This window comes from Sciurus carolinensis, chromosome 1, assembly GCF_902686445.1.
Source record: "Sciurus carolinensis chromosome 1, mSciCar1.2, whole genome shotgun sequence".
Classification (NCBI taxonomy): Eukaryota; Metazoa; Chordata; class Mammalia; order Rodentia; family Sciuridae; genus Sciurus; species Sciurus carolinensis.
This window is the reverse complement of record NC_062213.1, coordinates 154,356,601-154,428,689: the sequence shown is the minus strand read 5'-3', so window position 1 is coordinate 154,428,689 and position 72,089 is coordinate 154,356,601. Positions and strand designations below refer to the sequence as shown.

Here is a 72,089-nt window from a genome sequence, read left to right as displayed (position 1 = left end):
TTCTAGAGGCTTCCTCTTTCTACAATCATGGCCCTTATTTCATGAGTCAAAGTGTCAATGTCAGGATTTTGTCACTTGCCAGTGTATCTATTATGTCAAATATATTGATATATCTCTCTTTTAATTATACATTTTAAATGTGAGTTGGGTGTGGTGGCGATACACACTTGTAATCCCAGCTACTTGGGAGGCTGAGGCAGGAGGATCACAAACTCAAGGCCAGCCCTGGCAATTCAGTCAGATCCTGTCCAAAAAAAAAAAAAAAAAAGGCTGGGGTTGGAGCTCAGTGGTAAAGTGCCCCTGGGTTTAATCCCTAGTACCACCAAAAAAAAAAAAAAAAAAAAAAAAATAGTACAGGAAGGGGTCATGGTAAGTCTACAGAGGTGCTGGACACCTCATTGCAAAGTTAGTCTAAGACTGTAATCACCCAACCCATTCCTGTAGTCTGAATGTTTATGTCTCCCACCCTAAAATTCCTATGGTGAAATCTAATCCCCACAGAGATAATATTAGGAGGTAGTTCTAAAGGCACCCTTTGCAAGTGAGAAGGTCATGGAACAAGACCCTCATGAATGAGATTAGTGCCATTATATAAGAGGCCTGAATGAGACCCCTCACCTCTTCCACCATCTGAGGATAAGCCAGAAGGCACCAGCTATTAACCAGATAGTGGGCCCTCACCTGACACCAAATCTGCCTGTGCCTTGATTTTGGACTTTCTACTCCAGAACTGTGAGAAATAAGTTTTTGATGTTTATAAACTACCCAGTTAATAGTATTTTGTTATAATGGCCAGAACAGATTAAAACATGTAAGTAGACCCCCAATTTCACTGTTAGACCCTAGGCCCATAAGTGCCCAGTAACTAGGATCAATTAGCCAGTGTTTGATAATCCCCCAAAGGCCATTTTCTTTTCCTCAGTACTGTACACACCCTGTTAAATGACTGCAAATTCCTTTGGGGACGGCTTGTAGGAAGATAAACAGCATACACTTGTGGCTATGATCCTCAAAGAGAGTCGAACTCCCCTTCAGTCCATGGAATTCTGATTCTATAAGGCTGAGTTCTGAAAATTGAGGAAAAGAGATCATGACACTCCATTTCAGAGACTCAGGTCAGGTATTTTTGCTATCAGGCCTGGTTTTTCCTATTGTATAGATTAAGCATCATTTTAGTAGGCTGTCTATCTTTTCCACTCTAAGAAAAATTATAATTGATTAGCCACTGCCAAGAGTTCTATGGGCCAAAACATTTTGATTATCACTGTTACTCTTTCCTTTTATGGTAAATATGCCCTACGGCATCTTTGATGGTTAAAATATTGCTACTTGCTTCTACTACTTGCACCAGGACTTCTATCATCTTTATTAAATTTGAGAGCCCATCTCAATAGTGAAATTTCCCATCATAGTTTACAGCTGCAACAGAACTTCTCAAAGATGTATGTGTTCCATACACAAATGTGCTTCTTGACATGGTAGAGATGGGAGGGTCCTCTGGATACTTCTAAGGATGTGGTTGAGGAATGGGTATATAGATTACTCATGACAAATATACTCCAACATTCCTGTCTCTCTAAATCTTGAGGTTTTCTCCTCTACTTTAAAATGGGGAAATTTTGGTATACTAGCCTCATTAAACAATAGGCAACTGTTGCCCCAAATCTCGGTCAACCCAAAATTAAATTATTAGAATATTTCCACCTGGATGAGCTAACACATTAAATTCAGAACCTCTGAAAATACACTCATGTCGATATGTTCGACCGAGTTCAATGTTATATTTCATTTTCCTTAAATTCCTATCCATATTCCCCAAGTTTACACTGATATAAATTAGGAAAATCACCATTTTTGGGCTCATAAGCTACTTTCCCTTGGATTAGACTTTGTTCTTGTTCCCTGGCATATGCTGCTATCTGACTTTAGTTATGGGTACAGTGGATATGGTTTTCAAGTAAAAGAAAGTTAACCTCCTCAGACACAGGAAGGTAAGTTGCTGCACTGTCAGAAACTCAAAGTGATTTGAGAATTCAAAATTTTCTACTCCTTCTAATGTGATCCTCCAAGTTTTAGGATCCTTTTTCTTCCCATTTTCCTAACTTCTACACGAGAGACCTGGCAAAGTGGTCAATTCAACTAATGTTGTGAATTCAGTAAACTAGACAATTAAATTGTTGTTCATCTTTAACAATACTAACCCTGTGGCTATAAGAAGAGGGAGATTCTTTTGGGGCTGCCATAAAATCTCTCTGGTTCTCAGATGAGATTTTGCAGAGTGTAAGGGCCTGAACTTGTTACCTTCTTTCTGTAAGTATTTTATTACACTCAAAAATCTATGCCACTTCACAGTCCCCATAGTAATTATTATTACTAATGGCCAGATGCTGTAGGCACATGTTCCCAAGGCATTTAGTTCAGTGGGCACTTCATCACAGTCAATTATAGGTGATAATTTAATTCATCATGATACTTCTACATAACATGGATTACAGCATTCATTTCCCATTAGCAAGGAACTCAGCATTACACTCAAGCTCTAGGGCAAAACCAAACTAATTCCAAATCCTATTTTCTAAGGTCTGTTTCCTTGGACAAATATGTATATGAATCAGGCCCCAGTTGAGAGACAAAACCCAGACAGGTTATTGTATTACAGAGAATTAACAGAGAAGTTAAAAATTGCTAACTAGGTAAATGAAAGGTTGGAAACTCTCCAAAATAGAAAACTCTAACACACCAAGGGAACAACTGCCAGAAGAGAAGAGAGAACAAAGAGAAGAGATTGGAATTTCTAAGCCTTAGAAACTTCGAAGAGGAAGCCCAATAGCTAAAACTCAGACCTTAGAGGAAGGCATGCAACTCACTGATACTGGAATCTTTGAGTTCAGGTCTCAGGGAGAGACCTTTGAAGAGAGCATCAAACTGCATTCTGCTACAGCTATTGGAAGACTTTCCAGGGTTTAAGTGAAGAATCTTGGCTGTCAGGAAGCAGACAAGAGCCTTTCCTTCTTTCTCTTCCAGGTTTGCAGCCTCTTTCTGGTGTCACCTATGACAGAATGTAACAGAACCAGCCAGCCAAGCAGGTATTTGCAAAAATGCAAGAGCGGCTTCACAAAGCAGGATACATAAGGTTAGGGTTTGTAGCTGAGAGACATTAACTTGATACCTGTTTTAATAAAAGTTACCTCCATCTGCCAAGCTGCTCACCTTAGAAACCTAATAGTCATTTTCAGGGCCTCTCTCTTCTCAGCTCCCTAAATACCTCTCAAGTCTGAATGCACTGCTATCACCCTCACTGAGACTACCACGGCATCCCAACTAGTCTTCACTCTAGATAATGTTTCCTCTCCAAATTTTCCCTTTATACAGCAGCCACAGTGACAGTGATCCTGTAAAAATGCAGATCTGATTAGGATAAAATCTATCTCCTGCTTGTTTTCACAATACTCTCATTTTGGCTCTCCCTTTTCTGCTTATCCTTGACATTCTTTAGTTCCTCAGACACATCTTCTCGTTTCTGGAGGTTTGCCCCTCCTTAATACTTGACTTAATCTCCCATCCCTACAGATTCTACCTCCCACCTCTGGCTAACTGCTTCTGGTCTCAAATAAGATAAATAATATTCAGTGAGTATCGCCACTAATTCCAAACACCATTTCTACATGCCCTTAAGAGGCATAACATCCTGAGTTAGTAACTAACATGTTCTTTTCCTTGCTTCTGCCCCACCCCCCATTCCCATTCAGGTCACAATGCACAGATAACTCTGTTTATTCCAGATGGTTTTTATTAAAATGTACTCAGAAATTATACTGTAAATTTTTAGATTCTGCACTTAAAGTCCAGTTGTGCCTTTCCCTCCTGTCAACCACCATTCTACTTTATGCTCTTCTGAGTTTGACTATTTTAGATACCTCGTGTAAGTGGAATCATACAATATTTGTCCTTCTGTGACTGACTGATTTCATTTACTATAATGTTCTCAGGGTTCATCTATGTTGTAACATAGGACAAATTTCTTTCTTTTTTAAGGCTGAATAATATTCCACTCAATAATATTCCATTCCATTGTGGTAAGCACATACCACATTTTTTTTCATCCATCAATCTATAGATAGACAGTGGCTGATTCTTCTCTTAACTGATGTAAATAACACTGCCCAGGAACATCAGAGTGCATATATCTCACCCAGTACCTATGTTCAATTCTTTTGGATATGTATGCCCCAAAGTGGAATTTCTGGATGGTATCATGATTCTAATTTTAATTCTTTGAGGAAAAGCTATACTTTTTTCCACAGTAGCTGCACCCTTTTAATCCCCACCAATGACAGGGCACAACAGTTCCAATTTTCCATATTCTTGTCAATTATTGCTATTTTCTGCTGCATTGATAGTAGTCATCCTAGCAAATGTAAAATGACATTTTTCACTGTGATTTCAGCTTGTGTTTCCTTGATGATTTGTGATGTTGAGTATGTTTTCATATACCTGTGGACCATTTGTATGTCTTCTTTGGAGAAATGTCTATTTAACCCCTTTGCCCATATTTTAAATCAGGTTGTTGTTGTTGTTGTTGTTCTTATTAGTTTGCTATTGAATTATAGGAGTTCTAAATACTTTTGGAATGTTAACCCCTTATCAAATTTATATGACTTGTAAATATTTTCTCCCTTTCCATAGTTTGCCTTTTCATTGAGCTAATTGTCTCCTTTGCTACATGAAAGCCTTTTTTGGTTTAAGCAGTTCCATTAGTTGATTTTTGCTTTTAAACCTGTGTTTTTTGGTGTTGGAACCAAGAAATTTTTTGTCAAGAGTAGTCATGGGGATTTTCCATATGTTTTCTTTCAGGAATTTTACGGTTTCAGGACTTAACTAATTCATTACGAATTAACTTTTGCGTAGGTATAGGATAAGGGTTTGATTTCATTTTTTTCCCATGAGGATATACAGTTTTCCTAGCATCATTTGTTGAAGAAACTATCCATTACACATTGTATAGTTTTGGACCCTTGTCAAAGACCATCTGATCATACATGAATGGATTTATTTCTGAGGTCACTGTTGTGTTCCCTTGGTCTCTGTCTGTCTTTATGCCAGTACCACACTGTTTTGATTATGATAGGTTTGTAAGATGCTTTGAAATCAGAAAGCATGAGACCTCCAGCTTTGCTCTTGTCTCATGATTCTTTTGGGTTTTTCAGGATCCTTCATAGGTCCATATGAATTTTATGATTATCCTTTCCATTTCTAAAAAAGAAAAAATGCCGATGAGATTTTCATAAGGACAGCACTGAATTTGTGGATTCTTTTGGTCGTATGGACATTTTAACAATATTAATCTTCCAATCCATGAATATTAGATGTCTCTTCTTTTATTTATATCTTCCTCCATTTTTCTCAGTGACATTTTGTAGTTTTCAGTGATAAATCTTTTGCCTCCTTGCCTAAGTTTATTCCTACATATTTCATTCTTTCTTGGTGGGGTGGGGCATGCTAGAAATTGAACCCAGAGCCTCATGCATCCTAAGGATGAACACTACCATGGAGCAAAGCACATTAGTCCATTAGTCCCTGTTTTAGTTCTAATATAAGTAAGATTATTTTTAAATTTCTTTTTTATGTAGCTTACTTCTGGACTATAGAAATGCAACTGATTTTTATATACTGATTTTTTTTTAATCCTGCAAACTTGTTGAATTTATTAATTAGTTCTCATACTTTTTAAAGGAATTTTAGTTTTTAATGAGCATTTCAGATTATGTCACCCGCAAACATAATTCTACTTTGTGGGAAGTTTAATTCATTTGGAAGTACTAGTATTGTTATTTTGTCTGGCCTATAGCATTTTTGTCCCTCTTTTCCTCTCTTTCTTTCTTTGTGGGTTTTTATTTTTATTTTTGTGTTTCGTAGTGCATACTGTGATTTCTTTCTTTTTCTTTTTGTGTATTTTCTATAGGTATTTTCTTTGTAGTTACTGTGGGGCTTCCATAAAACATACAACCATCAGTTTTAAGCTGATAACAACTTAACTACGGTTTTGCATATGAAAATTCCACTTTGATTTTTTCTTCTCCTTCCTACTTTATGTTATTGTTGTCATGAATGACATCTTTTTTTCCTCTTGTGTTACTAGAGATTGAACCCAGGGCCCTACACATCCTAGGCAAGTGCTCTACCACTGAGGTAATCCCCAGCTCCCACAAATTATATCTCTTTATTATATATCTATTGACATTTTAATAGTCATAATTTTTAACTCTATACCAAAGTCAAAAGTGTTTTGGGCACCACAATTTCAATACTATGGCATTCTATCTTCAAATACATGTTTACCTTTGCCAGCACACTGTCATGTTATTGTTTTGCAACTTTCATTTCAACTTAAAACATTCCCTCTAACATTTCTTGTAAAGCAGACTTAATGGTGATGAAGTCCTTCAGCTTTTGTTTATCTGGCAGTCTTAATTTCTCTTTGATTTTTGAAGGACAGTTTTGCCAGATATATTATTCTTGGTTGGCAGGTTTTTAAAAAAATTTTTTTCCAATGCTTTAAATATGTTATCCCACTCTCTTCTAGTCTGTAAGATTTTTTTTCCTGAGAAATCCACTAATAGTCTTCTGGCAACTCACTTGTATGTCATGAATAGCTTTTCTTTTGACATCTTTCTTCAACATTCCTTCTTTGCCTTTTATATTTTATTATAATGTGTGCACTTCTTTGGATTCATTCTAGTTGGAGTTCATTGTGCTTGTTGCATCTGGATGTTCATGTCCTTTCCCAGATTCAGGGAGTTTGGGGCCATTCTTTTTTCAAATAAATTTTCTGCGTCTTTCTCTTTCTTTCTGAAAGTTCCATGAGTCATATACTGGTTCACTTGATAGTTTCCCTTACCAGCCTTAAGCTTTCTTAACTCATTTTCACTTTATTCTTTTTTGTTGCTCTAATTGGATAATTTCAAATGAGCTGCCTTTGATTTTACTGATTATTTCTGCTACTTGATCAAGTTGGCTATCAAACTCTCCAGTGAATTTTTCAATTCAGTTATTATATTCTTCAACTCCAAAATTTGTTTGTTTTTAACATTTTTCATGTTTTTATTGATATTCTCATTTTGTTTATGAATTATTTTCCCGAGCTCATGAACATCTTTATAATAGTTTTTAAGATTTTTTTTTTTTTTTTTTGTCAAATAACATTTTTTATGGTTTAACTTCTGGAGATTTATTTGCACCTTTGATCAGGCCATTGGAAAAAAAGCAACCTCTTCCAGTCTTTATAAACTGGTTCTATATAGTGAAAGACCTTCCCCAATTAACCCAGCTAGGAATTCTGAGGACCTCTCAAACTGTTTTTTGCATATACCTCTTCTTAAACTTGTACATGTACATTGCCAAACAGATCTTCTGGTTTGTTTCTTTCTTTCCTTTCTTTCTTCCTTCTTTCCTTCAATCTCTTGATCTCTCTGATATCTGTCTGTAATACTACTAGTTCTCTAGATTTCCTGAAAGTCACTCACTTTTGTTCCTAGTGTGGTCCCCAAATTTCTAGAATATACTGGGTTCCATCAGACCCCCAAGTCAGATGAAACAGAAACCAGTTCTTTGGACAGACCCTGAGATGCAGACATTGGATATACCCTTCTCTCTTTTCCCTCTCTCCACAGGAAAGTTTGCTAAAGCATATGGCCTTTATCTGCTATTGTGTGGGTCCTGTAGAATAGCAGCAAAACACCCACCTCTTCTTTGTTCCAATGCTCCCAGGTATGTATAATATACTAGATTCTCTCTATGCTCTGAGACAGGAGAGGCAGAAACCAGTCCCACAAAAGATGAGAACATTGGATACATGCTTTAATTCTTTCTCTCTTCTGGGAGAAGCTGGGACTTCAGGATTTTCTCCTACTTGTTCCATACTTATCCAGGGGATGATGGTATTTATGTGAGTCAGTAAATACTGGTCCATGTATTATAAAATTGATATCTCCATGAGGGTGGAAGAAAGCTCTGGGACTTCCTATTGCACTATCTCATTGAAATCCTTGCTTTCTAGTGATTAAAAGCATGTCACTAAAAACACATTTCATAAAACAAAAAGTCAATAAATTGGATTCAAATTTAAAACTTTCATTTTGCAATTAGATAATGTTAAGAAAATTATAAGGCAAACCACACACAGGTGGAAATATTTATAAATCACATATGTCACAGATTTTTGCCCCAAATACATAAGGAGTTCTTACAACTCAATAATAAAAAAAATAAGTAATTAAAAATGAAGAAACTATCTCCTCACCAAAGAAGATATACAGGTGGCAAATACATAAATGAAAAGATGTTCAGCATGTGTCTTTAGGGAAATTATGTGAAAACCACAATGAGATACCACCACACACATTATAGTGTATGTCCATGACTGCTTGATATTCCTTTCTGAAGGGAGTAGAGCTTAATTTCTTACCCTTGAGTGCATGCTGGTCTTAGTTACTCTAAAAATATCCTGACAAAGTATGGAAAAGGAAAAGAATAACTTTACACTGAATATGTCAGACACCACCTTTACTGAGTGTCGACTTGAAGACATGCTGTTGACATATTCTTCGCCACTATTATGAGAATGTACACTTCTGTGGTTCCCTTATCCAAAGCTCACAACCACCATCTAATAGTAGAAAGAAAAATTAGAGACAAACTCAATTTGGGAACCAGTACTATGAAATACCCTCAGGCAATAAAAAACAAGGAATGACATAACAGCTATCATAGATCAGAGGATAAGTCTGAGACATGCTGATTGAATTCAATGTGCTATGCTGAATTCCAGATCAGAAAAAACACATTTTTGAAAAGCTAGTAAAATTCAAATAAAATTTTAGGGTTTTTGTTGTGTTTTGTTTTTTAAGGTGGTCTTCATTGATCAACCTATTTAAAATGTAGGTTCCTAGGCTGTCTGTCCTCTAATCCTGCCTTATAGTCTTATTGCCAGTTCTTGACTACGTTATATTTGTTTATGGCACCTGTCCTCCCAATAAAATATTAGCTCCATAAGCAGAAGTAGATGCAAGGTTTCTGAGACTTGAACATTTGGGGAACCCCTTTTAAGAAAAAATTAAGACTATAAATGAAGAACTGTGGAGAGCTGATGAGCCCCCGGTTATCAGTTGATCCTGAGGTGTTGACAAAAGCCAAGCCTGGGAAGTGCTCCTTGTCAAAAGATGAGGATGTTAACAGCCTTGCCATTTGGCTCTGATGCTAACAGTTATCAGACTTTCCAGGGCAATGGGCTTCCTGGGTGCAGTAGGATAGGTGCAGGATGTTTCTAGCACTGTAACAGTAGGATAGCTGCAAAACTGTTTCTAGCTCTATAACTTTTTAGTGCACAAAGAAACCTCTTGAACAATTTACAATGCCCTATAGTTAAACTTCCTGATTATGAGACCCTATATAATAAACTTGTAGAGTTAGTTCTGGGTCACTGTCCCTCCCTCCCTCAGAGTGCAGTGTCCCACCTGGCGCCAGCTTTGCTTAACACTGTCTCTGTGTTTTCTTTGTCTCTGTGTTTTTCTCCATCTCCCATTGCCCCTACTGGAGATCCTTTGTTGATGCTGCACAGATTGCCACAAAGTATAAAAGTTATTATCTACTTAAAAGGAATCAGAACTAAGACATTTTAAAAATATGACAAGTAGCAGAAAATTAATATAATAATTTTCTGTCCTTGGCTATATATTTATTTACCTGTGTATATGATAATAATTCTGTAATAGAGTTCTCATAGATAAACTGAAAAATAATTCAGATATAATAGAAAAATAATTCATTCTCTCTTCTAGTGCTTTGCCAATTTATTTTTATTATCAATACCTGGGATTTATAAAACATGCATCTTCACACTTAACAGACTTACTGAAGTATGGCTACAAACCTGTGCTCTACTAACACAGGAATTCTGCTGACTTCTTTTTTGCACAGTTCCATAAAAAAAGTTTAAGAATATAATATATCTTTAACTGTACACACATTTTTAGCATATTTTCAACAAGTAAGAACTTATTCTAAGTATTGATAAAACCTCATTTTTTTGCTAGTAGCTGTATTTGTTGATGAAAGTATGTTTTAGAGCTTCTGACTTTTTATGTTTTGAATCTTGTTTCTCCTTCTCTAGCCACAACTTTGACATTGGTCACTGAAGGACACATTTTGTTTCATGTTATGTCCTCTGAACTTGTACCATTGTGTCCCACTGTAAATAAGGCAGCAGAATAGGCAGCAGTAGTATTCTTGGAAGTCGTTCCTACATTAGAAAAACTAAATACCTCTATGTAGAAGTGATGGCATGCCACCTCTATAAGTCCAAGTAAACTCAGATTAGATTTATTTATTTATTTTTTTTTTGTGGTGTTGGGGATTGAACCCAGGGCCTTGTGCTTAAAAGGCAAGCACTCTACCAACTGAGCTATCTCCCCAGCCCTAGATTTATTCTCAATGCAGCTTCTCCTTAGAAGAATTCCTAAAATATCTTTTGCCAACCAAATATCATGATATAAAGTGAAGTGTAATGGTAGAAAAATTGGAGTGGAAAGGGGCAGCATCTTAACAAATTGCAAATAAAATATCTTCTGTATGTTTTATAAAATTTGTAAAATACATAATTCAGGTAAATATATTGCTAGTGCCCCTCATGGGGCCTAAGAAAAAGCTAATGCAAGTGAAAAAACATGAAATCAAGTTCCATTGTTTTCTTCATCCATGTCCCTAAGCGTGGGGAACTACGTTTTTGCTCACAGCTCTATTTTCAGTAATAGAACAGCAGGTATACTGTGTGTGTGTGTGTGTGTGTGTGTGTGTGTGTGTGTTTTAAATTAGTGAGTGAATAACAAAAGGAAGGAGGGAAGGAAGGAAGGAAGGAAGGAAGGAAGGAAGGAAGGAAGGGAAAAGGAGGAGGGAAAAGAAAGAGAATAGAAGGGAAGGAGGAAGGGAGGGAGAGAGGAGAAGTGGAATAGTTCTTCACACAATTTAGATTATAGAAGCATGAAATGGTTTCTCCACACTTAGCAAAAAAATAATTAGCGTTAGAGTTATTTTCAAGGAAGGACAGTGCACTGAGCCAAACAAGATGGTATCTGATCCTAAATCATTACAAGTATTAAGATCACATGCTATATAAGGAGGTGATATATAAGCCTAATTTTTTTTCCTCTTTTTTACAGGACAAAGGATTGAATCTAGGGCTTTGTACATGCTAGGCAAGTGTTCTACCACTGCACCACAGGCTTTGACCCTGGATAAGTCTACTTTGAACTCAGAGGAAAGAACTATGAAATGGCCCAGGAGAAGAAAGTCAAGGGTAGAAATTTGGGTAGAATCAAAAGAGGAAAATACAATTAAGATTGAAGGTTTATGTATATAAATCTAAGTAGGCATCTCTAAAAAATGTTAGAGGTACTGTAGACTTTGCCTGGTGACGCTGGAAAGGTCAGTACTATTGATAAATAATATAGCTGAGTGTTCACATTGACTCATCAATTCTACTTATGGTTTGTATTCAGAAGCAGCACACCAGTATGACCACACTATAACTAGAATATTGAAATATTTCTATAAAAATGGTTAAAAAAAAAAAAAAAGTAACTTCCCTAGGTCCTCTAAGACTTGACCTACTACCATGGTCACCCTTACCCCTTCTGTGGAATCTCCCAGACCTTACCATACACCAGAAACCAAAGAAATGTCTAGGGATGACAACATATTTCAGTCATAGTTTGCTCTGATTGACTGATGCCTGTTCTGGGCTCATTGTTGAACCATTTGCATATAATCTCCAGTGCTATTAAGCAGTCAATAAAAGTGCATGGAAGACATCATGAATTGAGGGGAAGCCTAGTCTCACCTTCTTAGTACCCTGTGGATTTACCCAGGAATAGAGCAATACAACCTTCTGCTTAGACTGGTGTTAGCGTTGAACATTCCCAGGGTTGAGCATTGGCTAGGTAGTCAGCTTTTCCACAGAGCTACCCACGGGCAGAGGCCAAATCTGTTTTATCACTGTTATATTCCCAGCAGGTAGCTCAGTGATGGCACATAGTAAGCCCTCAATAAACATTTTTTCAATTAAAAATTGAATAGCAAAGAAGAAAAGAATAGAAATCTTTAAAGTCTAGACCTGGAAAGATCATCTAAAACATGAGACAAAAAATCAGAAGTTTTTCCTGTTGTATGGGTGGGGAACCTAAGGTCTGGAGAGGTTGAGGGTCTTTTCTAAATGAACATGAGTTAAAAGAACTGGTTGTAGAACCTTGGCCTGTTGTATCTCCATTCAGTGTGTGTGTGTGTGTTTGCTATACTTTGCTTCCTCCCTAGATCCAGGTAGACAGGTAACCCCGGTTTGAATTTCTCACAGAATGAAGAAATTCAGAGGTAACTACTAATCTCTGTCGTCTCCTATGAGAATGGGAATTTTAAGTAAACTCCAGAGTTACATGAGGAAGTGATCTCATACAACAGCCGCAACTGGTGCTGTTTTGCTTTTCTTCTGGGAAACTGGTGGGCAGGATGAGGTCAAGAGGTTGAAGAGAGTAGGAGAGTTTGGAATGGTCACAGGGATTGAATATATGAGGGGGAGTCAACAGGAATTAAATAAGATTGCTGAGGACTGGGAGAACAGGGCTAAAGTTAAATGGGATGATGGTGCTGGGTCCTGCCCAGCAGGGACAGATGTATTTTCTCTGCAATGTCATCAACAACAAATAATTATCAAGCCCAAATATTAATAATGCTGAGTTTTAAAAGCCCTGCCCTGGAAACATTCTAAGAGTTTCAGAATCGCAAGTGGCTGGCAGCTATGCTACTAGGCAGCAGTAATACAGACGTTTCTACCATTGCTGATAGAAACTCTATTAGGCAACTCTAGTCAAGGAGAGTTTTAAGACCCTTTCTTTTATCTGTGAGGTCACAAGCAAAAAAAAAAAAAAAAAAAAAAAAAAGGAAAAGGAAAAGAATAAAATTATAAGGATGATAGGAGAAGAAAAAAGGCAAGAGAAAGAAATAAAACCGTCTTCTGAAGCACCAATTACCAATTAGAGCCACTAAACACATAGTTCTTACCTGAAATGGAGAGTCCATACTTTGGTTCTAGACATATTGTTCACACAAAAGTGTAGCATTGGGATCAAATGAACCATTGTCACTCTGTAGGCATGTTGACAAATTAAAGGCCACCTTGGAGTCTACCATTGCACACTAATTGTTTGACAAGTCCTTTTCTTCTTTCTTGTTGTCTCACTGCTAAAGCTATACATGCACAGCCCTGACTCTTTTCTGGGCAAACAATGTCCACAATAAAGGTATTCCTTAGAGTAAAATAAGAAGTAAACAGGATTTACAGTTAATATCTCCTTGGCTTTAATAATAACTGGTTTTAGTTTTCCCTTTGGGTACTGAAATAAAACACTCTTTTACTCACATCACACCTGCATCGGACTCTGGGCACCTGACTCCTGGAGAATATGAACTGTTTCTGGTGTCATTAAATATCAGAATGACTTCCAGGCAGAAGAGAAATGTTTAAAAACATTATCCAGTACTTAAAGATAGGAGAGGTGATTACTGAATGTGTTTTCAGTGGAATGCTGGGAATTATCTGATGAAGACCTGGTGGATTAATTAAGTCTAGGGCTATTTAGAAGAGGTTAACTCATAGAAAACCAATAATAATGCAAAGAGTTCTTGCCCATAGCAATGCAAATGAAATTATCTGTAGAGAGAGTATTGATTTCCCTCCAGCAGAAAAGATAACACCGAAGTTCCCAATTTATCACCTTTACAGTATTGACCAGCTTTGCATTTATTAATATATTCACTTTAGTATTTTTTTTTTTGCTGCCTTGACTACATAACTATGTTCTCATATTTTCTTTCAGACTAGTTTAGCATCTCTTTACTAGTTAATGGGTTGAATAAAACTTAGAAATGTTCAGGTTATATTTTTATGAAAGTCAAGCTCAACTTTTTAAAAAAATTATACTTAAAAGAAATCTAACTGGGTCAGCTATTGTTCCTGGATCAAGCACAGTGGATCAAGTAAGGCTAGAGGAAGCCACAGTTTTATAGCATGTGACAATGAGAACTTCCTGACAATCTATGCTGAATATCTTCCAATTCACCCTCAAGTCTATTTGGCACACTTGGGAGAACAAAACAGAATTGATTTATATGAATCACTTCATTGGATTCTCCTACCCAGGGTTGGGACTAAAATGAGGCAGGAGAGGCACCTAGAACATAAAATTTAAGGAGGCTTAAATTTTACTTACTTAAATTTTACTTACTCTCAGGCTTGACCCTGCTTTTGCACAGTCCTGGCAGTAAGTGCCTTCTTAAAATTTGTGCCCTTTCTTGCCTCACTGTAACTTGTCAGGGGCGGGCTCTGAGGGCCCCAGAGCCGCACCCTGGCCTGATCTCTAAGATGGCGCCTGGCAGCTTGCCAGACATAGTTGCACTCATATACAAGTTTTAGGAAGTAACTGGTTGGCTGTTGTACATGAGGCAATCCTGGTATCTGCCTGGAGACTGTTCCTTGATAGGCTGACTTTCCTGGTAGTCTACTCTCTGATAGGCTGATGTTCTCAATATAAGTCTGAGACGTGTGGAATAAAGCCCTTTTGGTTCCTGTGATCAAGAAGAGCGAATGCGTTGTGATTGTCCCCACGGGCGGTGGGCAATCATAGTAACTCCCGACTTTTGGTCGATTTTAGCCAATGAGATACACCACAGGTTTAAGAGAGCAAGAGGAAATTAGGGTTCAAGAATTATTAGCTAAGCTTTCTCCCCAAGGCATTGCCATGGGCTGACACCACATTCTGCTCTATTTGGATTCTGTGAATGCCCTTCCCTTCAGCTCTATAGGCCTGGAAGGGCTAGTGCTGGAGTATTACATGAACCCTCACACTAACCCCTTATTAAAATATTCTCAAATTATCCACTTTGATTGTATCACCCTGTTCCTGTCTGGCGTCTTTTTGCAAGGCTTGAAAGTAGCATGGGCTGCTTGGAGAACAGTGACTGCTCCATTGCAGAGGTATTCTAGCCAAGGCTGATGGGCAATGCTGGGAAGGAGCTCTCAGCTCCAGGAAAAGGAGCTGAGAAATATTGTTTCACTATGATTCCTAAATACAGGGGCTGTTTGGTTCCACAAAAAGTTATTGTGTGTGTGTGTGTGTGTGTGTGTGAGAGAGAGAGAGAGAGAGAGAGAGAGAGAGGTGTAGAGGGGGGGAATAAGGAGTCAGAAAGGAGCAATCCATTGCCTTATTATCATATTCATAGTCAAGAGAGGTATGTTAACTGTGACAATTACATTTGTAAAAGAGAGGGCTAGAATTGAGATATTATGCTGAATCGAACTTGTCAAAATTGGCCCCCCAATTTTTTTAATGTGACCATCTGGTTGTGGGCTCCAAGTAAAGTTAAATAAATCTTATTATGCTCAGGTATAAATCTGACTTACTTATGCCCAGGATCAATTACTCTATTTAACTGGAAGAAAAATTTCCAGATGTGCTGCATATAGTTTGACAAAGATGGTTAAATGTCCTGGCACATTTAACTATGTGATGTTCTCATAAAAAGCATTCTTTGTGGTTAAATTTCTATTATTCATGCAGAAACAAGTAGGGATTTAGACTGAGTCAGATTGGAGCAGACATGGAAATGGGTGAGGTTGGTCCAAGGTACTAGAATCTGAGTTCCATGAGAGTGTGGCTCAGAAAGCAAGGGAAGATTGATGACTTGCAAACAGTTTGAGTTGCCGTAGCAGTTTTCCCTGCCACCCCACCCACACTCACTCTGGGCCTGTACCTGTGTCAGATGCAGAGGATCCAAGGTTCTAAGACACAGATCTGTCCTATGAGTCTTTCCCAGTCCTGGCAGATTTGACTAGTGATCTTTTCAATCTTAAATGCTATGTGACAGAATCAAAATCTTTGACAAGAGGACTTTGAGAAAGTACATTGGAAGATATGTGTTGGGATTTGTGATGCCTGATTTTGGTTGTCAACTTGACTAAATTTGAGGAATACCTAGAAAAGTAATAAAGCATATTTCTGTGTGTGTCTTATGAGGGTGTTTCTAGAGAAGATTGGCATGTGGGTCAGCAAACTGATTGGGAAAGACTGGCCCTGCATATGGGTGACATTGTTCAATAGGTTGGAGACCCAGGTGGAATGAAAAAGGAGGAGGAAAAAACTCACTTGCACACACACACACTTGAACCCTCTTGAGTGGGTGTATATATATATATATATTTTTTTTTTTTTTTCCCTGTTGCTATCATTCATGAACATCAAACTTAGATTCTTCAACCTTTGAATACAGACTTGCTCAGTGACAGACTTGCTCCAATAGCTCTTCAAGTGGCTTTCCAGACATCAGTCTCAGACTGGGACTGCCTTATTGATCCATTTTGTGCTGGGTGTCCCAGTTTCTTGAACTCAGCTGCTACTGGTTTTCCTGGATCTCCAGTCTAAAGAGGCCTATTGTGGGACCACTTAGCCTCTGATCATGTAAGTGAATCTAATAAATCCACTCTTATAACTACACATATTCTATTGGTTCCGTTCCTCTGAAGAATCCTAACACAGAGTTTGAGCAGGATAGAAAATAATGCCTATCTTCCCCACTCAAATTCAAAAGCAACTGAGAAATAGTAGCATGTAGGTTGATGGCAATCATAACAGAATTTAAGCTGTTTGGACAGCATGGCTTAGGTTTGAAAGATAAACAGACTCAAGTAGGACTGTGTTATGCCTCTCAGTCACCAATTATGAGATTGCTCATTCAACGTAACATGTGAGTCTCCAGAATGCACATTTACCAAGGATTGCTGCACCTTTTGAATTAGGGCAAAAAGAGAAAAAAATCAATTTCCTACTGCCTATGATCTTTTAATAGATAAGTTTTATCCAGTCAAGAAACTTGGGTTGATTGCTACCACCTCTGAATGGGCTTCATATTCCTTAGTGAGGAGAAGTAATGGGTGAGTAGGAGACCGCTGGTGCTATTATAAGGAAGACTGTACACAGGAAAACTAGAAAGGTAGGGAAATAAGTGTTCTTTACTAATTTTTCCTTACCTATTGTGAATAATCATTAAGTTTATGGTCAATCAGATGAGTTCCTATCATCCCCTGGAAAGGAGATCAGGAGAGTTATGCTCCCAACTTTATAAGACTGTTTCAATACTGTGTATTTTTGGCTTCTCCAAGAAATGTTGGTCAGTAACGTAAATTTTGCATCCAGAAGACTCAAAAATATATTTTAATCACTATAGTAATTAAATTAACTCCAAGACCAGGGCGTGTCAAGATCACAAAAAGGGGCTAGGCCCCTTTTTGCTTGTTGGCTCAGGGGAATTTAGGTCATTTATTGCAGTACCTTAGTGACCATAGACCTGTAAGTAGTAGAAGGTAGATATCTTGCCTACTCTGGGCTGGTGCCATAGAAATTTAAAGGAAACATTAGATAATTTAGATTTAGCAAGATTTGAGAAATGATTGATGAATCAGACCACACTTCAGAACCAGACGTTCAGAGATCCCTGCCCAGCAGTATGAGCAGTGAGCTTGTATAGGCTGAATGTAGAAGCAAAATAGAGAAATCACATGAGTGGCTACAGCTAGCCATCAATTTGGGCTTGGTGTGATGAGGCATTCTCCTTATTTGGGTATAATGTGATGCGTTGACTATCTGTGTTGCTAAAACCCATTCCTTGTGATTGGCTGAAACTCAGCTATTTGTCCCATTCCTAAGTTGGGTTTCAGTTTATTTGTATACTGAGTTAGGTTGCCATTAGTTAGGAACTCAAAGTATGGAAACAGCCTCAAGGTAATGGCCTCCTACTTATTTAACAGAAATAAGCAGAAGACAGTCCCCTGGTGAGACATTTGAGAGAAAATTAATGGATCTCTGACAACTTTTTCATGGGCTTAGACAGTACAGTACCATCTGCATCACTACCTATGACTCAGACTGGCCTTTGAGACCATGTTCAGTTGTCATTATAGAACAGAATCCAAGTCTGAGCTCGACCCCATTGCTTGAAAATTCCAGCAGCTGTTGAAGAAAGGATAGATTCAAGCTGAAAGTAGAAGAGAAATGTGCCAAGGTTAGGTTACCAACTTCTCAGGAGCCACTGCTCCCAGTTAAGAGGAGGATCCTCAGTCAAATGTAATTTTAAATTGCTTCAATACTTTCTTAAAGGATAAAGCTCAGCAGCACCAGCAGAAACTTCCAAAAAAGTTTAATAGAAAAGCTCTCAGTTCTTTAGCCTACTGTGGGCTGAAGTCTGAATATCATAGTTAAGTATAGCATTTAACTTAGAAAAGACTGGAACGAGACACTTCTGAGAACATTTTTTAAAAAGTAATACATTAAAAATGCCTAATGGGGAAAGGTGGAATAGCAGGGGAATTTTTATTGAATGCTACAATGCTCAAAATACTATGTATTCTTTAATCCTGAAAATACTAATATTGTAATAAGGTACTGTTGTCCCCATCTTTAGATGGAGATAAAATAGAAACTTAAGAGACTTTACCTTATTTGTCCAAATTCACTCCTATTTGCCCTATCCCAAGGCTCACACTTCACTCTTTCGCTGTCTCAGGAAAAACTACCATCATCCCTGGTACCGTTATTAATATGTGTTCTCCTTCCTGTTATTCTAATTTTTGCTGCTTAAGAAGAGTTTGTGAGCCAGCAGGGGAGCTGGGACACTGTGCTGCTTTGTGGTGACTCTAAAGGAGGGAAGGCAGGGAAGAATGGATGACGACTAGGACAGAAAGGAGGGAAAAGGAAAAGTGACTCATGACTGAGCGCCTGCAGCTTTCCCACTCTGCAGCCAGTACCAGAAAGCAAGCAAGCCGCGGAGCTCCGCCCCACCTCCTCTCGCCTGGAAGTTCTTTGTCAAAGGCTCCCAAAGCCTTCCCTTAAATGCTTCTAACCCACCCAGCTTCTCCTTAAGTATTAAAGGTGAAGATTTAAAACACCCCTTTCTTACTCAGCTTTCTCTTTTAATTATTGGATTATATAATTATTGCTTTTTTACCTATTTTACTTAAACTCTGGGATAAAATTATAAGCTAAGGAATCTTTTGTGGGTTAACCTTGGAATTTATCACGTCCAGGATTTTTTTTTTCCACTTTGGGGAATTGAACCCACCGCCTTGCGCCTGATAGGCAACTAAGTGCTCTACCGCCCCGCCCCCCCAAGATTATTTTTTATGTAAAATACATTCTGAATTCCAAAGAAATGGATTACAAATGAACTTTTGAAAAGCGACTTGTTTGTAAGATGAAGTCTGCTTTATATTGTTTGAGTTAAAGAGAAGTTAATGAGAAGCAGATAAAATGGTAATGTAAAAATATATAGACTTTGCTATCAAAATCGTTTAACTTAATAAGTATAAATTGGTCTTTTAAATTACAATTCATAAAAAAGTCAAAGTTACACTTGGGAAAACCATTATAAAGTAACGAAGCTCTAATATCTCTAACAAAAAAATTACTCAAAATTTTACACAACCCATTTAGTTGTATACATTGTTAATGTGATACTATTTACCCATGGTTCTCTAAAATGCTGATATGATTAATTCCACAGTGACAAATTAATGGTATGTTTGTCTCATTTGATATTCAATTATAGAACAAGGTTCTTGGCTTCCAACAACAAATATCTCATCAGTCTATGCCATTCTTGGTCTTGGAATGCTGATGACTGATCAATTTAATTAAGTTAGTAAAAAAAAAAATCATGGACTAGTTCCTCTCACTGATAATTATTTCCTAATGTTGTCCCATTATTTACTAAAACATGATGTTTTTCTCCAACAGACCACTGTTGATTTGTAACTCCAGTTTCTATGCCTTACTAATATTCTAATGCCATCCATTAGAATATTATATGTGGATTTCTTTTATCATCTTGAAACTTAGATATTTGCTTCTTGTTATCCAACTATTACTGTACAAATGATAACTTTGGAGAGCTTTAATCATCTTTTGACAAGTTTAACAAATCATCCAACGGTGTTAAGTCACTTAATTTATGAACTTCCAGGATATTTTTCAAAGGCTTTGAGTAGCCTTTAACAGGTGAGACACTGAATTTGTGTGTAAGCATTGGCTTCACTGTAGAAAGCATTCTTTCAAATTTGCGAGCTTTATCACTCTTTTCTCCAATAACAGTTTTATCAAGATAACCTACACATTTTTTTCTGAAATGGGAAAAAGTTGGTGAGATAGTATAACTTGTACTCCAGGGTCTGTCTTTTGATGGCTGATCGCTACTGTCCTTTACTGTTCTGTGGTCCACTTTCAAAGGTTTATCTTTTTCCCATGCTGTAAACATAGTTCTTCGGGGTTCAGAAAAAGTAAGTAATTGATCACCAATTGAAGATTTGAGCATTGAACAGTTTCTTTCTAAAACAAAACTTGTTCTTTTTTGAGAGTAAATGTTTCCATTTTCCAAAAGATGGGGAGAAAACCCATTTTTTGTCAAAAGTAACATTTGAATATACTTTGTATCATGGAAAATTATGGGATTTGTGTCCTTTTGTGCCTGTGAATAAAAAAAAGACTACTTAGTCATAAGCCTAAGGAGGCAAGAAAGCTACAAATATTTTAAATATGAAAATAAAATTTTCACATAGGATGGAGCATTGGACTGGCATTATTTTAAGTTTCTATGTTCCATAAATTTAAAAAGTGTACCAAAAAAAGATTATGTAAAAAAATTACAAGAGACGTAACTGATTACAAACCAAAATTGCAACATCTGGATATTCTAGTACGTAATTCAAAAAGTTTAAAATTATCTGCTAATGGGTATATCTATTGATCTTAATTTTTTAAATTTTTTTCTGTTGATCCTAATATTTAGCATAATAGCACACAAAAAGTATTCAACATTTATTTGTGGAATAAAATAGCCAAAATAATAGGTTGACTTAAAAATAGACCATATTTTTACCACAATAATATCAAAATCTGTTTGTTTGAGTTACATTTTAAACTTTCCCCTCATTTCCACTTTTGGTTTTCATAATCTCTGTCTTGTTCTAAGTAAAAAGATTTAACTTCTAGGGCTGGGGTTGTAGCTCAGTGGCAGAACACTTGTCTAGCACACGTGAGGCCCTGGGTTCAATCTTTAGCACTACATAAAAATAAACAAATAAAGACATGCTGTCCATCTATAACTACAAAAAAATTTTTGAAAAGATTAATTCCATTGGTTAAATATGCATATTATCAGTATTTAGTTTGCAAATGTAAGTCAATGATTGTTACTTTTTCTTTTAGACTATACTTCGTGAAATAAGAAATGAAATTCATCTTATATGAGTGCTTTTAGTACTTTATAAGGTGCTCCACACTTTAGGGAATTTCCTACCTTACAAGTTGGTGTGCTCTTAGGAGAGACAGAAACTATCTTGAGCAGTTTCTCTGGGACTTGGGCACAAGCTTGTGATATGGACTCTGCCAATCAGATACGCCTAGGAGAGTCTTCTGATCAGAAGAAGTAGGCAGAGTAAAAATTTGCAGACTGTGGACTCCTCTAGTGAGGGTGGTAGAGGCCATATCTAGCTTTGAGAGGCAGCAAGGGCAAAGGCCTTAGAAAGTGTAATCCCCACCAGCATCAGAATTGCAAACTAATCTTCAATAATAGCAAGGGCCCTGCTGGAGCAGTCTGGAGCTATACTTGAGTGAATCGAAACTAAATAGCTTTTAAGCCAGGTTGACCTTTTAGCCTTCCTTAAGGTTCGTAGTATTGGTATTTGATTAAATAATAATAGATTTTACCATTTGAGAAGTTTCTGTCTTTGCTGGACTAATGTCGATTATTTTGGCATTTGGGTTTTTCAGTTCATCCTCAAAACACAAGGGGAGCAAGCTGTTCTTTCTTACTGAATCCTCATTTGTGATTGACTTCTTTTCTTTTGTACTGAAGTCATTCAGCAGTGGAGGAGACGTTTTTCTGAAAATGAACACAAGTTCAGGGAATTGTTTATTGGACTGACACCAGTTTTTCAATTCTTATCTGCCTCCCTTTATCCCTAGAAGTCACTGACAACATCTCCAATCCCTGTCCCATAGACTTTCTTTTTTGGCATGAGCAGTACTGGGGATTGAACTCAGGGGCACTTGACCACTGAGCTACATCCTCAGCCCTATTTTTAAATTTTATTTAGAGACAGGATCTCACTCAGGTGCTTAGCACCTCACTTTTGCTGAACTCTTGATCCTCCTGCCTCAGCCTCCTAAACCACTGGGATTACAGGCCCCCGCTACCATATACCTGATTTGTCCCACAGACATTCAATTGGATGAGATCATCAGTCTGGTTTGTAGGAGAAAACAGCAAAAGCAGAGGTGGCAGCAAGACAGTCCTATGTGGGCCTCTTTGACTTTGAGGTGGGGAGGGAATACATAATGTTGGTTGAGAAGAGCACACAGGTAGAGAGGTTTTTGCCACATCCTTTGGTGAGAGTCTGAGAGAAGCTTTGCAGTGTAGATTCATGTCAACATAGGGTGTCTTAAGTTTTATTAAGAGGATGAAATAGAGTGGTCTGGCAGGAAGGATTCCAGGTCTTCCTTGGTTCACTCAGGACATGGGTATTGATTTTAGGCTAACCACAGGGTTTATCATGGCAGGATTAAGGTAACCTGCAGCAAAGCTTTGACATGGGTGAGGTATAGATAGACAATCTCGTGGAAAGAAAACCAGGCTGGAGGGTATGGCAGAGACACAGAGGGTCTACCACACCAGTGAGAGTCAAGAGTGGGCCCTAACCAAGCTCAGAGAGAGCACACCATGGATTCTTGAATCCTGACAGCAGTATAGGAGCACCGACTAAGTCCCTTGGTCAGGTACCTTTTCCTCATTGTCACAGAGCTCACTGAGCTCCTCACCTGTATACTCCTCAGATATTGTCTTGGAAAGAAACAGAAGAATGAGTTAAACCTGAAGAGGCTATTCATTATTGCTGTAAACAGAGTTTAAAATACATTGTATTAATAGAGCTTTTTAAAATTATACAGAGGTTGAGAGGCTCCTGAGAAAGATTAGAACTTGACGCAAAAAATAAAGAAGATACTTTTTCATATCCATGTTACAGTGTAATTAAATTTATCTCTGTACTACAAAAATATAACTCTGTTCTTTCTGTTCCTTGCAGCTGACTTTGCCCCAGGTCTGGAAGTGATGCCTATTAACTGGGTAGCCTTGGACCATTCACTGGATGGTACTGTGGAACTAAATATTGAAAACAGACTAGAATAAAGCCATTCTGGACAATTATAAAATATAATTATATTATAAAATATAATTGAACTCATATCCTACTAGAAACTGAATAAAATATTAAAATATTTAAAGTAAATTACCTCTTATTTATATCATCTTCTAAGAAACCAATCGACTCCAATGATTTCCTAGTATTTGTTTCCATTTGAGCTGAAATTATAAAAGATTTTCAAAAATGACACACATATATTATGGCACCTAGAAAATATCTTGTATAAAATATTTTACAGCTGAACACGAAAGCACTTGATCTGCAGAAGCTACTCAGTAAGCAAGTGATTCTTGATCTGGAAAAGACAGATTGAGGCTTTAATGTTTTGTTAAGGCAGATGGAACATACATGTGATCTCAAAGAGAGATGTCTCACAGAAGAATGCTTTCCTAAATTTTCAAGCCTGGCTAGTGTGTCAAGTCATTATTAACCAGTATGAAGTCTCAGATGGTTAAACACTTGCTAAGGAGGGAAGTCATTTAGCAGCTATCAAACATATCTTGGCACCTGGCATGAAGGAAGAGCCCAGGATTGAACCTTCCAAATACAGCATTTTTATACTTTCCTAAGTGTTCTCTGACATACATGCTGTTAGCAACATATTAAACTTTTCCCTGTCCTCTGGTAGTTTATATTCCAGTGCAGTGCTTCCTAAACTTACCACATCATGCAAACATTCTGATTACTACTATTTGTATAGTACGCTGGGATAAGCACTTGAGTTAACCTGTGGCAGACTGTCATAGGGCCAACTGAACAGGCGGAGGGCTGTAGAATCAATATTTTAACACGCCTATAACTCTTTCCCTGCACAATGGTTATCATGCATGCTGGCCAGAAGTTCTGTTCCAGAGGGAGGAAATAGCCAATAAGCAAGTAAACCAACCAACAACTAAATACATAAAATAATTTCAAATACTTGAAAGTATTACAGAAGAAGATAAGCATGGTACTTCACCTTAGGATGGTCATAGCAATTCCCTCTCAGGAAGGAATATTTGAGCTGGAATCAGAGTAAAGAGGAAGCGGTGGCCTGGTAAAGTGTGTGGGGCACAGCCCTAGTGGGCAGGGAAAAAAGTGTGGGGCTCAGTGTGAAAGCAGCTCCAAGCACTGAGAGACCAAGAAGGCCAGCATTGCTGGGCTGGAGGGAAAGACCGGGAGAGTGGAGAAAGATGAGATGAGATAGCAGGGTCAAGTTGCATAGGGCCACAGAAGCCATGGGGTGAAGTCAAGTCATTATTTTGGTTACGGTAGATCCTTTGGAGGAATTTCAACAGAACAATAAGTAGATTGATTTTTGTTTTAGAAAAGTCACCCTGCTTCCCAGAGATGAGTAGTCTGGTCTGTGGAGGAATATGTGGCAAGAGTGGCAGCTGAGTAGCCATGTAGCAGGCTGCTGCTGGGGTCTAGGATAAGGCAAACTGGAGGGGTAGAGAAGGACTCTATTAGAGTAAGTGATGGGAAAAGGTTGGTTTCCACTTATATTTTGGAAGCAGATCCAACTGCACTGACTGGTGGATTGGATATGGAATTTTAAAGTAAAAGAGACATCAAAAACAATTTCTAAGTTTTTTGGCCTCAGCAATTTGGTAGATGCCATTTGCAGACATGGGAAAGGCAAGTGAGAGAACAGAGGCCCACTGATAGAAACAAGGGCTGGGCCGAGGACCCCTGGCTTATGAAAGGAGACTTAAAAAACCACTCCTTTCCACTGCCAACTGAGTGACATGGGATTAAACCAAACCACAGCAGGCCTGGTTGATTGGATCTGAAACATTCTCCAATATCTGCCTGGAGAGAATTCCCATTCACAACTCTGAAATGCCATCTGGCCCAGGGTCCTGACTGGTGGTAACTACAAAACTTCAGGAAAGGGAAGAATGAGGTATAGCTAATGAGAGGGTAAGGGACATGGGGAGAGAGAGAGGGAGGAACTACTAAAATTCTACAACATGAGAAAATATAAAGCTAAGACAGCAACAAAATCAGCAGAAGATAAGTTCCACGATAAAATTAAATAGAAGAAACCTAAACATAATCAATGGCAATTTTTACAAAGTCTCAATTCTCAGATGTGTATCAGCATGTGTCACAGGTAACAGTGTCAACTGATGACACCTTAGATTTGATAAAATTTGTTCAGAAACTTCAAAAACATAAAGGAAAAATATTCACATTAGAATATAAGATGTTGTGAGATAAATGGTTTGAAGTTAAAAAAAAAATCCAATATAAAAAAATTGGAGCCTGGCATGGTGGCACATGCCTGTAATCCCAGTGGCTTGGGAGGCTGAGGCAGGAGGATTAAGAGTTCAAAGCCAGCCTCAGCAAAGTGAGGTGCTAAGCACCTCAGTGAGACCCCGTCACTAAATAAAATTAAAAAATAGGGCTGGGATGTAGCTCAATGGCCAAGTGCCCCTGAGTTCAATCCCTGGTACTCATCCCCCCAAAATTGGAAATTTAGAAATAAAAAATAACTCTAGATTATGTAGCCAAAGAGAGAATTAATAAATCAAAAGAAAATACCAAGGAATTCACCAAGATTGCACAGACAGACAAAAAACATGAAAGGAGAGCTAAAACTCATGAGGGATAGACTGGAATCTTTTCATGTTTGTCTAATCATTCTGAAAGAAGAAAATAAAAGATGGTGAAAAAAATCTATGTTTGTAAAGATAATGTCCCATTAGTCTCTCCAACGAATAAAAGTATATTTCAAGAATACAGAATGAAAGATAAGAATACATCTATTCAGACATTTTGTTGTAAATATAAAGATCATGGAGAATAAAGAGAAAAATTCTAAAACTATCAGAAAATAAGAGCAGTTTTCTTCAGAGGAATGACAATTGGACAAAGGAAATAATTTAAATCTACAATTGGTTCCAGATGATAATGAAGCTGTACCTTTAAAGTATAAGAGAAAATAATTTACAACCTAAAACTTTCACCAACTACACTGTCATTCAAAAATGACAGCAAAACAAAGATCAATAGATCATCACTGGAAGAATTACTAAAGGATGTATTTCAGGAAAAATAAAAGTGAACACAGATGGCAGAATTCAGGAGACAATGAAGAGCACAGAATTTGACAAATTATGTTATGTATTTAATTATTATTGACTTTTAAAACAAATCTTATTTTAATTTTAAATAAAAATTATTAATATTTGCTTCACTTGTTCAAACTCTTTCCTCAATTATTTTAACTATTTATGTTTTCAATATTTTAGGCTCTGCCATGCTAAACATTTTGTTTTCCCAGGCACGGTGGTGCATGCCTATAATTCCAGTGGCAGGAGATTGCGAATTCAAAGCCAGCCTCAGTTAACCGAGCGAGGCCTTAAGCAACTTAGTGAGACTCTGTCTCAAAATAAACAAATAAAATGTGGCTTAGTGGTTAAGTGCCCCTGGGTTCAATCCCTGGTACCAAAAAAAAAAAAAAAAAATTCATTTTTAAAAATTTTGTTTTATCAAGGCAAAAATTACATACAATAAAATACATTTTGATGAATTTTCACAAATATAATCATTCATGTAAGTAAAAAGAAGAAATACAGAAATTTCCACTTACATATGGCATATAAAAAATTGATATCATAGAAGTTGAGAGTAGAATGGTGGTTGCCAGAGGTGGGCAGCATGGGGAGGAGGGAAAGTTTGATTGATAGGTACTAAATTGCAATTAGCTAGGAGCAGGAAATTCTGGTGTGCAATTGCCCAGTAAGGGAACTATGGATAACAATAATGTACTGTTCATTTCAACCAAGGTAGAATTTTGAAAGTTTTTACCATTAAAGAAATGATGTTTGAGGAGACAGATATATTCAACCTGATTTAAACATTATACAACATATACATGTATCAAACCATTACATGGTACCCCATTAATATGTACAATTTTATGTTTTTATGTATTAGTTAAAAATAAGTTTACTTTCTAAAAAAAAGAAATAGGGAATTTAAATCATTCCAAAGTTAGCTTTTCTGTTGCACTTTTGAGTCAGTTCTTTTAGTTCATTCTGGTTTTCTTAAAATGCACCGGGTTATCTCAGTGATAGAGATCTATCTGTTTTCTTCCCTGAACACACTACCTGGATCTGGTCTTATTTTTGTCCCCTTATACAACGTTCTATAGAATTTTCCTAACACTGCTTTTAAGATCTTTGATTTGGTTCACTCCCATGTTTATTCTATTCTTTGCTACTTTTAAATATAATTTTAAATTGTGTGTTAGCATTACTTGTTTCCTTCAAACTATTTTTTCGTTGTTAGCATAATTTCATCCTTGACAGTTTTTTTTCTAATTTTTATTTTAAAATTTATTTTCAAAATTTTTATTTCGTAGAATTCTTATTTTCTTTAATTTTTCCAGGATGTAGAACCATGATTGTATAATTTTCTCCTTTTTTCAGGGTATAAGTTTTGCCAAAATGTGAATACCAGCTATCTTAAATTTTTGCATAGGTTTCATGTTTGTTTTTTTTTCACCCCATGTGTCTTTGAATCAGATGATTTAAATCAATCCAGACTTACTATTTTTTTAAAAATAATAGGAGTAAATTTTTCTTTCCTGTTTACCTGGACACTTAAATTTTTCTCTTATAATTATTATGTAAGTGAAGTTGTAGTTACCTTAAATTATGCATCCAGCTTTCAGCAGCCTGAATAGGCTGGTAAGGAAACTGGAACCATAAAAATAATTATAGGGAAATTTATTTCTGTGAACTGTATGTATATTTTTTTAAACATTTAGTAGGCAATGGACCTTTATTTTATTTATTTATATGCAGTGCTGAAAATCAAACCCAGTGCCTCGTACGCACTTGCTAGGCAAGTCCTCTCCACTGAGCCACAACCCCAGTCCTGTGAACTGTGTATTTAGTAAAACCTTTCCTGACTCTAAGGTGATGGTGGTGGTGGTGGTGGGTACTCCGTCCATTTGCATGTCAGGTGTTAGTTGGATTTCATTTTTAAACCTCTTTCTTGAATAAGCAATTCAGTTTCGGGAGGAATTTAGTCAAAGAAAGGCCTGGCGACCCATGGGCTGTTTGATGGAACTATTTCTACATTGCATGTGTTCAAAAATGGTTCCTAGGAAAGTCTCCTGTCTCTTCTGTTGATGACCTTCCTTTCAACACCTTGCTCCTCTAATTTAAGAGGATTTTGCCTGTAAGTCTGAGTATGTCCGAAGTAAGATTCACAATCCAGAGAAAGAAATGACTAGTGATGGCCACCACATTTCTCTCAAAATGCTGCTAACACAGACTTGGAATACGGTTCGAATTGCAATGAGGAAAGGAATCCTGCAGGAAGGGCTTCTGTCCTTCTGCAGCCCATCACTGATGGACCCCAAGGTGAGTGTGTACATGTGTGTCTGTGTGGGGATAGAGGTGGGCAATTAATGGGGTTATTTCTAGAATATTTTCTACTGGTTCTTTTAGTGTTCTCCCAGGAAAGGACTTGTTCACTGACATTGGGAATATTCTTTCAAGTTGCTTCATATAGTAATATGTGGCAGATTTTCTTTGTGTCTAGAATAAACTGCCCAATAGTGCTTTCAATCTAATAAACTTTCCTTCTGAATTTGTAATTCACTTTGGTCAGGATAAACTTGTATTTTGTCAATTTTCCCAGGAGTCTTAATTTGGGACTTAGATTTAAAAAAAAAAAAAAATTTTAAAAAAATACTTCTATAGAGTGATTCAAGAAATTTTTTAGAGATCTGCGTCCTAAAAGAGTAGAACATTCTGCCACTATTCTTAGGGACACTTCAAAGGAGATGTGAGAATCTTAGAAGATAATGTATAAAGAGAATTGCCTTCTTCCCAATCCTTTCTTCCCCATCTTGACTAGCAAACTTCAGAGCTAATTTCCCCCCGCAACAATCATTTTCTTCAAGGGAGGTTTAGGGTCTTCTCCAGCTCGAAGAAGTAAATCTTGAATAATCTAAGCTTGTGATATTCAAAATGTGATGTGAACCACCCTTTTGTGTTTTGTGAAGTCAACTTAGTGTTTTCTAATAATAGACTATCTCACATGAATCCTTAGCAATAACTGTACAAAACACAAAAATATTGCAATCAAGTTCAACTAACAGAGAGATAATTTGAACTCCATGAAGCTGAATCTTCTAGCATACAGCAGAATACCTATATCTATATTTCACTCTATATATGAGAGTGATATTAAAAGATATTTCTTGCCAGAAATACAGATGCACTCATGTAATCCCAGAAATTCTGGAGGCTGAGGCAGGAGGATCACAAGTTTAGAGGATGTTTCAGAAACTTAGCAAGACCCTATTTCAAAATAAAAAGAGCTGGGGTGTTGCTCGGTGGTAGAGTATCCCTGGGATCAATCCCCAGTACTGAAAAAAATAAAAGAATTTCTTACTGTGAGTCATTTTGAAAGTTGGAAAAACTGATCTAAGCGATTGATGACTTTTTGGTTTAGATGTGGATGCATGAGGCTGTTGTAGCCAATGAGACATAATGGAAAGTCTTCTTTGGGAGAACTTTTTTTTTTCATTCTTAAAAGGGATAAGAAAGCTTTTCTCTTTTTTGGTGGATGTTTTTATCCACACAGGTATCTAGAATATCAAGTTTATCAACTTAGAGAGGGCCTAAGCAATTTAGTGAAACCCTGTCTTAAAATAAAAAATAAAAAGGGCCAAGGATGTGGTTCAGTGGTTAATGCTCCTGAGTTCAACCCCAGTACCAATAAATAAATAAATAAATGAATGAATGAATGAATAAATAAATAAATAAATAATAAAAAAGAAGAACAGAATGCATCCAGAATAAATGAATCAAATTGCATGGTAGTTAGAAGACAAGAAGGTTGGAAAGATTCATACCAAGTAATCTGGACTTCATCATTTTTGTACTGGAAAGTCTTGAGATGTTATTAAATTCTGATATGGTAATATGATCAAAGATTGATATTCTTTGGTAAAGAATTTTCTTAGTGCTTGTATTCTAAATTTAGAGGCATTTAACTTTCAGTTTTTTCATTAGTAGCATGCAATTTGTATACCTGTAAAAGTAGAGTCTCTTCCCTTTGTATAAACATTAGATTGATTGCTGGATATAGGAGAAAAGATTGAAGAACTCAATGATCTTCTACATCCTTGTCTATTCTGCAAATGTAGAATATGAAAGGGCTCTTCATTTTCTGCCTAAATTTTGGGAAAAATTAAAAGCTATCTTAGAAATTATTTCTTTCCAGGCATCTATTGCTACTTAATTTCATTTGATTATTCATTTGTTCACTCACATTTCAAGTATCTAATATCTATCTGGCTCTTTACTTTCAAATATAATACTTTATGTAAGTCTCAAAAGGCTCCTCTGAGATGGACTTTATCACACTTTTTAGTAACTTTTATTTCCTTTGTTTCTAAAGTTTAGCCTTTATGTTCATAAACATTTATTTTTACAAATGTAGGCAAAAATCTAAAGTTCAAACACTTAGAAAAAAGAAACTTCTCGGCTTTGATAGAAATGTACTCTCTTCACATGAAGTAGGTACACCAGAAGATTTCTGAGTAGAAAAAAAAAAACTAGAAAAAAAAAAAAAGATTCAGCTTTTCCTAAATTAGTCTTAAAGATTAGGTCATATGTTTTTTATTAAAAATACAGATATCTAACCAGCCATAGTGGTGCATGCCTATTATTCCAGCAATTCATGAGACTGAGGCAGGAGGATTACAAATTTGAGGCCAGTCTCAGCAACTTAGCAAGATGCTCAGTAAACAGTGAGACTGTCTCAAAATTAAAAATAAAAAAGGGCTAAGAGGTATAGTTGAGTGGTAGAAGGATCCTGGGGTTAAATCTTCAGTACCAAAAGTAAAAACAAAACAAAAACAACCAGGTACCTAGATATTCAAAATATATATATGCATACATAATAAAAGTGCATAATTTGTGATTCTCATAAATAAATCAATTATTTAGGAACTACAAAATTTTATAGTACGCACAGAAAGTATTTAGTTTTGTTTCAAATGAAATAAAAATAAGGTATGTGACAGAAATCTAGACCATAAAGATGCCACATTTTTATTGGATAAATATGATTAGCAGACACAAATCAATAGTAAATAATGTAATTGAGTAATACCAAACCAATGAATAACATCTGTTGATGAGGAACAGTTAAAAAGAGAGGAATATCAATAAAGGCTGGAACAGACAGAAATGATTTCATGAAGAAGGAAGAACTTAATGCTAAGATTTGAAAGTGATGGCATTTCAGGAGAGGCCAACACAAGCCTGGGTGGTCCATAAGACAGTTAGGAAACAGCATATTTAGAGCAGCAGGCATTTATTATTGATTGGGTATAAAAGGTAAGTTTGAGTAGGTAAGAAGGAGGATTATGAGATGGAGAGAATATATGTCTTAAATGATGAATGAAATGACTATCATAAAGAAAAACTACCAAAACTGTCTTTAGAAGTGGAAAATGTGAGCATACCAATTGCTACGGTTTGTATGTGAGATGTCCCCTAAAAGCTCACGTGCGAGACAATGCAGGAAAGTTTGGAGGAGAAATGATTGGGTCATACCCTGAACCTAGTCAGTGAATTAATCCCTGTTGATGTTAACTGAGGGGTAACTGGAGACAGGTGGGGTGTGACTAGAGGAAGTGGTTTTGGGGGCTGTGGCTATAGGGTATATATTTTGTATCTGGGGAGTGGATTCTTTCTCTCTGCTTCTTGATCTCCATGTGAGCTGCTTCCCTGCACCACACTCTTCCGCCTCACCCTGAGGAATGGAGCCAGACTTCTATGGACTAAGACCTCTGAAACTGTGAGTCCTTGTAATATAAAGCCGATACTCTGCCTCCCAACCACTTGTCAATCTGCGCTCTGCCCGTCTCCTACGTTACAGGAATTTCCGGCTTACGCTGCCGCCATTTTCCTGCTTCCCACATTAAGTCCTAACATGCTAGCTAGCTATTGGTTCATCGGTCAGCTTGCAAGTATTCTCTTCCGCTATTGGTTCCTTCCAGCCCGTGAGATTCCAATATCTGGGAGAAGTGCACATGCCATCTTTCTCTCTTTTTTCCTTTCTTTTCACCCTGGAGCTGACGTGTTAGTCATCCACATGATAAAGTCTCTTGCGTGAGACCTCGTGTCCATGGTGCATTTTTCTGGGAGCTATTGGTGAGCCGCAACTGAACCGAGCAAGCGGGCGGCAGTTCAGTGGGAGTGCACAGCAGTTCATCAGGAGTGCACACCGCGGCTAGAATCGCTGGGGGTCCCAAGCTGCCTTACAGTCCTCAAATAAACTTTTCCACCTTTAAAATTGTTCTGGTCAGATCTTTTAGTCCCAGCAGCATAAAAGCTGGCTAAAAGGCCAATAATTCCTAAAAGAAATGTAAAAAAGTTTCAAATAACTTTCTCTACAAGGTAGTTTAAAAGAACAACCGGGCCCTCCAAAAACTAAGGGAATTTCTTCACCACTAGACCCACCTTACAAGAAATGCTTAAGGGAGTCCTACATCAGGAAGTTCCCAAAGGATAAACTATCATTGTAATCACACACAAAAGTATAAAACTCACAGGTGCAGAAAATACACAAAAAATATCAGTAGTGAGCTGGGGTTGTAGCTCAGTAGTAGAGCACTTGCCTAGCACATGTGAGGCACTGGGTTAGATCCTCAGCACCACATAAAAATAAAATACATAAAATAAAGGTATTGTGTCCATCTACAACTAAAAATATTTTTAAAAAATAGCAGTAGTAAGACCTTATCCTCACAGAAAGCCGCCAAACCACAATGATAAACCAGAGGGAAAAAGGAGCAAAGGATCCACAAGACAATCCAAAAAACAATGAAATGAAGGGAGTGAATTCTTACTTATCAAAAACAACCATGAAATTAAATGCATTAAATTTCCCAACTAAAAGATATAGACTGGCTGAATTAATATTTTTAAAAGATGACTCAACCATATGCTGTCTATAAGAAATACACTTCACTGGTAAAGACACACGTAGACTGAAATGAAGGGATGGACAATGATATGCTACACAAATGGAAACCCAAAATGATGAGGAGCAACCATACTTTTATATCAGAAAAAAACAGATTTTAAGTCAAAAACCATAAAGAGAGACAAAAAGAACATTATATAGTGATAAATAGAATAATTCATCCAGAGGATATAACAATTATAAATATATATGCACCCATCTCCAGAACACCCAAATATATGAAGCAAAGACTATCTGAAGGGAGAGATAGACTCCAAAAGAGTAACAGCATGGAACTTCAAACACCCCACTTTCAAAAACGGACAGATCATGCAGAAAATCACAAAGAAACATCAGGGATAAAGTATACTATAGAACAAATAGACCTGACAGACATCTATAGAATATCCATTCAATAGCTGAAGAATACATTATTTTCACCAGCATATGGAACATTCTGCTGGATAGGTCATAGATTAGCCCACAGAACAAGTCTCAATAAATTTAGAAAAATCCAAATGATCTCACCTATCTTCTCTGACTGCAATGGAATAAAACTAGGAATTAACAGCAAAAGAAACTTGGGAAAATACAAATGTATGGAAATTAAACAACATGTTCCTGAATGACCTCATGGTCAATGGAGCATTTTAAAATAGAAATTTAAAAAATTCTTCTTGAAACAAACAAAAATAGAAATACAACATATCAGAACTTATGGAATATATCAAAGCAGTATTAAGAAGGAAGTTTAAAGCAAAAAAAAAAAAAAAATGCCTACATACAAAAAGTAGAGCGTCTGGGAGATAGCTCAGTTGTAGGGTTCTTGCCTATCAATCTCAGTGCCCTGGTTTGACCCTCAGCACCAAATAAATAAATAAGAGTAGAAAAGTAGAAGCATTTCAGACAAACAACCTATGAGGCACCTTGAAGAACTAGAAAAGCAAGAATGAATCAAGCACAAAATTATTTAAAGGAGTCCACACCTATAATCCCAGCAACCTGGGAGGCTGAGACAGGAGGATTGCAAATTTGAGGTTAGCCTCAGCAATTTAGTGAGATCCTGTCTCAAAGTAAAATATAAAAATTAAAAAGGACTAGGGATGTAGATCAGTGGTAAAAGCACTCCTGGGTTCAATACCTGAACCAAAAGAAAAAGAAAAAAATTAGTCAAAGGAAAGAATATACCAATTCTCTGGAAATTTTCTGGAAAAAGAAATCAACAAAACTCAAGCTACACTAAGGGGAAAATACTCAAATAAATACAACCAGAGATTAAAACAGAGACTTTATAGTTGATATTGCTCACAGAAATAGAGAGGATCATAAGGACCTACTACGAGCAACTGTACATCAGCAAATGGAAAGTCTTAAAGAAGTGGATGAATTTCTGGACACATACAATGTACCAAGTAGGGAGAAGAAATGGAAAATCTAAGCAGGCAATAATGAGTAACAGGATTGAAGTAGTGATAAAAAGTCTCCCTGCAAAGAAACGTCCAGTACTGATGGCTTTGCTGCTGAATTCTACCAAACATTTAAAGAGAGCCACTAACAATTCTTTATAAACTCTCCCAAAAAACTGAAAGAGAGGGAATGCCTCCAAATGCATTCTACGAGTCTGGCATTATCTTCACACCAAGACAAGACAAAGACAAAAGGAAACTGCAGGTCAATATCCCTGATAAACATGGATGCAAAAGTCCTCGCCAAAAGACTAGCAAACCGAATCTAATAGCATTTTAAAAAGACTGTATGCCATGAACAAAGATGATTTATCCCAGGAATGCAAAGACGGTTCAACGTGGTCAAATCAATCCACATGATTCATCTCATTGATAGAATGAAGGCTAAAAATAAAATGATGAGTTCAATAGATGAAGAAGCAGCATTTGATAAAATGCAACATCTTTTTATGATAAAGACTATCAACAAATTAGATATAGAAAAAAATGTACCTTGACACAATAAAGGCTATATAAATGACAAACACACAGCTAACATTGTGCTCACTAGGGAAAACTTGGAAGATTTTCCTCTGAGATCTGGAATAAACCTTGGAGGTCCACTTTTACCATGCTTGCTCGACATAGCACTGGAATCTTCACAAGAGCTATCAGACAATAAAAAGAAATAAAGAAGGAAGTCAAATTATACCTATATGCAGCTGGCATGCTCTTATGTACAGAAAAACCTAAAGATGTCACCAAAAAATTGTTAGAACTGGTAAGTTCAGTAGAGGGTTAGGAGACAAAATCAATATAAAAATTAGTAATGTTTCTACAAACCAATAATGAACCAACTGAAAAAGAAATCTATTCCATTTACAGTCACTACAAAAAAAAAAAAAAAAAAAAGAAATACCTTGGGATAAATTTAACCAAGAGGATAAAGAAATTGAAGAATACTCATAAACATAAATGAGAACACTCAAAACATCCCATGTTTACAAATTGGAAGACTTAATATTTTTAAAATGTCCATATTACCAAAAGCAATCTACAAACTTGCTGCTGTCCCTGTCACAATTTTGATGGCATTCTTCATAGAAAGAGAAAAATGACTGAAAATTTTTGTGGAACCACAAAAGATCCCAAATACCAAAACAACCCTGAGCAAAAAGAACGAAGTTGGAGGTATCATAACACCTTACTTCAAAACATATTACAAAGTTCTTGTGATCAAAACAAATTTGCATGGTACTGGCAAACAAACAGATAGAACAGAATGGTTCTTGGTTGCCATTCTTGGGACAGCAACCAAGAACTCAGAAATAAATCTACAAATTGACAGTCAAGTGAGTTCTAACAAATGTGCCAAGAATGTATGTTGGAAAAAAGACTCTAATAAATGGTGCTGGAAAAATGGAATATCCATATGAAGAAGAATGGAACTGAACTCCAACCTTTCACCATATGTAAAGATCAACTCAAAATGGATAAAAGTCTTAGATGTAAGACCTGAAACTATGAAACTACTAGAAGATGATACAGGGGAAACACGTTAGGCCATTGATAGGAGCAAAGATCTTTTGGATAAGACTTGAAAAGCACAGGCAACAAAAGCAAAAATAGACAAATGGTACATGTAATCTAAAATGCTTCTGTACAACAAAGAAAGCAATCAACAGAATGAAGAGACAGTTTATAAGATAAGGGAAAATATTTGCAAACTCGTCATCTGAAAAAAGATTAATATCCAGAATACATAAGGAACTCAAACAACTCAGTAGCATACAGACATGTGAAAATAGTACTTAACTCTTCAGGAAAATGCAAACCACAATGAGATATCATTGGTTATCACTAAAAAAAAAAAAAAAAAAAAAAAGAAGATTCTGATAAGGAAACAGAGAAAGGGGAACTTTGTATACTCTTGGTGGGAATGCAAATTAGTACAGCTGTTATGTAAAACAGTATGGTTTCCTCAAAATCTAACGGAACTACCACATGATCCAACAATCCCACTATTGGTTATATATTTTTTAAAAAATCAGTAAGCTGAAGAGATTTCTGGATTCTCATGTTTCTCACAGGACAATTCAGAATATGATATGGAATCAACCAAGATGTTCATAATGCTTAAAGAAAATGTGGTATAGATACACAATGGAATATTATTCATCCATAAAAAAAGAATAAAAACCTGTCTTTTGTTGCAACATAGATGGAACTGGAGGATATTATGTTAAGTGCAATAAGCCAGACACAGAAAACAAAAACTACATGTTCTCACTTATAAGTGGAAGCTAAAAAAGTTGATCTCACTTAAGTACAGTATAATAGTGGCTACTAGAGGCTGAGAAGGGGAGGGAAAGGGAAGACTGAGAAAGGCTGGTTAATAGGTTAAAAAAAAAATTCAGCCAGTGCTCAGTAGTAGAGCACTCATCTAGCATGCCCAAGGCTGTGGGGTCAATCCTCATTACCCACTCCCTAAATACAGGTAAATAGGAAGAGTAAGTTCTAATGTTCTATAGCACAGTTGGGTGACTACAGCTAATAATAATTTGTCATACATTTCAAAATACCTAGAAGAGAGAATTTTGAATGTTTTCAACACAAAGAAAAAATAAATGTTTGAGGCATTGGCTCAAACATTGAGGCTATACACTGATTTGATATTATACCTTATATATGTGCATCAAAATCATACACTGTAACCAATAAATATGTAGTTACTATATGCCACTTAAAATTAGAAAAAATTAGAAAATTACCAGGCCCAATATATATTTCAATAAAAATTAAAAAGAAACCATTGAGGAATCAAGGCCTTTGGGAATCAGCATGTGTGTGGATTAGGGGAACAGGGGAAGGTGTTAGATTTAAAGGGGCAGGCCCTTCTGAGTCGATGTGTTGGACCATGCTGCTTGTGGTCACACCCTATTGAGACCTCTTAACAATTACGGCAAAGCAACAGTAAAAACAAGTCAGTCTATAATAAAAGGAAGGGAGGTTTGCATGTACATTTTGAGGTGGATAAAGGGAGAGGACAGAGGGACGTGGGGGTGGGGTCAGGCAGATATCAGTATATGAGAATTTCAAAAAGATTTCTGGCAGACAATTGAAGCTTCAAGTAAGCACAGCAGTAGAGCCAAATCAAAAGGTATGCAACCTTTCTGATGAGACCTGGAGCAACTCCAGGCTCAGAGGTGGCAGATATTAAGGGCAGGAATGAGAAAAAAGTTATAAAGAGACAAGTTAACTTAAATGCTATCTATAAATTTCGGAGTCATTTGCTTCTTCCTCCGTTTCCCAGTTACCTTATCCCACATGCAAAGTTATAGGAAATAACATTTAATTAATCTCAGGCTAAACTAAGGATCACCTTCCCCAGACTTCCTGCTAGTGTAGATTTTAGCTCCCTAGAGCCAGCTCTTCATATTGGCTTCTGAAAGGAGGGCTACCAGACAAACCACCTACTCTCTACAAGGCAGTTGAGAACTCTGTATATACCCAGAAGAGTTAGCTTTTCAATCCCAGGAAAAGACTTATATGTAAAATGGCAGCCTCCTAGAAAATTAAACATATTTGCATTTTTTTTTTTTAACCAGGGATTAAACCCAGGGCTGCTTAACCACTGAGCCACATCCACAGCCCTTTTTTATATTTTATTTAGACACAGGGTCTCAATAAGTTGCTGAGGCTGACTTTGAACCTGGAATCCTCCTGCCTTCAGCTTCCGAGCTGCTGGGATTACAGGTGTCTGCCACCACACCCAGCTGCATTTTTATGTGTGAACAAATGAACAGTGTCTTAGTCCACTTGGGCTGATACAATAAAATACTTTAAACCGGGTAATTTATAAATAATAGAAATTTTTGTTCTCAAAGTCCCGAGGCTGGCATGTCCGAAATCAAGTCTGGAGCATATCTGGTATCTGATAAGGATTTGCTCTCTGATCCATCCACAGATTTTTGCCTCCTTGCTATGTCCTCATAAGATGGGAAGAGCCAATAGCTCCCTCATGCCTCTTTCAGTAAATTCCCTAATCCCATTAATGAGGACTTCTAAAAATCCTGCTCTTAATACCATCTCATTGCAATTAAGTTTCAACATATGGATACATTCAGACTATAGTAACCAGACCTGATAAAAATTAGCAACTTCAAAGATACGTATGATAAACGAAAAGAACCCTGAAACCAGAGGAACTAGGAAATTAGAAAAACAGATAAGAACTTAAGAAAATGAATTCCAATATCTTCAAACATTTTTGAGAACAAATGTGACAAGATTCTACAAGGGAAAAAAATTACCATGAATAAGAAAGAAGCACTGGAAATTTAAAATATGATTGCTGAACAAAAATGTAATTAGATAGGAAGGAAAAGTTGAGGAATTTTTCCAGAAAAAAGGACAAATTTTCAAAGAGACAAAAAATAGAATAGGAAGTTGTGGTGCATACCTATAATCTCAGTAACCCAGAAGGCTGAGGCAGTAGGATTGCAAGTTGGAGGCCAGCCTCAGGCAATGTTGTGAGATCCTGTCTCAAAATAAAAAAATAAAAAGGACTGGGGATGTGGCTCAGTGGCAAAGTGCCCCTGGATTTAATTCCTAGAACTGCATGGAAAAAAAAAAAAAAAAAAAAAAAAAAGGAAAAGCAATACAGAGTATCAATGCAAGAAGTCAAATATCAGGTCATCAGAGGACAGAGAAAATAGTGGAGAGGAAACTATCAAAGAAATAATAGAAAGAAATTGGGGGAGGGGTAAATAAAGACATTTGGCTTTAAAGCAGAATCTATTGAGCACTGAGGAGAATAAACTGATGTAAAGTTTTCATACATAGGCATATCCTGAAGACATTTAAGAGCAACATTAGTAAAAAAAGGTCCTACAGTTTTTTTAAGTTATCATAAAGATCGATAACTTCTCATAATAACATTAAAATTACACAGTGCAGTGAAACAATGTCTTTGAAATTTAGCAAAAAAATAATTTTGAACCTCTAATTCTACTCAATCAAATTAAGAATCAAGTATGTGAAAAATAAAGACTCTCAACTCTTCATGTGCCATTTCTAGGTAAGTTTTTTGATGCTGTACTCTAGAAAAATAAAAACAAAACTCAAGATGAAAAAAAAGATGAGGATACTAGAATCTGGGAGCTAAATCAGGAGTGGAATGAGCCAGGTGACCGAGTCAGAGTAGGCTTAAGAGAAATGTGTCAGATTTAGAATAAGAATGGTCACCAAGAACAGTTCCTCCAAGAAGACTGGAATGGATGCCATTCAATGGAGAGGAGGAGGAGATACTTGATCAAATCCACATGGTAAGAAAGTGATGCGCTTCTTTTCTGGAGGCTGCGTGTCTTAGTGGTCAAGAACCTGAGTCACACTTCTGGGTTCTCCTGATTCCGTTCACTGTTTGATCTCAGATGTTGTTTATCTTCTTTGCACCTCTTCTTTTATTTATAAAGTGGGCATGATAGTACATGATTTGGTTGTTGAGAGTGTCAATTTTATTTAAATAGTAATTGAGACACACATAAACACTATTGGTAGTTCCTATTGGTATCACCATTCTCCACAAAGAAAAGAAAAGTCAGTAGAAGTTCCAGGAAGAAATCACAAAGGTGTACAAGACAGCGTGGTCTAAATGCGAGGGAAACCAAAACATGCATTTCTGAGTAATGGATGGAGAATAAGAGAGCTGATTGTCTGTGTTGTGCCCACTGAAAAGGAAGATCTTCCTAACACAGTGTTAGTGGGTTCCAAGATGAATGACTACTTAAAATATTGTAATAGTAGAAATGCTGTTAACAGCATTTTGACTTTTAGAATTAACCTACAAATTGCAAAGTGGAATGTAATCATTGACCTAAAAATGCAAGAATATTACTTAATATACTTGATCTCAGAAAGAAGGTGTGGAGGAGAGTGGGGGGCAAGGATAACACTGCTACAATCTTCATCTTATATTGGGGGGGTATCAGGAGCTAGTGATTACAGATGATAAAAAGAAAAGATTCATTATTTCAAGTTAGAAAAGTTAACAATATAACTAGCAAAAAAGTAACTATTATACATCTAGAAGAGGACAGAGGAACAAGAGGTAAAATATGAAGTAGTATAAATAAGTTAATTCATGATCTTTTTATTGGTTATTTGGCAGCTATGTTTAAAAGTGATAAAAGAATAGCAGTAGAAAGTTGTTCTCTATAAATGTGGAGCTAATCATAAGAACTGAAACCCATAAAGATTAAATTTGTCTGCCTCTGAAAGAGGAAATGATAGAGAAGCATAGGATGGAAAGGCTGTGTGGTCTTCTTAGCCTTTCTGTAAAATTTAAAATTTAACATTGTATGAACTTTTCATTTCTTAATAAAAATGTAACATGTTCTGTACAAGATTCTAGCAAATTTATTACAATGAGCAAAGGGATTTGTGATGTGATAATACATATTTTGGGGGAGATTTTTATTAATCATGACCCTAAATAACCCAAGTAGATGAGGATAAAACATAATTTGGATGGGATCCTGCTAATTTTTTAAATTATAAAATAAAGGAGTATGAAACAAAAATATAATGGTTATAAATTATGGTTACTAGTTATATCTATCTTCATGTTTCTTTCTCCATATCAGCAATAATCAGAGTTAATAACAAATAAGTACCTAAAACACTTGTTGATTGTCTGGATTAATTTCTCTCTCTAGTCTCCTAGATATGACCTGGTGAATAATGCCCCAGTGCATGCTCAACACCCAAGGCTAGCTAGTTACTGTTGAGTGTGCCCATAAAACCCTTGCACAGTTATTATCAAGAGTTAATATTCCAGGACTGGGGAGATAGCTCAGTTGGTAGAGTGCTTGCAAGCACAAGGCCCTGGGTTCAATCCCCAGCACCACAAAAAAAAAAAAAAAAAAAAAAAAAAAAAGTTAATATTCCAGCTACCTGGGAGACTGAGGCAGGAGGATCACAAGTTTGAGGCCAGCCTCAGCAACAAAGAGAGGCCATAAGAAACTTATCAAGACCTTGTCTCAAACTAAAAAACTGAATAAATAAGTAAATAAATAGAAAAGCTGGAAATATAAAAAGCTGAGTTTAAGTAAAGTGCCCTGGGTTCAATCCTTAGTACTAACCCCCACCCCCCCGAATTAACAAAAAAGTGTTAACAGTGCTGATTCTAAACCTATTTATGGTAGTGGTTATTATATTTATATACTTTTATTTAACTATAGGATGCTCAAAAACATGGTCTTGGTTATACATTAAAAGATTAACCAACATATAAACTTTTAATATTATAAATTTTAATAAAATGTTTAAATTATTCATGTAGCTTTATTTTAAGAAACAATATTTTCTTTTCTGTTGTTCCCACACATAAAGTTCTACATAATATCAGAGATAAAATCACTTTATGTTCTTATGCTTTTGAATTCTAAAATTCATGTGATTTCATAATCTATAGAAACATATATACAATTATTAGGGCTAATTTGAATTTCTATTAAGTAGCAGTAAGTATACAAATTATACCTACCTCAGTTGTATTCTTAAGATAATGAAGGTGTTTAATGGATCTTGATTTTAGATTTTCTTGTACTGATTCTAAAGAAATCCAAACAAATGACATTTTCATGCTTATCTTCTCGGAAAAAATGGATTTTTAAGTGAAATAGAATCATATGTGCTACTCAAAAGAATCCTTTGGTTAATTCCTTTAAGAAGAGAAGTATTCTCCCTCAAACCTGCACTTTTCTGTTCCCAATTATGAATTTTATTAATCAAGTTTCTTGTGACTCTTTTTCACGGTACTGGAGAGTGTACCTAAGACCTCACAGGTTAGGTAAGTGTGCTACCACTAAGCTATATCGCCAGTCCAGGACTTCCTTAAAGTAAGTATAATGTAAATGTAAAGCATACAGACTTTGAATTTAGCCACACTACATCCCAATCACACCAATTTTGTGAGTTATACCACCTTAGGAAAGTTACTTAACCTCTCTAACCAACCATTTAACAGCTTTCCTCAGCTGTTAAATGATGGTCTGAGGATTAAATCAGATGATAGATAAAAGAAACAATATGGAGTCTTATATCCATTCAGTTAAGAGTTATTTATTGATCAGTTACTCTATGCCAGGTGCTTGCTGGAATTGTGTTCTTGCTCAGTGATGCATATATTTTAGTGGGTAACACAGAAAATAAACAAGCAAAAAACCAAAGGACTGAATAATTATAAATTGAAAGATGTGCTGTGACAAAGATAAACATGTTTTGGTGAACAAGAACTATAGAAGGAGTCTCTGTCTTAGGAGAGACAGAAAAAGTTTCTCTTAGCAGATGACATCTACTGAAGTAAGCAAATGAGGCTTTGCTGTGAAGCTACAGAGCATGAGCACCCATGAAAATCAAAGATCAATAGTGGAAAGGGACCAGGGGGAAGGAAGAGGGGAAATACTGGGGGATTGTATTGAACAAATGATATTGTCACTTTGTGCATGTATGAACGTGTAACAACAAATCCCACCTTTATGTACAACTCTAATGCACCGGATAAAAAGTACGAAAAAGAAAAAAAAAAAAAAAAAAAAAAAGAGGGAAGGCGTCTGGGCAGAGAGGAGTAGGAAACTCAGTTCTCTGGGACAACCTGACAGTTGTATGGAACGGAAAGGTGAATGTGTAGTGAAGTGAAAGGCAGGGAGGCAATGGGTGAGGGTAAATACATAGGCGGAGGTCACCCACCAGATGCAGGGTCTTTTTGTAAGGAGTAAGATTCCATAATAAGTGCAGTGAGAAGCCATGGAAGGGGGTTTAATCAGGAGATCATCAACAGACTTTAAAAAAGATCACTATGGTTTTAGAAAAAAAAAAAATAGAAATTTCTCCTGCCTTTACACATGGTCAGATAATTAGTACCAGCCACCTTGTTGAAGGCTACTGAAAAATTTGGCTGAAATCTTTTTAAAAAAATCTAAAGAACATCAAAGAGCTAAAAGGTTTAAGGAAACTTCTGGTCCTAAACCTAGAAGAAGGAAAGAATTCAGATATGTAAGTCCAGCAGGCAAAGCCCCTTCAGTGCAGATAGTTGAAAAAGTTCAGGTCTTGAAAGGCACACAAGTTGAGATAGACAAAAATCAAAAGCTGACCAAAGCCCCAAATTGAAATATTTGATTTATTCTTGCATTTGCCACCTTTCCCCAAAACCCCACGTGCATTCATTTACCTGGGATCCCAGAGGATTACAACCTTAAGGTAAGAGTAATCCAGAATAAAGAAGCTTGCAGATAGAGTTGAAGCTAGCGCTCCCGCCACCTGGGTGTTCCAGGGAAATTAAAACCTTACATGTGGGTTGTGATATGTTTTCCTAAGTATTGCCTCTAGCTATCTGGCAGAAAGAGTAAAAAATCTGCAGTAAGATACCATCATCCTAATTCTTAATTTTTTCCTGCATGTGATTTTCCAAATAGGGACCAGTATACAAAGATAATAATGCAAATACGAAAATAAAACATTATAAGAGTGAACCACCAGAAATAATACGCATTGATGAAACAGACCGTTGATGATTGCAGTTGCCAGGCAGGGAGCGAGAGATAAGAATGTCTACTATGTTTAACAAAAAAAGAGTCAAGCCTGAAATATACATAAAAGTAAATTTAAAAACCATAAAATTAGTAACAAAGCAGATGTGAAAAAGATACATTCCTATTTTTTCTCCTAACATTTTAAAATTGTATATATCTTCTCACCTTAAATAATAGATTTGGTGCAGTAAAAGATGAAAATGGAAACATAGAATATAGGTCTGAAAAAAGAATTAGGAACTCATTAAAGAAACATAAAAAGAGGGAAAATGCAGAGAAGAGGACAAAAGTCTAACACATATCTCATCACTATTCTAGAAAGAGAGGATAAAAATAAAGTATGGAAGTGATATTGGGAGAAATATGGCTGAGAATTTTCCAGAACTGATGAATGAAAATGTTGCACAGATGGACAAAGTTCAATGAGCCTTAAGTAATATAAATAGAGACAAATCGATCCCTGGACATATCAGTCAAAATACATAAAAGCAAGAAAAGGTAAAATCTTAAAAGCAGTCAGTATAGATGGAGAAAAGCAAGTGACCTGACCTACCAATGACGATAATGGAAGTCAGAAGGTAAGAGAAGGAAATTTGCAACATGCTGAAAAGACAATAACTTCCAGGCTAGAAGTCTACACTCAAGACAACATTCTTCCAGAATGAAAGTGAGATAAAGACTTGTTGGAGAAACAAAAATCGAGAGTGCTTACCATAAAATAATGGTAAAATTCTGAAGGAAGCATTAAAGACAAAAAAGAATGCCAGATGTAGACAGAGAAGTAAAAATTTGACTGCACATAGATTTTGTGATAATAATGAAAATAATAAGGTCTTGTGGTTTAAAATATAGAGTATTTAAAAATACAACAGTAATTGGCTGGGGTTGTGGCTCAGTGGTAGAGCTCTTGCCTCACACATGTGGGGCACTGGGTTCGAACTTCAGCACCACATAAATGAATAAAATAAAGGTATTGTGTCCATCAACAACTTAAAAAAATAAAAAAATTTACAATAGTAAAAACAGAAAAGTTAGGAAGGAAATAAAATAATTTACATTCAGACAGTGGAATATGAAACCAAATCATGAAAACATATGAAGGAAACTGCATTTACTGAGTGAGAGAAGTTTATCTTAAAAGGTTGCATACTGTATAATCCCAACAATGTGATATTCTAGAAAAAGAGGAAACTGTTGAGATAAGTGACTAGAGGGACTTGAGGTGGGGGTGGGAGGGATGGACAGGCTTCATGCAGAGGATTTTAGGGCAGTGAACTGCTTAGCATTATGGTGAATAATGTCAGTGTATGTTTGTCCAAACCCATAGGATGTTTAACACCAAGAGCGAACCCTAATGTTAACTGTAGATGTGGGGGGTAGTGACGTACCACATATAGCAAATTTACTACACACACACACACACACACACACACACACACACGGAAAAAGACATGACATAAAGAGTGAAAGGAAAACCCACAGAAAAAGAAAAGATATTTGTAATACATAAAACCAAAAAAACTAGTAACAAGAATATACAGAGAAAACAATAATAAATACACAAAAATTGAATTTTTTAGATAGTCAACATGTTTTTAATTTCTATTTTTCCCACATTTTTATTGGTGCATTGTAGTTGTACATACTGATGGAATTTTTTGTTACATATTCATACATGCACACAATACAACAAAAAACCAATATAATTTGGCCAATATCATTCCCCAACACTTCCCCTCTTCCAGCCTCCTACCGGAGTCCCTTTTCTCTACTGATCTCCCTGTCATTTTCATGAGAACTTCCCCCACTTTTTTTTCCTTTTACCTCTCTAGCTTCCACACATGAGAGGAAAGCATATGACCCTTAACATTTGAAAAACTGAATTTTACAGTGAGTTAAAACTTGGGTGGTTCTAAAAGTGTAAATCTAATTAATCAAGAGTCCATGAAAAAGGTCTGTACCTCATTAGTTATCATAGAAATGCAAATTAAATCACAATGACATGCTATTATTATACACAGTCAAATAGGTAAAATTTTAAAAATTGGCAATTTCAAATATTAGTAAATAAGCAGAACAAAAAGAAATCTCAAAATCTGGTAGGAGAATGAATTGGTACAAACACTTGGGAAAGTTTGCACTTACCTTTATAGTTAAAGATAAGCATACCCAGTAACATGCTCTTGAGAAAACCCTTCATATATACAGCAGGATGCATAAATATAAATGTTCATTTGAGCATCGTAAAGGCTGAAAATTGAGAACTCCCAATTTAGTAGTGGATGGATAAATTGTGATATATTCACACAATGGAATGGTCTAGAGCAATAAAAATAAAAGAACTACACCTCCACACCTGTAACCCCAGCTACTCAGGAGGCTGAGGCAAGAGAATCTTAAGTTTGAGGCCAGCCTCCACAATGTAGCATGACCCTGACTCAAAATAAAAAATAAAAAGACTGAGGATGTAGCTCAGTGGTAGAGAATTCCTCGGTTCAATCCCCAGTACCACTCACACAAAAAAAACTAAAACAAAAGCAAAATCGTAACAACACAAATGACCTTACAAATACACAAATGGTAAAATCGGATATGTATGCAAATGGTAAGAATACCAAGAAAAGTAAGGAAATCATTTCCAAAGAAATTAAGATAGTGGTAAACTTTAAGGAAAAGGGAAGGAGAAATTATGTGGAAAAGATCAAGATGTCCACAAAATTCTATTTCTTGATCCGTTTTCTTGTTATGTGGGTGTTGGTTTTTTACAATGGCCATTATGCTATATATATTCATGCTATATGTACTTTTTGGTATGTATGTTATTTCTTAATTTTTAATGGTTTAACAAGAAAGAAGGAAACGGATTAGAAAAATGGCAAGAATGAAAGAAGAAATACCAGTAGGCACACTACTGTAGTTGTATAAATAAAAGGTGACGGTAGCTTGGATTAGAATGATGGTAGCAGGAATGATGAAAATAGATGAATTCAAGATGAGTCAGAATGAAAAGGACTTGCTGATGGACTGGACTTCGGGGGTGAAAGAAAGGGGATCACAGGTGGCTTCTCTTGCAGCCTTGTGTCACTCAGCATAAAGCAGTCTAGTGTTCTGCAATGAGGATGCTGGAGGGAGCGGGTGGGGAACAAAAGGTTAGGTAGGACCAATGATTGGGATATGGAATTGTGAGTCTTGTTCTAAACATTAGGTTTAAGATGCCTGTAAAAGATTTAACTGGAAGTATCATTTAGGTTGCTTGATATAAGCATTTGATGTTGAAAGAATAGTCTGGACTGCAGATATAAATGAAGAATTTAATAGCATCTCTATGCTATTTATGTTAAGAATGGATATGATCACCTGAAGAAAGTGTAGAGACAGAGGCAGGCTCAGGACCAGCTTTGATCAAATACAGTATTTTAAGAACAGAGAAGACATTATGAGACATTATGAGACATTATGAGATAGCAGGAAAACAGATGTGGGTCCCAAAAGATGGAAGTTGAGGAGGGAGCGATCAACTAACTATATTAGTATTGAGAGGTAGAAGAAAATGAGAACAAGGAGATATCTTTGGAATTTAGCAACATAGAGATTATCAGTCATCTTGAGCAGTGTAGTTTCAGAATGGGGAAGGCAGATTGAAATAGGTTGAAGTTTAAACAGGAATTGAGGAAGTAGCCTGGTGCAGTGGCCCACGCCTGTAATCCCAGGATTTGGGAGGCTGAGGCAGAGGATTGCAAGTTCAGAGTGAGCCCCTAAGCAAATTACTGAGGCCCTGTCTCAAAATTTAAAAATAAACAAAGGGCTGGAGATGTGACTCAGTAATTAACTGCCCCTGGGTTCAATCCCTGGTACCAAAAAAAAAAAAAAAAAAAAAAAAGTAAAACAAAGAAGTCTGGGGATATGACCCAGTGGAAAAGCCTTTGCTTAGCATGCATGAGGGCCTTGGTTCCATCCCCAATAACAAAACAAAACAAACAAACAACAACAATAACAACAACAACAACAAACTCAGGAAATATAAATAGTGTTATAAACAAATCTTTTGCATTTAGATTGTAAAATATAATGCAGAAATGAGTCAATGTGGGCAAAGTGGAGACAAGGGACCTTAGTCAAAGAGGTTGAGGACAATGGTGTCATTGAACAGAGCTGTTTGACAATGGCAGAGAAAGCAAACCAAAGGCAACACCACACATTCAATTCTCTGAGGGTCTGTATTGCTGGTTCCTAGCTCACTGATTCCCCAAATTTCTAATCCTGAAATTAAGTTTCTATTAATCAAGTTGTCTCTTATTAAGCAAAACTAATATTTTAAATTAAGTAAGTTGATTTTTATTTAACTATGACAAGGAAGCTATTGGGGTTAAGCCAAAAAATAACTCAGGTATCTGTTATCCTTGTAGGAGAAAGAAAAATCAAAGATAGACATAAAAAATGTATGCATGAATTATGAATTGTATAAATTGCCCATTGTGATATTTAACTTCTTCCTCTTTGTTAAATTTTTCTTTATTGCTTATACACCTGTTTTCAACAGAGACATCAAATTAGAACTTTGAAGACACATAGTAATATATAGTAAATATTAAAAGTACCCATTGACGAATCAAAGGAAAAGTAAACATGTTATACAAGACATTACCTTTTGACTTACTTTCTTGATTTTTTATGTTTGTTGGAACAAATTGTGGTCTTAATTTGGCTTTTCAAAATCACGTTTCTGGGTTTAGGTTCACATTTGAAAGAGACATATCTGGAGGAAATAAAAGACTAATCTAAATAAAAATAATCAAAATTTATAAAACAAATCTAAGACACAAATTTGGAGAAATATGTGGAGTCACAATTATATAAATTTAATATTACATAAATGCTATTGTAATATAAAGTATAAATATTCAGCAAGAGCTGAAAATATTAGTGATAATCATTTGAAACAGAGGGGACAGGGGACTTGCCATTTTGACAGGATTAAGGGCACTCCAGGACATTGATTCTTCACAAGTTGACTAACCCATTCAGAAAACTATGCAGCAAACTAGTTCCATGAGAAATTGGGGACATTCTGGACCTGAATTAAAGTGGTGGAACACAGATAGGGATAGTCCAGATACCAGAATGGTCAACCAGATAGGATCACAGCATTTATGTACTGCAGACAGAAGGTTCCTCCTTTAAATTCTTTAACTGGTATGATGGTTAATTTTGTGCTAACTAGATGGAATTAAGAATTATCTAAAGAACTGGTAAAGGATTGTTATAGTTTGGATGTGAGGTGTCCCCCAAAAACTCACATGTGAGACAATGCAAGAAGGTTCAGAGGAGAAATGATTGAGTTTTAAGAGTCTTACCTCAATCAGTGAACTCATCCCCTGATAGGGATTAACTGAGTGGTAACTGAAGTGGCAGGGTGTGACTGGAGGAGGTGGGAATTGGGGTGTGGCTTTGAGATATATATTTTGTATCTGGCAAGTGGAGACCTCTCTCTCTCTCTCTGTTTCCAGATCATCAAGTGAGCTGCTTCCCTCTACCATACTCTTCGGCTATGATGAAGCCTGCTATGGACTGAGACCTCTGAAACCGTGAGCCCTCAAATAAAGTTTTTCCCCTCTACAGTTGTTTTGGTCAGGTCTTTTAGTCACAGCGGTGAAAAAGCTGACTAAAACAAAGATTCTTTCTGGGTGTGTTCATGTGAGTGCTTCCAAAAGAGATTGCAATATGAGTCAAGTGGATGGAAGATCTGCCCTCAGCATGAGTGAGCACCCAAGTAGAACAAAAAGACAATTTCTTTTCTCTCCTGGAGGTAGGATACACTTGTCTTTTCCTCTCCTGAAACACCAGCACTACGCCTTCTCTGGCCTTTGAGTTCCAGAACTTACATCAACGGCCCCCTGGGTTCTTGGGCCTTTGACCTTGGACCGGAAGCTACACCATCAACTTCCCTTCAGAATTGAACTGAGCCAAGCCACCTGCATCCCAGGTCTCCAGCTTACAGAGGACCTCTCTGGGACTTCTCAGTCTCCAAAATCATATAAGCAAATTCTACATATGTATAGAATCTATGTATCTATACATAGATATCTGTAGAGATATATCATCTATTTGTGCCCAGATCTGTAGTCCTGACTCTAAACTTTTCCTGAAACTCCAGATTTGTGTATCCAACTGCCTGCATGCCTCCCCGACTTACATGTATTAGGTATTACAAACTTATTTAAAGGCAAATTCTTGTTTTTACTCCCCTCTGACCTGTCCCTCACGGGGCTTCCCTATCTTCACTCATCCAGAGTCTTAGACTGAAAAGCTTGCAGTCAACTTTGATTTCTCTTTCCCTCACTCCTCATTCCTGATCCATTAGCAGATCTCACTGGGTCATCTTTGAAATACATTCCAACATATTCCAAAGCAGCCACTTCTTTCCTCCTGAACTACTTCATTTTTCATATGAACTACTTCTATACATCTCCAGTCCTCTTCTGTTTGTCCTTCCCATTATTATACTCTTGCCCCCCATGTTCTATTTTTAATGCAGCCACAATGACACTTGTAAACTGTAAGTGTGATGGTCATTTCTCTTCAACTGCTTGCTATCAGACTCAAATAAAATTCAAAATGTTCACTGTTAGGCAGAAAACTTCCCCCTGCAATCTTCCTATTTCTAGGTAGAGGAACTTCCACTGATGGCTCTCCAGATGGTTTTCCACCCCATTTTCCTTCTCAACCCTGTGTGGGAGCACAGTGAACTTTATAGCTCTTTGATGTAGGGTTAGGGACTCAAGCTCTATTAAGGACCATGGCACTTGCTCTTCCGTCTGCCTTCTTCCAGTGTTGGCATGTCTTACTCTTTTATATCTTGAGTCTTTGCTCAATATTTTTACCTCTCCAAAAAAGATATTTTCTTCTCCCTCCATCAAAAATAGTAATTCCTATTAATCTTTTTTTCTTTCTTTGTAGTCCTAGGGATTGAGCCTCCTGCATCCTAGGCAAGGGCTATGCCCTTGAGCTGTTTCCCAGTCCTTTAATTTTTAATTTTAATTTTAAGTATTTTTTTTTTTAACTTTTGAGACAGGATCTTGCTAAGTTGCTCAGGCTGGGTTCAAACTTGCAATCTTCCTGTTTCAGCCTCTGGAGTAGCTGGGATTACAGGTGTACCTCATTGTGCCTTGTCTTCCATTGATTTTTTAAAAAAATATTTTTAGTTGTACATGGACACAATATCTTTATTTTATTTATTTTTATGTTGTGCTGAGGATTGAACCAGTGCCTCACATGTGGTTGGCAAGTGCTCTACCACTGAGCTACACCCCCAGCTGATGGGTGTATAATATACATTCATCTGTTTGTTTTCTGCCTCCCTACCTTATCCTAAAATGTAAACTCTGAGGGTGAATTCTCTTTTGTTATTTTTATATTCCAAACACACAGAAGAGTGACCAGCACACATTACATGTGTAATAACCATTTGTTGAATACTTAACTGTTTAAGTCAATTTTTAAAAAACTCTGTGGAGTCATGCACTGCATAGTGATGTTCCGTCAACAGCAGACTGCATATTCAATGATGAACCCATAAAATGGTATTACCTAGTTACACTGTAGCCATCTTAATTTGTGTAGATACACAATATGGTGTTCTCACAACCACTAAATCATCTAATGGCCATTTCTCAGAACATAGCCCTGTGAAGCAATGCATGAATATAATCTTATAATTCATAATGGATTTTTAGTTTATTCTCTTCATGCTGCTCAGCAAATAACTTTCATAAAATAATTGGTCTGTTCCTTTGAAAATTTATATTTTATCTTATGTTCTTATTTAATCACACTGGGAAATACTTCTAAAACAGTGCAGTTCACTAGTGAGAATGGACATTGTCCTATGTCTAACTTAAATAGGAATGGGTCAAGGGTCCCACCCTGAGAATGATGCTGACTACACAGATGTCCCTCAACTTACAAGAAGGTTATGTCCCAATATGCCCATGGTGAATTAAAAATATTGTTAAGTAAAAAATACATTTAAAGCCTGGGTAATGGGTAGAAGCCAGAAGAATTTTGAAGTGTGTGCTAGAAAATGCTGATGCTGTCATGAAGGGTCACACTCTTTTAAACTGAAGTGGTGATAGCTCTGCACCCCACCTGTCCGTGCACTCTGGGTCTGTGGTGGGAGTGGCAGCCTTGGTGCTTTCTGAATTGCTTCTGGGTCCTTCTTCCCTTGCTTGAAGTATAGTGCATGTTTTACCCATGTTTAGAGCAGCGCAAGCCACAATAGCCAAACTGTAAAACTAACCTAGGTGTCCATCAATGAATGAATGGATAAGAAAATGTGATATATATTAACAATGGAGTTTTATTCAGTCATAAAGAAAAATGAAGCTGGGTGTGGTGGCACATGCCTGTTCCCAGCGGCTCGGGAGGCTGAGGCAGGAGGATGGAGAGTTCAAAGTTAGCCTCAGCAGAAGCCAGGCACTAGCCACTCAGTGAGACCCTGCCTCTAAATAAAATACAAAATAGGGCTGCAGGTGTGGCTCAGTGGTCGAGTGCTCCTAAATTCATTCCCCTGTACTCCCCCCACAGAAATAGAAAAATGAAATTATGGAATTATGGCATTTGCAGGAAAATGGGTGAAACTTGAGACTATCATGTTAAGGGAAATAAGTGAAACTCATGTTTTCTCTCATATGCAGAAACTAGAGGAAAAAGGAAAACAAAGGTGGGCGTGGATTTTCTAAAAATCAAAGGGAGAACAGTAGAGGAAAGAGACCAAGGGTGAGAAGTGGGAGAAGTTCTGGGGAGGGATACTGGCCAAATTACATTGCTAAATTGTGTGCATGTATGACTATGCAACAACAAATCCCATCAATATAAACAATTACAATGCACCAAAAATGTGGGGAAAAAAAAGAATAGTGCATGGTTGCAGCTGAACATCTGTATGAAATAGCTCTATAGTCTGGTCCTATAGGGTCTAGGAATTCTAACAGTCTTCCTTTATTTTTCTCCCCCCCCATTTCCTCTGTTTCCTTTAGTCACAGCTGATAGTTTTTCTGCTTTATAATTTCATCTTTCCTCCTGGCTTCTGATATCTCATTAGGTCCATGGTTCATAACCACATTTATCTCATATCCAATGGTCAGTCTATCACAAACTAAGTGTTCTCTTCTGAATGTGCTTTTTCACATTTGGAACATGGGCAAGTTGAAATTTTTCCAAATATTGAAGTTATTGTTCCTTTTTTGCTTAGTAATTCCACCTTCAAATCATCTCTCCCTTATGGGTCAAGAGAATCAACCAGTCTTTCAACACTTTTGCTTAGAAATTTCTCCAGCTAACTACAAATTTCATTGTCCACAAGTTCTACATTCCAAAAATACTTAAACACACACAGTTCAACCAAGTTCTCTGCTACTATGTGTAACAAGCACTACCTTCCCTCCAGTTTCCAGTAATATTTTCCTGATTTCCACTGAGACCTCATCAGAATGTACTGGGAAATGATAGCTTTCCTTTTTGGTCCCTCAATGAATGAATCCTTAACAAGATTTAAAAGCAATGTTTTGAATTAATTGCTATATGATTGATTTGCAAGGTTAATTATATACAAATCCTGTCCTATGAGGATCTTTTTTGTAAAGAATTTTTTTTAGTTGTCACTGAACCTTTATTTTATTTATTTATATGCAGTGCTGAGAATCAAATCCAGTGCTTCACACATGCTAGGCAAGCGCTCTACCACTGAGGCACAACTCCAGCCCTCTCAAAGGATCTTGACCTTCATATCTAGTTTATATAGTGCTTTTTCATATTTTTTAAAAGTTTTATTATCTGGATTAATTTTTTTTTCTTTAGTTGAGGTGTAACTCTATTATACTCCTGGTAACTAGAAGTAGAGAGACTCATAGGATAGATTAAGTGGGTATATAAATAGTTTCCTTTAGATCTGACAGGGAGCTCAATAAGTGTGTTCTGTAATTCACTAAGGAATGAGCCATGATTACTTTAACTACTCAGTTTTCAAGGAGGTTCTATATATATCTATCATTCTACTTCTAAGCTTTTTCCCTAGAAGTAGATGTCAAGAACTGTGAAGGTCCAAGATTTGACTCTACTTACAAAGGGCTGACCAATTAAGCTGTCATAGTTTCATCGATGCTGGCAGAAGATATGAGTCTCCAATCAGATAAAAGGATTATTTATTACTCAACAACAGGAGTATACAGATTATCAGCTTCTATATCAGTTGTCCATGTCCCAATTCCATAGGACAACAGGAGGAAGACTGGGTGTCACCTGGTGGGTTGGTTATTACAGAAATAGAATCCCAAGCTTAGAAACCCAAATCTTTAAAAATGCACAGTGAACATGTCTGCTTTTGCTCCAGAGGATGGCATCATCTCTACCTTCCAAGACTGTTAAGCAAATATTCTTGCAAAATAATACAAAAGCCACTGCCTCTTCTCACGGATGGACAGAAGCTCAAGAGACTTGTGGAGAATTGTCTGCCAACTGAAGCAGGAAGAAAGAATGGTAGAGAAAAAAGGCTGTGGGTATAAACTGTGTTCCTAGTACTGGATTCTCATAGAACGTGAGGACTAGAACTCAAAATTACAAATTTTGTGGGTTAATACACTAGCATAAGATCATAAGTATGTTCTTTGTGAATTTTACTGGTTTTGTGCTTTTTGCATTTTAAAAATCTACGTCGTGTACAACCATAGAAATGGAGTGATGTACCCCCCCCATTTGTGTACAAGGAATCAAAATGCAGTCTGTAAAAAAATAAAAAAGTAATTTTAAAAAAGATAAAAGAAAATCCATTCTGCTTCCTTCTTGCCCTGCTTTTTAATTTTTTTGCTCTTATATTTAGAAAAATATCTATAAAATTATATCTTAGCTGAATTAAGAGGAATATAGATATGAGTATAGACTGGAATTATAGGAAGACTGCTGCATGTCACTGTATGGGCAGATCACCGAAATGGTATGGCATGCTGTTATGGTTTAAATGTGGTGCTCCCAAAAGCCGATATGTGAGACAATGAAAAATTTGGAGGAGAAATGATTGGGTTATAGCCTTAACCCAATCAGTGAATTAATCCCTGGGATTAACTGAGTGGTAACTGGAGGCAGGGGAGTGTGGCTGGAGGAAGTGGTTCATTGGGGATGTGAATATGGGGTATATATTTTGTATCTGGAGAATGGAATCTCTCTCTCTCCTCTCTCTCTCTCTCTCTTTCTCTCTCTCTCTTTCTCTGCTTCCAGATCATCTTGTGAGCTCCTTTGCTTTGCTTTGCCACACTCTTCCACCATGATGTCCAGCCCTGAGGAATGGAGCCAGTCGCTTATGGACTGAGACCTCTGAAACCATGAACCCCTAAGTAAACCTTTCCTACTCTACAGTTGTTCTGGTTAGGTCTTTCAGTCGCAGCAATGAAATAACTAAAACACATGCCAAGGGAAGAAACATAAGAGAAAGGTACAGCTCAGCTGGAAGCATCATGGTGAGTGCTTTCAGAGGGGCACCTTGCCAAATGGAACTTTATGGGTGGATTATTTCCCTGATGATTCTTTATAATTTTCTGTGTTTTTGTAGAACAACCACTTTGAGATGGGAGCCCAGAGGTTTCATTTTGGCATCATGGGATAATTTTAGAAATTTTCTGTAATAAAGATACCAAGTTTGAGATCTTTATTTTATTCATGTTTAATTTGAACGAAATACTTCTCCAAGTAATTTTCTCTCAGAAAGAATACATAGGTAGATTATAAAGCTTTTCACATCCAAAAAAGTCTCTTTAGTTCACATATAATTTCAAAATTGAAAGTGATTTACTTCTTTTTTTTCTCTTCTCACATTTGGTTCGCTGTTTTCTAGCCTGATAGAGGAAAATGAAACATATAAAACTGATTTTATTTCCTTTCCTTTGTAATCAACCTGTTTTTTTCTGCCATTGGAATTAAGTGATTTCTACCTTAAGTGGTGACCCTTTTGATCTGAAAATTCAAGTCTGTCTTGAAAAGAAGAGCATTTTTTCTATTATATTTTGGATCATTTCCTAACCATCTATTTTCCTCTCCTGATTTAAATATTAAGTATATACACATTTACATATTGAGTACATGGAAACTATGATACATGTCTCTTTTCAATATGATTGTTAAAGTATTTTTTGCAAGATTCTGTCTTGATTTGATCTTCTAAATTATTCATCTACTTTTCATCTGTATTCTATTTTTCATTTCTCCATTCAGTTTGTGACAAAAGTTTATTTTTTAATCTTTTTTTTCTCTGATTATTTGTCCATAAGCTATATAAGCTTTCTTCTATTCTTTCCATTAAATTTGCTTCTTTAGGAGTCAACTGTGTAATGTATAAAGCTGCCCGCCTCTCCCGTTACAGGAATTTCTGGCCTCCCCATCACCTGTCAATCTGCACCCTGCCCGCCTCTTAGGTTACAGGAATTTCCGGCTTATGCTCTGCCATTTTCCTGCTTCCCACGTTACATCCGAACATGCTATTGGTTCATTAGTCAGCTTGCAAGAATTCTCCTTCGCTATTGGTTCCTTCCAACCCGAGAGATTCCAATATCTGGGAGAAGCCACACGCCATCTTTCTCTTTTGCCCCTTCTTTTCGCCCTGAGCAGACTTGTTAATCGTCTGCATAAATAAAGTCTCTTGCGTGAGACCTCATGTCTGCAGAACATTTTTTTCTGGGAGCTATTGGCGAGCCACAACTGAACCAAGCAAGCGAGTGGCAGTTCAGCGGGATCACGCAGCGGTGGCTACAATCGCTGCCGCAGATCCCAACCTGAGCTGCACTTTTTCCCTTACAAACTGTTCTGAATGTTTGACTCCATCTCCCTCCTTCAAATGAGTCTCCTTTAATGACTTGTGATCTCTCTTTGTCCACTCTTTCCCATGAGTGTGGGTTCCTCTTGCACCTCTGAAGCTCAAGTTATTTGGGACTCTAATTGGGTAATAAGAAATAAGAACCTCATGTAGTGAATCACTGGCCCATAGGTTGTCATCTAGGATCTCTTGATTGAGGGAATGAGAAATGAAGAGATCTCTAGCAATGGTTCTCAAGCCACTAGCTGTATATTAGAATTGCCCAGAGTGCTTGCAAAATTTTCTACACCCAGACTCTAACAGTTCATGATCTCAAGGGTTGGGGGACTCAGTACATTTTTTAAAAGCTCTCAAGTGATTCAAATGAGCAGCTACTGTGAGAAGCCCTGCTCTAGAATCTCCAGTTTCTCCACTGTATGTGCTAATGGGAATCCTTTCCAGCTCAGAGAATGTGTTCAGTGGATAAAAAAATTCTCCCCAAAGAGAGCTGGAGGAGGTAAAGCCCTTCATTTCCCAAAATCCTTGAGGAGCCTTAAGGGAACCTATGCCCGTGTAACTGAGGAACTGTGTTGGTCATAGCAACACAGATTTAGGCATAAGTCTCTCACATAAATGCTCCAACTTTCCCACCCTTCCTGTTCCCACCCTATTCCAATTAACTATTAAGTCACATTTTATCAAAGATGTTAGAAAAGGTTGCTTAAATAAACATGGCTTAAGTGTATCTTTTTACTATCTTATTTTTAAAAATTAGTACATGTGGTTGTATGTTGCAAAAACCCAAGCTTATATTTTTATTGTGTTGTTTTATTTTTTAATGCCTACCACGTGTAGGCACCAAATTTAAAAATTTTCACATATATTAACCCATTTGATTCCCATGAAATCCCTATGAAATATATGTTGTTACTATCTCCCACTATAAAATGAGGAATCTGAGTTATATAACTTGTCCTGGTTCACAAAACTATTAGAAGCAAAGCTAGGATACACACCTAGTGACTGGTCTGTAAACTTCACATCTTAATCTTTATGCCAGGCTAATATCACTCAGATTACATGATGTATATTTAACTAAAAGAACAATTTGGCCCATTAAATGTCACTAATGGGATGGGGATATAGCGCAGTAGTAGACTGCCTGCCTAGCATGTATGAGGCCCTTGGTTGGATTCCCAGCAGCACAAGGAGGAAAAAAAAAAAAAAAAAAAAAAAAAAAAACCAACATAGACTGCAACCGTATTCTGTATTCATATTGAATTATTTTTTCCATACATGAGTTTATCCTTTTGTTAAAAAAAGAATCCACCAGGCATGGTAGCCTATACCTATAATCCCAGCTGCTGGGAGGCTGAGGCAGGAGGATAATGAGTTCAAAGCCAGCCTTAGCAAAAGCAAGGCACTAAGAAACTCAGTGAGACCCTGTCTCTAAATAAAATACAAAATAAGACTGGGGATGTGGCTCAGTCGTCGAGTGCTCCAGAGTTCAATTCCTGGTTACCCTCCCCCTACCAAAAAAAAAAGAAAAAAAGAATCCATACAATGTAAGCATATATACTGCGTGTGTATGCACACATGTGATTTGTGTCCCTTTCCACATTCCCTGCTGCCATTCTGTGCATTTTTCTATGAATTATTAAAATTATTACATCTTCATGGGTCAGTTCTATAAATGATTTTGGAGTAAAGTTATTGACTTATCTATATAAAACAAAATAGTATTGGAAGAAGTTTGTGATAAAGCTAAATTATGTAAACCACTGATATTTACTTGTGCTATAAACGAACTGCTTTCTCTTAACTTACTGCCCCACATTGGGGATATGTTCTGATATCCTGGTAAATCACAAGTAAAAAAAAAAAAATCTGAATGAGCTGCATTATGTGCCACTATGAAAATGCTTACAAGCAAAACAATAGGTAGAAGATACAATTTTCCAAATCTTGTTTTATGTTAGATTGGGAGTTGTTTGTCCAACTCTCTTCCAGACACCTCTACCTGAATTCCCCATAGGTATCTAAAACTTAACAGATCCAAAATAAATTCCACCTTTTCTCACCTTAATCCTCCTACCCACCCTGATCTGCTTCTATCCACGTTTCCCACAAAGAACAAAGCACTGTGATGCATGCACCTACGCACCAAGCCCAGAGATTGAGGTCATCCCATTGAACCAGATGGTGATAAAGAACATGGGCTCTGAAATCAGACTGCTAGGATTTAAATCCTGCCATTTGTTAGCTGTGTGACCTTGGAAAAATTATTTAACTTAACACATGGATTTTTCATCTGTAAAATTGTGACTGAATTGTGACATAAAATAAATGAGATAAGAACAGTATCCACATGACCACCAACATCCAGTTGACCTGGTTTGATTCTACTTCTTGGTACTTCTGTTCAGGCTCTCTAGGTTTATGAGGCTTGGAACAATTACACAGCATTACACATGTGTGTAATGCCAGTGAAAGACCAAATATGGCACCATTAGGCTATCCATTGTTCAGTATGCAAAGAAACTGCCTTCCTTAGTTTTCTAGGCAGACTTCTTCTTATAATATATTAATTAAAGTTTGAAATAAATCCTGACATTAATTTGGAGCAATGTCACTGACTATTTAAAAACTCAGAATTGTGTCTGGGGAGGTAGCTCAATGGTAAGAGTGCTTGCCTAGCATGTGAGAGGCACTGGGTTCCATTCCCAGCACTGTGAAAAATAAAAATTATTTTAAAAAATAAATAAAAATAAAAATTCATAATTGAAATTACCATCTATGCTAGTGAAATATTGTAAAAACATTTTATAAGCTGGGAATATCCAAATACTAATCTGGTATATTTTAATTCAATCATTATTAAAAATACACCATAGGACAAGATTTTCATTTATATACATTGTATAACTTAATACGAATATAAAACAATGCTTCAAACCTTCAAACTGAAAGTATGAGGTAGTTATGATAGTTACTTTTTTGATTTTCTAGTGTCAAGTGACTTATCCTCCACGATCTCTGATACAGTTTCAAGTGTAGTTTTAGAACTACCCTCTTCAAATTCCGAATGATAATCAAATGTTAAGGGTATAGTCTTTCCTTTTCTTTCATACTGAAGCTTGTTTTTCTGTAACAAAACCAAAGTGACAAAAATAATTACTTTTCCTAGAGGGAAAATCCTGTTCAGAAAGGACAAAAATTAATCTCACTTCACACACACACACACACACACACACATACACACACACAGAGAATGCATGTGGCAGACAATAATGAGAGAATATTACAGATCGAAAACTGGAGCTTTGTGCACCAACTTTTATGCTTTTCACTGTGACCTGAGCAGTTCTTTTCCTAACTATGAAATAAGGGTACTGGACTAGATGACCACTTAGGTTTCCTTCTAACTCTAACATTCAGAATTCAAAGAAAGACCTGATATGATATTTGGCAAAGACAACGTTGATAGACATAGAATTATTGGAAGCATAGCACACATCTCTAAAATGCTCTTCCTCCTGTAGCAACATGTGGCAAATCACACAACCATCCAATTGTATGAGCCAGAATTAAAGAAAGCAATTAAAAAGAACTTTGTGCCCACTCTGGTGGTGTACACTTGTAATCCCAAAAACTCAGGGGGCTGAGGTAGGAGCACCACAAGTTCAAATCGGTTTCAGCAACTTAGCGAGGCACTAAGCAACTTAAGAGAGACCCTGTCTCAAAATAAAAAAATAAAAAGGACTGGGGATGTGGCTCATGGAAAAGCACCTCTGGGTTCAATCCCCAGTACCAGAAAGAAAAACGAAACCATTAACATATTTATGCAGATGAACTGAAGAGGAAAAAGAATTTAACTAAAGAGGGAGTTAAGTAGCTGAAAGTTATTTCTAAAAATTCTCTCAGGGTACAGCACAGAGGAATAAAGGTAAAAATTTTGAAAGGAAAGCTCAAGAAATGCTAGTACTTGCTGGGGATCCCAGTTACTCTGGGGGCTGAGGTAGGAAGATTGAAAGCTTAAGACCAACCTGAGCAACTTAGTGAGGTCCTACCTCAAAATTTAAAAGGGCTAGGGATGTAGCTGAGTGGTAGGGCATCCCTGGTTCCATCCCAGTGCTGAGAGAGAGGCAGAAAGAGAGGAAGAGAGAGAGGGGGAGAGAGAGAGAGAGAGAGAGAGAGAGAGAGAGAGAGAGAGAGAAGAAGAAGAAGAAGAAGGAGGAGGAGGAGGAGGAGGAGGAGGAGGAGGAGGAGGAGGAAGGATAAGAAGAAGAAGGGAGGGAAGGAAGGAAAAAAGGAAGTCAAAAGATAGAAGGACTTTCTGCATCTGCCCTGAAGGATTAAGTGCTATGGGAATTAAACTCCTACTGTAAACAAACCAGAAAATCAGGCAGAATATATTCAGTAGGAACGGATCCCTGAAAAGAAGGGAAACAAATGGAGTGAATGCTGCAATAGTCCAGCTTACTTCCTGGAGCAATTTCTGGGCTGAGTGTAAGGGAAGGGCAACCCAATGGGTCTGGAGGAATTCAAACCAAACCTTGTGGCTTTGCTCTTGCTAAGTTTAGGTGAAAGACTGTGCCAGTGGTCACACTTTTGGGCATTAACTCCAGAGAAATGAAAACTTAACTTTATACAAAAACCTGGATATGAATGTCCATATCAGCTTTATTTTATTTTTAGCAGTTTTATTTTTTGTAGCAAAATCCTGACAAGAACCCAAATGCCCTTCGATGGATGCATGATTGAAAGTCTGTACCTCCATATAATGGAATACTACTCAGCAATAAAATTTGCATGTCATTTATGATAATAAAGCTATGCATTCTTGCAAAACTCTGGATGAACCTCAAGGTCTATTGTGCTTAGTGAAAAAATCACTCTCAAAATATGATTCTATTGGTATAACATTTTTTCAAAATGACAAAAATTGGGGAGATGGAAATAAATCAGTGATTGCTTACCACAGAGAAAGATGGCAAAGGAAATGGGAGCGTGGATAAAAGAAGTAGCATGAGGGTGTTGTGTACAGTGACAGAAAAGGGCTGGATTTTGATTGTGGTGGTTACAAACATCTGTAAATGGTATAATATTGCATGAAACTAACAGACACACTCACAGGCACACACACACACACAAATTCCTGCTGGTCAAAAAATGAATAAAATGCAGGTGAAAACTGAATAAACTCTAGTCCTGTTGACAGTAATATACAGGGGTCAACTTCTTGGTTTTAGTATTGTGCCCCAACTGTATAAGATCTCATCATTGTAGGTAAGTTGCGTAAAAGGTACATGGGATTGCCTGTACAGTTTTTGCAATTTCCTGAGTCCACAGGTTTTTTTTTTAAGTTTAAAAAAAATTAAAAATCAATTACCAGAGTGATTTATGCATTATCTCATTTTTTTTGTGTTAAAAAAACAGATAAAATCTACCTTTATGTAGGTATGTGTCTGTGTGTATTCATATTATAAATATAAAAAATTTACATGTAAAGATAAATGTCTTTATGTTTATCTTTATAAGAGCACACAAAAAAGATATGGATGAATAAACTCTAATTGTCAAAATTTATCTGCCTCTGATGAGTGAGTGGATTACAGGGAAGAGGTCAAAGACTATTAATTAACTTCTCTTTATGTAATTTTCTTTTATGTTTGCTTTTCTTTATACATCTCCAAACACTGTTTAACTTGTTCCTAAAGGTATGTTTTGTATTTACAATTTTAAAATAAGAAAAGTTTTAAAAGATGATCATACAGTATATAATTTTAAAAGAATTTCCTAATTTGGTAACTATCCCAAATGCTTTCTTCCTTTTAACATGCCCAAACTAAACAACTCTGTGTATGTTTAACACATTGGTAAGAGTTGTAGGAGTAGTCACATTTAATATTGGGCAGTACAGGATTTTTAAGCAGGTGTGATATATACCATAACCTGCTGGAGCAGCTGTGTGGAGGTTTTCTTGTGCAATTAATCAATTCTTTTTATTATCCACTTAGATGATTCTTTCACCTAATATAATTATTTGCTTTTTACAAATTATATCTTCAGATTAATATAGCATTAACTAAAAAAAATTATTATTATTTGAAATGTTAACTTTTTAATGATTAAATTGAATTGAATTTTCACTTTCACAAACCTTGGCTCTTCTCTTCATGAGTATCTTTGCTTGCTTATCCAGGAGTTCTAACTTCCGTAAGACTCTTTCTGCCATTATCTGTCAGTAAATTCCTACTTAAAAAGGAGAAGAAGAAAAACAAATCTCTGAATCAATTCAAATTTAGACATGTAACTGATTAGACATAGGAGCAGATTCATCTTTACCTTACTATTTTAGATAAATGATAGAATTGAATAGATTGTGGAATAAATCATGGAATTATAAATGTATCCAAATTTTTTCAGAAAGTCACATGATCAGAACTCCCACATATGTGTGGGTCCCAGGAATTTCTATATTTAAGATAAAGTTGAGTTGGAGAAACTTTAAGATTACCATGTGAGAACCAGACACCAGACATGACTCATGCTTGAAGCAAGGACGTGTGGCTTGATTTACATCTATTTTCTTTAGCTGTGATATAATTTCAATAAAAGTAAAAGCAATGCTTCACATTTATATAATTCATTGCATTTAAGTTAAATTGGTCTATTATCCAGGACTGTTAATATAACACTTAACAGGCAATTAGTTACACAGAAGGCACAGCAACTAAGCTGGTTCGTCCCACTGCCACAATAATTCACATTTTTGAAAATCTTGGGTCAAACAGTTTATAATAGGCGTGGTGAGTTATTTAAACATGAATACCTTGTCTAATTTATTTCCATTTTCAGATGAGAAAACTGAAGTCCACAAAGTACTTTCTTGGTGCAAGACAAATATCTTGGGGTAGAGTGGAGGCAAGAATCCAGAAATAGTAGCTTCAAATTCCCTTTATTTATTTTAAAAATTTGAGCAGATAACTATTCATTTCATAAATCTTTTCTCAGTGGGTTAAATAGGCTCCAGTGGCAGTTAAGTGTAAAAATTATATGGTTCACAGAAAGTATTGAACTCATCAATGTTTTTAGTGTAGGCACTTAGCTTCTTCCCAGCTCAAAAAAACTTTGCTATTTCTCCCATATTGTATGTTATTCTGTCAATATCACATGGAGACAATTATGCATGAAAGACAAAGATTCAAACACACATAATTTTGTATTTGATTTCTTTCAGTTCTTTTCAACACTCTTTCCTTTACCACATATTGCACTACATAGAAATTCATAGTTTCTGATAGTGCCTTTCCCATTCCCAATGCAGCATGCTCTCTTCCACATTTCTACATCCAGTTACTTCGTCTCCATCTCATGATGTAGTTTCATGTGTATCTGTTTTTTGTTGCTATAACAAAATATCTGAGGCTGAGTACTTTAAAAAGAATAGAGGTGTATTTGGCTTACAGTTTTGGAGACTGAAAGTCCAAGATCAAGCAGCCTCATTTGTTTGGCCTCATGGCAGATGACATTGCAATGGTGGAAGTGCAAGGAAGAGTCAACGTAAATGGTAAGACACGAAGCCAGAAAGCAGGGAGGGCTAGTTTTGCTCTTTTATATCAACCCCCTCATGAGAAATAACCAGAGTCCCTGAAGAACTATACTAATTCCCTCTGAGGGCAGGTCCTCCAATGATCTGGTTATTTCCCACTAGGCTCCACCTCTTAAAGGTTCCATCACCTCACATATCACTATGCTGGGGACCAAACTCCAACACCCTTAGTGCTATAGTTGGGACACCATGAAACCATATCCAAGCTATAGCACCAAAGTGACAAAGAATTTATGCAGACGAAATCCTGGGTTGCGGGTAGATAGCTTGCCTTATTATGACCTACATAAACCGAGATGCAGGTTGGAAAGGGTAGATCCAGGATAAAGGCGTTAGCACCTGTGAATTCCTCGGACTCCAATTGTCCTAGAGGAAAGCAGGGGCACATTTTAGAGGAGAATAATAGATTAGTTAAACACTACGTATTTTTCTTTTTTAGGCCCAGGAACCAATCCTTTTGTGCCCTACAGAATTTTAGTTTCTGTGTTTCCCCATGCGTGAATTCAAGAAGGTGAGAAGGCTCCTTTATTCCTCAGCACAATTATTTTCATTGGAATCAAATATTTCTACCTCTCAGTAAGAGACAGTAAGGTCAATAAGCGGAAAGACCAGCAAATTGAAGCAAATGACCTTCCCAGTTTAGTGAAGGTATAAATTACATGAGGGACAACTGAAGCACACTGCTCACTTGTGGTGAGGAACAGAAGCAGGTCATTTTAGAGTAAGATGTCCTAGACCTCCTTAGAGTTCTACCGTCTTCAACATCATTACTTTTAAAATGTACTCTGTCATCCGATTTTATGTATATGGGATACTGTGATATGGAACAATGTTTATGGTTTTTTTTTTTTTTTTTTTTTTTTTTTTTTTTTTGTGGTGCTGGGGATTGAACTCAGGGCCTTGGGCTTGCAAGGCGAGCACTCTACCAACTGAGCTATCTCCCCAGCCCTTAAAACTATTTTGCTGTAAATTATTTGGCTAGGATATGAATTCTGGAAAATCATTGCAACGTATCACAAAATTTGCTCCCTTTCCGACCTTCAGCTTTCAATTTTCTTCCCCTGGATTACTGCACCCCCTAATTTGCTTGCCCCTAAACTTCCTCTTCATCCTTCAAATGTTGTTCCTTCAAAATGCCATTGGAGCTGTCTTAAACAGGATCAGGTCCAACTCCAGTCTGCAAATCTTGGCTTGCTCCCTGTTGCTTACAGAGTGATCCCCCAAATCAGAAGACGTGTAAGACCACTAAAGAAAAGTCAATCCTGGATCTGGCTCAATCCCCCTTTCCAATTATCTCCCATCACAACCTTTTGTCTTCTGCCATATTCTACCACACTCCCTGCCCCTTTTCCCACCATGTGCTGAACTCATGCTTTTCCTTCCACTCAGAATGTTCTCTCTTCCTGACTTCCAGTCTCAAGCCTACTTTTTCAAATCCTCTTAAGAACTCTGCTTGGCATCCTCTCATCCCTTGTCTTGTGACAGTCTGTTCCTTGCGAGCTCCCGAGTTCCTTGCTCTGTCCCCCATTGCCACAGGTAGCACACACTGTTTCATGTTAAAGAGATTCACACTTTGATGCATCTTTTCTTCACTGTGTTGAGGCTCATTTAAAGCAAGAATTGGTTTACCCATCTCTCAACCTCAGCACCAGGCAGAGCATTCTACAACTATGTAGATCTGAAAAATGACAATTTCATTCAGAGATGTCCCTGAATATAACCTTTTAGGGATAAACATTCCAGTTTATCTGTAATGAGTGATGAGTCTTCATGATTTACTAGAGGATGAAATATGAAGCAGAGTGAATTATTACAAAATGTAGCTCTTGCCAAATTTAAACTTGGTAAAACTGTTTCAAGGAAACTCAGATTTATGTTCTTAATTACTGGGTCAGCAATGACCATTTCTTGGAGAAAAAAATATAATGAAATACAGAAATTGCCAATTAGGACCCAATAAATTCCCAAAATTACTCTCAGGGTAAATCAAAGGTCTGTCTACATCAGATTTATTTCAGCATCAACATATTAGCACAACAGAAGATGAGTCATTACTAAAATAATACAGCTTTTAAAATTTTACTTTAGGGGTACTATTTTGTTTTAACAGTGTGTACCTTAGGGACTGAAAAGGAAAACAAAACCCAGTGTTGTCAATGGGAAGGCTTCCTCAGCAAGTTCTGAACATTTCCTCTAAACAGGGTAATTCAGGGAAACCAAAAAATTTCTAAATTCACAAATTGAAGAGCAAAAGTAAGCAATTATCTATAAAATGAAGACAACTTAAAATTTAATTCCATTATATGGTTTTATCAGTTCAAACATTTATTCCTTGAGGACAAGGCCCCTGTCTTGTGTTTTTATCTGACACAGATCCCTAAACACTGTCCTGAGACCACAGTAAGCTCTCACTTCATTTCCTAAATGATTAATTTTTACTCCATAATGAAAAAGTGGCTGAATTCCTCCACTTCGCATTCCAAGTGCAGACACAAGGGGATCTTCTTTTCTTTTAAATCTAAAATGTTGATAAATGGTTCATGTTACAGGCTGAATTATGCCCCCAGTCAGCTCATATGTTGAAGCTCCAACTTCCAGTTCCTCAGAATGTGATTGTATTTGGAAAGTCCACCTTGAAAGAGATCAAGCCAAAATAACTCTGGAAGGGTGAGCCCTGGTCCCTATGACTGGTGTCATGGAAGAAGAGATTAGGATGCAGACAACCGGCAAAGACCTTGTGAAGACACAGAGAGAAGGCAGCCACTTAGGTGCAAGCCAGGGAGAGAGGCCTGGGAAGAAGTAGCCCTGCCCACACCTTGATGTCCTGTTTTCAGCCTCCAGAATTGTGAATATACAAATTTCTGTTGTTTACCTTCCGGTCTGTAGTATCTTCAAACTAATGTAGGCCTCCAATAGGGAGAACTAATTTAAAATTTTGTTGTAAAAAGATTTAACTATAAAAATGGTCCAAGTGCTCAGAGCCATAGCATACGTTTTCTTGTCTCCTTTTTGTTATAGGTGAGAGAAAGCTTACTCTTCATTTTTAAACTTTTCTAAAAATTGTCACCAATTTGAGGTTGGAAGAGAAGTTTCTAAGGAAAAAATAATCAAAGAATTTTAAAAGTTTGGTATACAAGCTTTGGTAATATTGTGAGCAACCAATCAGATAAGGATTCAAAGAATTAATTGGTCAACTCAAAATCGCACCATAATTACCAACTACAAGAGTGATTAACTCCTGCCAAGTTCTTCCTGTCTCTCACAGGTTGGAAATGCATTAACCATGCGCCCTTGAGTGCAACTCCCACCTCTTGCCCCATCCTCAGTTCACCTTCCCTTTCCACCCGGTTCACAAGTCCAAACACTTTATGCGGCAATGTTTTAATGGGAAGCCAAAATCCCGGGACAAAATTGAGGCAGCTCCTTAATGTTAAGAACCTGCCCCGCCTCCCTCTGCCCCGGGCTGAGCCCAGGCACCCCGTCCGCGCTCCCCCCAGATCCTCCTGCCGAGGAGGGGACCGAAGGAACCTCTCCTACCTCCCTACAAATGTTGATTTCCAGCTTTTCCAAAGCCCGTGTCTCCCCAAACAAACCGCGACCACTTTCGCTGGTGGCTCCGAACTCGCCGCCCTGCTGATCCGAAAGCAACGCGTCCTGTGTCCATAGAAACAGTTTCCCGAGCTCCCCTCTCAGAGTCTTGAGACGCTTGCCCACATTTGTCACTAAAGGTCAAAGTGACTCACCAGATACGTATGGGTATAAACCGATTATGCTGAAGGAGTGGAAGGAAGAGAGGTCAAAGGAGAGAGAAGAGTAAGGGAAACGAACTGAGGGACGGTTTAATGTTGCTTGTCACTATTGTCACTCTATTGTACTTTTCTGAAAAGGCAGAATTTCAGAAAGAAGAGCAAAACTTACATGCAGCTTGCAGGTTTGAAGGGAGGTGGATAGCCTATGTTTGAATAGTTGATAGAAAATTGTTTTCATGACTTATGAAGTGAAATACCTTCTTATTCACAAGGCCAAAAAGCACCCATCTAATTAGTATTATATAAATTGTACAGCAGGTGTGCGGATACACACACACACACACACACACACACACCATAGAATCATAATCCAAAATTGACTGACTTGAAAACAACTTGTATCTGATCAACAATGGCAGGAAATTTCTATACTCTTGGTTACATTTTTACTCAGGAGTTATCTTGGTAAGCATTTTAAGAATGTACTTTGATACATCGAAATAGGAAAAGAAAAGTTTTTAAAAATAGCATTAATTACCAAAAGATAAGTTCATGCTAGTGGCAATGGCTAACTTTGAAAAAAAAAAAAAAGTGTCTGTGGATTTGTAGTAATCAAAATTTGACTAGGACTGGTGATTTTGAGGCCATGGGTTTGCTGGGTTTATTATAGAGTAGTGGGCCTGACTCTGGGAATTCAACAGATCAGATTGGACCACTTGCCCCAAAAGTCAAACAGAAAAGGTAAATAGTGAAAAACATGAAACAAACTTTAATCAGTGTAACTACCCTGACAAGGGGACCTGCATCCTTAGCCCTGTCAACCAGGAGCTGAAAATGACTTTGAGGTTTTGTAGAAAGAGGAATGAGGCAAGGATTGGGGAATTGCACAGCTGGAGGTTTTTTGCAGCTGCTGACACAGATGATCTTGGTCAGTAGTGGTTTGCTCCATCTTTATCTCAGGATTTGTCTGTTAGGGCCCTTATCATGTGAGAAAGTTGCTGTTGCCTTGGATGTAGTTTTAATTCTTGTCACAAGATATTTATCCATCAGACCTGCTATTCTGGGAATTTAAAGTGACTCAGAGCGAAGGAGACAGATGCAAAATGGAGGCAGTGATGCCAAGTCTTTAATCCTGCTTTTAGTTACCATTAGACATTCGTACGCAAAAGTGAAAAGTTTAAGTCTTTGTTACAGATTCAATCCCCAACATCACAAACACACACACACACACACACACAAATTGTGGCTACAAGTTACATCTCACACACACACATACACACACACACACACACACACACACACACACAATTGTGGCTACAAGTTGCTAGTCATAATCAATGCATAAAAAACATTGGAATCAGTTTATTTTACATACTTAACATATAAAAACCACAATAATAAAAAGTATAAAGTAGTTTGATTCTATAAATTTAAAGAAACTATATTCATTCAAGAACAATGATTTGTACAGAATTGGTAATTATGTGAGATGTAGTTGATCATGGTAATTTGCCTAAGATTATTATGCCTTCAGCTCATAATTGATACAGAGATAAAATTAACTTCTTTCTTCTTTCTTTCTTTCTTTCTTTCTTTCTTTCTTTCTTTCTTTCCTTCCTTCCTTCCTTCCTTCCTTCCTTCCTTCCTTCCTTCCTTCCTTCTTCCTTCTTTCTTGGATTAAACCCAGGAGTGCTTAACCACTGAGACACCTCCCCAGACCTTTTTTATTTTTTAATTTTGAGACAAGTTCTCTCTAAGTTACTTAGGGCCTCAGTAAGTTGCTGAGGCTGACTTTAAATTTGTGATCATTCTGTCTCTGCCTCCTAAACTGCTGGGATTACAGGCACGAGCCATTGTGCCCGGTGAAATTAGCTTCTTAAAGGAAAATTAAGGTAAAAATATTAGCTACTCATCACTCTTTAGTCTGTAAAATTGACAAAGCATGAATCTTATATATAAAAAACTTAGAATACTGTCATTTTCTTAGTTCATATTTATGGAACATGTACTATGTGCTAGATATTTGGCTAAAATTTTTTAAAATGACATGACACTAGATATGTGTCTGCTCTCTCAGAACTATTTCTGCACCACCGTGGCCACCTTTGTGGAGCTCAGCACCAAAGCCAAGAGGCCCATTTTGAGTCTGGGCACCTGAAGTCTACCCCAGTCAAAAATCAAAGAAGTATGAAAGTGGCCACCGATGCAGGTTATCTCCACATAGATTGTACATGCATCCATTAGAGTGAGAATGAGGTGGGAGAAGCCATTCGAGGTCCAAGACAAGTTTGTACCACAGGAGGACCTCTTCATTGTCAGAAAGTTGTGGTGTACCTTCTTTGAGAGAAACCTCCTGAAGGAAACCTGTCAGAAGACCTTCAAGGATCTGAAACTGGACTGTCTGGACATCTATCTTATTCACTGGTCACAGGGATTTCAACCTGGATAGGAGTTATTCCCCAAAGATGATAAAAGCAGCAGCCTCATCAGTAAGTTAATGTCCTCAGATGCCTGGGAGGTCATGGAGGAGCTGATGGATGAGGGATTGGTGACAGCCCTTGGTGTCTTCTACTTCAACCACTTTCATCTTGAGTAAGCCTGGGCTCAGATATGAACCAGTGACTAATCTGGTCATGTGTCACCCATACCTCACCAGGAGAAACTGATCCAGTACTGCCACTCCCAGGGTCTCATTGTCTCAACCTAGAGCCACCTGGGCTCTTCAGATAGACATTGGTCCAAGCCAAAAGACCCCTCACTACTGGAGAATCCCAATTAAGGAGACTATTATAAAGCACAAAAAAAATCCCTGGCCCAGATTCTGATCTGGTTCTAGATCCTGAGGCATATGGTGGTGATCCCCAGGTCTGTGACATGGGCATGCTTTGTACAGAACTTTCAGGTCATTGACTTCAAATTGAATGAGGAGATAGCATCATTTTCAGCTTCAATAAAAACTGGAGGGTCTGTGTTCTGGCTGGCAAGCCTCATTTGGTGGACTATCCTTTCAGTGCCAAATACTGAAGCTCAATTTCCTGATGGGATTATTTGGTGGATTCTTCTCTTCACTGAAGTGGATATAGCTCCTCCTGAGTCCTCTTTTAGCCAAGCTTATGTGAACTACTGTGCCCAACCTTGTCATAGGTCAGAATCTAAGCAAGTTTCCTTTTAAATTTTTTATTGGTGTATTTTAATTATACATAATAGTTGGAGTCATACATTCACATAGATTGCTCAATCTCCTTCCCTGTGCCATCCTTCCCCCTTTCCTCCTCCCTCCCCCTAGGCAAGGTTTTATTTAGATCTCTATGCTGAACCAAGAGAACAGTATCACCGGGAAGTATGACTCAAATGAGCAAATGACAATTTCTTCCACTAATTCGATCTGATCAAATGTTTGTTAAACAACAGGAACTCTGCTAACACTACGAAGATCAAAAGAATGAAAAGTAATAAAAGTTAAAAAAATTAAGAATATATCTTCATTTTCACTAATAATATGTCTTCATTTT

At 37.0% G+C, this 72,089-nt stretch overlaps 1 protein-coding gene and 1 pseudogene across 1 annotated transcript; one reads left to right on the top strand and one right to left on the bottom strand.

The window, feature by feature from the left end:
- Positions 1-19,474: 19,474 nt before the first annotated feature.
- Positions 19,475-65,089, bottom strand: C1H1orf141 (chromosome 1 C1orf141 homolog). The gene is given in 8 exon segments (XM_047539272.1): positions 19,475-20,616; positions 21,858-22,032; positions 23,442-23,511; positions 49,024-49,094; positions 49,096-49,134; positions 60,207-60,358; positions 63,377-63,468; positions 64,049-65,089. Coding segments are annotated over 7 exon segments (1,152 nt in total). The 5' UTR covers positions 63,452-63,468; positions 64,049-65,089; the 3' UTR covers positions 19,475-20,046.
- A 5,547-nt stretch (positions 65,090-70,636) lies between these two features.
- LOC124961545 (aldo-keto reductase family 1 member B10-like) lies at positions 70,637-71,601 on the top strand (annotated as a pseudogene).
- The last annotated feature ends 488 nt before the right edge of the window (positions 71,602-72,089 follow it).